The sequence below is a fragment of the Chenopodium quinoa genome, unplaced genomic scaffold, assembly GCF_001683475.1.
Source record: "Chenopodium quinoa cultivar QQ74 unplaced genomic scaffold, ASM168347v1, whole genome shotgun sequence".
NCBI lineage: Eukaryota > Viridiplantae > Streptophyta > Magnoliopsida > Caryophyllales > Amaranthaceae > Chenopodium > Chenopodium quinoa.
Window position 1 is genome coordinate 152,781 of NW_018745323.1, and position 72,089 is coordinate 224,869.

A 72,089-nucleotide genomic window follows, 5' to 3' on the forward strand; every position below is an offset into this window, starting at 1 on the left:
TTTCCAGGCGATCAAGAAAAAGGCGAGGTTTGAATGGGGGACGGATGCTGAGGCCGCCTTCCAGAAATTGAAAATTCACTTGCATTCCTTGCCGAGGCTGGTCAGCCCTTTGCCCAAAGAAGTACTCTACATGTACCTGGCCGTCTCTGATCATGCGTTAAGCGTTGTTCTCCTTGCTGAGAGAGACGGCTGTCAGCTCCCGGTCTACTTTGTCAGTCACGTACTGAAAAATGCCGAGTTGAGGTATCCCCTAGTGGAGAAATTTGGTCTTGCACTCTTCATGGCTGTTAAAAAATTGAAGCCCTACTTTTTGGCACATGCAGTCGTCGTGTATACAGACCAACCTATCAAGCGGCCACTGACCATCATGGAGTCGTCAGGCCGAATGATCAAATGGGCCATAGAAATACAGAGCCTCGAAGTTACATTTGAGCCTAGAAAAGCAGTGAAGGGGCAAGCCTTTGCTGATTTTATTGTTGAGATGACTCGTCCTCCTGACTCTCAAGTTCCAGACCAAGTCTGGAAGGTATATGTGGACGGAAGCTCTACTTCAAATGGTTGTGGAGCAGGCGTCATATGTCAGTCGCCAGAGGGCGACAGGTACGAGTATGCTTTACGCTTCAGTTTTCAGGCTTCAAACAATGAGGCAGAATATGAAGCTTTACTAGCTGGAATCCGCATGTGCAAGGCGGCAGGGGCAAGAAAAATAGACGCCTGTTCCGATTCACAATTAATAGTGAGTCAGTACAATGGCGAATACGAAGCGACCCATCCGGCCATGATCAAGTATTTACAGGCGGTCCGTCAAGCAGTCGGCTCCCTAGAGGATTTCCATCTGATCCAAGTGCCGAGATCAGAAAACAACCAGGCGGATGCACTGTCAAAATTAGCATCATCCGCCTCCTCTGATACTCCTCGAACTGTTTTTTGGGAAGTAATGAAGAAGAGAAGCATCGAGGAAAACCCTATTGGAATCCTAGACAGAAGCTCAACCTGGATGGATCCAATCAGGGCATATCTGACAAACGGTACCCTGCCGGATGATCATCAACAGGCGGCAGTGCTGAAAAGACGAGCCACCAATTTTGAAATTATAAAGGGAGAACTTCACAAAAGGGGGTACCTACAACCCTTCTTAAAGTGCGTTACTCCAGAAAAGGGGCGAGAGATACTAGACGATCTCCACTCTGGATACTGTGCTTCGCACATAGGTGGAAGGACGCTTGCTCAAAGGGCAAGGCGGCAGGGCTACTTCTGGCCTACTTTGGAAGCAGATGCAATGGAGATGGTGAAAAAATATGACAGGTGCCAAAGGTTTGGCAAACTAATTCACCGTCCGGCTACTGACCTCACTACCATTCGCAGCCCACTACCGTTTGCTAAGTGGGGCATGGACATTCTGGGTCCATATACGCCTGCTACAGGCGGCAGGAGGTACATACTTGTTGCCGTTGACTACTTCACTAAATGGGTAGAGGCGGAGGCGGTAAAGGGAATCAAGACGAAAGATGTAATTTCATTCATTTGGAAAAATGTCATCACTCGGTTCGGGGTTCCCATGTCTATGGTTTTTGATAATGGTCCCCAATTTGAGACGCCTGTTCTCAAAAGCTGGTTGGGTGACCAAGGAATTGCAAACTACTTTGCATCTGTCGGCCGACCACAAGCAAACGGCCAGGTAGAAGCCTTTAATAAAATCATCTCAGACGGTCTGAAGAAAAAGATTGAACGAGCAGGCGGCCTATGGGCGGATGAACTACCACATGTTCTCTAGGCCATTAGGACGACTGAAAAAGGAGCGACTGGAGAAACTCCATTCCTCCTAACTTATGGTGCGGAAGCTGTTCTTCCAATAGAACACTACGAGCCGACTCTTCGAGTAATGTTGTATGACGAAGAGGCAAACTGGGAAGCCATGCGCCTGGCGTTAGACTCACTCCCTGAAAAGAGAGGCAATGTTGTCTTACGCCATGAGATTTACCGCCTGAGAATGACTCGATCATACAACAGAAAAGTGCACAGGCGTCCACTCAAGGTGGGGGACTTTGTACTTAGAAAAATGGAAGCTGTGGGTAGGGCTAACGAGTCTGGCAAGCTAACTCCCAACTGGGAAGGCCCCTACCGAATATATGAAGAGGTTAGAGACGGTACCTACCGTCTGGAAACACCAGACGGCCAGCCGTTACCTCGAACTTGGAATGTAGATAATCTTAAGAAATATTTCTTTTGAATGATGTAAATAGTCAAGGGCTACTTAATAAAAGTTTGCACTTACTATTCAATTTTGTATTAAGAGGGGCATGCCAACTTACTAACAGTCGGCTACTCTCCATGTTTATATTCATTTTGAAGAGGGGCATGCCAACTGACAAACAGTCGGCTACTCTCCATGTTTATATTCATTTTTAAGAGGGGGCATGCCAACTGACAAACAGTCGGCCACTCTCTATGTTTAATTTAAGAGGGGCACGCCGCTAGACGGCTACCCTCACATAATATAGTTCACCAAGAACTATAAAAAAACATGATCAGACCAGGCGTCAAGCCAACTGATCAAAATGTAAAAATTCAATTCGACCTGTCCCAACATTATAGCAGGCGTCCGACGGCATCCATCCGGATGAAATTCGTCGCAGAGAGCAGCTCCCTTTTGTGTGGAACATTGTTCTATAAACTAATCACACGGCACCTATACGACTGTCCCCAAGGGCAATCACGTAGCCGTTTTTGAGACAAGGATAACTTTATCACTAACCAAACTAGTGGTAACAGTTGACATCTGAGTCGGATTACCGCCTGTATTACTTGGGATAAATGCAGGGGGTACCTCTTGAGTTAATAGCCAATAAACATTGGCGAATCAAAAGGTTCAGCCGGCCTCCGTCGCCTGGTACCTTTACTACTCAAGCAGGAGTGATGGCGACTGAGTAACACCAAAGTTAACTCATAGTCACTCTCTCAAACTTAGTATGGAGCCTAAAAGGTATGAGTCGTCCGCCTGTTTTTAGCAAACAGGGGCTCTCAACCACTACTCCTGCTAGGTTAACAACTTTTGAGTTAATAGCCAACAAACATTGGCGAATCAAGGGGTCCAGCCGACATCTGCCGCCTGATACCTCTACTACTCAATCTAGAATGAGGACGACTGAGTAACACCAATGTTAACTCATGCACTCTCTCAAACTTGGTATGGAACCTAAAAAGTTTGAATAGACCACCTGTTTTTTGGCAAACAAGGACATTCAAACTACTATTCCTACTAGGTTTCCCTTCGAGTTAATAGCCAACAAACATTGGCGAATAAAGGGGAACAAACGATACCCACCGCTTGATTCCTCTACTACTCAATCACTCGGCGATTAGGACCGCCTGCCTAAGGGTAATCCAGTCATAGACTGCCTACAAGTCTAAGTAAGAAAACCCTTTGGTTAATTTTACTAATAACAGGACCGCCTGCCTAAAGGTAATCCAATCTTTTAAACGGGAACAATACCGATTGAATAAATGGCCGACTGATCGCCCAGCTTGGAAACAGACAACCAGTCGTCCAGGGGCATAGGCGGACCATCCGTACCTGTCTACAATCGGCCATGCAAAACAGTCGATATAGTGTACAATTCAATATCAAATATTCAACACTTAGACAAATTTGAAGCAAAAATGGCATTAAAGAAGAATAAAATATTCAAAACCCCGGCCCCCTGGCCGGGTAAATACAAGCAAACGGCACGCAGGCCGTGGAAAGAATACATAAAGCTTAAGAAGGGGGCAGTTCAGTATTAGCAGCTGCCGCCTGGTCAGCACTCTTCTTGCTGGACTCGGCTTCAGCTGCATCCTTTTTCGATGCCTTGCCCCCAAGTGGCACAAGCGCCACTATCGGCTGCTCATCCTCAACCAAGGCCTCCTCCAACGCCTCGTCCTCAGCAGCCGCCAGGATCTCTTGATTATATATTTCAGAACACTGGCGGTACGTTTTTTGCCACGAGGCAAAGTCGGCACTGGGGAAGAGGCGGCTCCAGGTCATGCGCTGGATCTGGGAAGAGTCTTCAATCATCTCTCGGACGAGCTCTCTCTTCTCTTGCTCAGCCTTCTCCGAGAGCTCTCTCTTCTCTTGCTCAGCCTTCTCCGAGAGCTCTTTGGTTAGACTCTTCTCCTGGGTCACCAGGCGTTCCTTTACATTAGCCAAGGATTTCTCCATGGCATCGTATGAGAGTATCTTTTGGCGGAGAGGTTTAAGCTCGGCCTTGAGATTGGAGACGGTCGCCTCCAGCTCGCTGTTCCTCTTCTGGGCCGCCTCTAACTGAGCCCGGAGAGCGGCGGCAGCCTGCGCCTGATAATAAAGAATATCAATTGTCAGAACTTCATTTTGGGCAATTTGAAACATTGCCTTATCACAGTCAGAGGCGGCCATAGCTTTTGCAGCCTTTACCTCTTTGTTCTTCCGGTCAAGCGGCTTGCGAAGGCCGTTCACTCGGAGCAGGGCCTAAGTAAAAAGGGGAACAGGCGTCAGTTTCCAAACAAAAAGAAAACAGGCGTCCTGGAATTCAAATACTCAAAAATATGCCAAGTATACCTCAGCAAGGACCCCTGCAATCCCATCAAGGTCAAGGGTGCCGACACCCCTGACCGCCTCCCTTTCAGATGGAGGAACTGCTTTGATCATGGACTTGGCTACCTCTACCATGTCAGGCTCCTAAGGTCCGGCTGCATCAAGCGTAAAAAAGCAAGTTAGACCAAGTCAAGAAGGAAGCAAGTGAAAGTTTTACAAGTAATTGTCCATACTTCTAGGCGGCCCCGCCGGAGTTTTAGAAGAAGTGGCCGGCTGCTTCTCAGCCGCCACTGTTTTCCTGGAAGACCCAGGAGAGCTTGCAACAGTCGTCCTCCGGGCCTTGGGGTCCGGCTGTTGCGAGGAAGAAGCTCTTGGAGTGCCCGACTAAAAAAAAAAAAAAAAAAAGTTAGTATATGCATAAGACAACTCCTAAAAGAGGAAGAGTTTCGAGGCCTACCAAGGGTGCCCCCTTGTTGGGGGAGTCGGTACAAGACTGTTGCATGAGAGAGGCCCGCAACATGGCCGCCGCAGTCTTGGATGCTGTTATTTTACTCATGGCGTCAGCTGCAAAAAATAAACAGCAAAGTTAGTAAAAATCCCAAGTAAACAAGGCGTGAAAAACAGAGTATTTGTCAGGCCGGCTACCTCTAGAGCACCGACTGCTGAGGCCACAGGCGGCCAAAAAGTACTCTTCATAGAGCCACTTGAAGCTCGGGACGCAGTTCAGGGGTACTTGCTCTCGTACCCCTGAAGTAGAGTTCACCCTAGTCTCTACTTTGAAGAGTCCTTTGTCTAGGATCTCTTTTTTAGCCTTTGGGGGAACAGGCGGCATGCTGCGGCCGCCTGCGAGAAGAGGCGGATCCCTATTCCACTTGTTAAAACGTTTGTTCAGCTCCGTGTCTGAACCCTCGATGATAAGGAAGGTATTCCGCCAATCCTTCCATTTGTTCGCCTTACCTCTCGTCATGAGGTAGCCCCTATGGCTTGTTAATTGATACCAGCCGGTGCCGCCCGACTTAGGGGTCCGGCTGAGATAGTTCATGTGGGCGAAAGCCTCAAAGTTTGGCTCCACCCCGTACATTTCGCACCCGGCCACATAGCCGAGTACGTTTACCCAAGAGTTGGGGGCTAACTGCCATAACCCCAAATCATACCCGTCTAAAATCCGCTGAACAGCCGGATGTAATGGGAAGCGCAGCCCAGCTTTGTTGGCCGCCTCATAGCATCCAAAGCAGCCGCCATCATAGCTGGTACCAGCCGGCCAGACGACAGTGTCTTCTGGATCCGGCACGAACAGTAAAAATCCGGGGCCCATTCTGTGGTTAGCTATAAAGCTCTCCACTTTGTCTTTCATGGCCGCGATCCGGCCCCGGGGTACCGTGCAGTAGTAGGGGGTGTTTTCCTCTTTGTAAGAGGCGGACGGCTCCGCCCAATTGCCCCCCTTCTCAACTGCATGAGAAAGCCTCGCCTCTTGTAGGCGGCTGTTTCTTTCTTCTGAGCCTGGAGAAGCGTGGCCAGAAGAGCTGGACTCGAACTCGTCCTCTGACGAGTCCGAAGAGGACGACTCCTCCCCTCTCCCAGAGGGGCCCGCCTCCTCTCCCTCAGAAGGAGCAGGAGAAAAGTTGGACATATCAACGGTAAAATGGGAAGGGACCACCTTGCCCCCTCCCTCAGAACTGTCGGCTTGGCAGCCGCCTTGTTTCCTTTCTACATCTGGCGCCTGGTCAGATGTTTCACTAATGGGCACCCTTTGGGAGGAGCCGTCCGAGTTTGAGATCCTAGCAGTCTTCTTTGTTCTGGCCATCACGTTCTGCATAGACACAGATACAATCGGACTTTGTATAAAGGGCAAAGATGGGTCCAGAAAAGGGCAGGCGGCACTCCTAGTCCTAGATTCAGCCGTCCCCGGTGACCGGCTGATCACTAACTTAGGTCGTGTCGTGTGCTTCCATGGTGCCATTTCAAAAAATAATAATAAGAAAAAAAATTAAGAATAAGAGAACCGACGGTTACCTGAACGAGTGACGACTGATGAAATTCTGAAATCCCTTGCAAACGGCTTGTCAGAGCAGGCGGTAGGCAACAAAAGTGTCAGAGCAAGTTCAGGGGTCCGAATGTTCTCTCGCAAAGTTCTCAAATGTGAAAAATGACCGAAGTCAGCACTTCCTTATATAGGCAAAGTGAGAAGGCGAAGGGTCGCTTCCAAATTCAAAATTTGGGCGGGAAAATCTCTCGGCCATTTGCAAGGTGACACCTGCAGCAGGCCGTCGCCTGTCACCATGCGACACCTGTCACAGGTGACACGTGACCAGTCACGTGCCACCTGTGAGGGGCAAATGATTAGGGGATTTTTATCCACCAATCACCGTCTGACAAGTGGACCAACCAGGTTCCGCCACGTGTCTTTCACGTAGGCCAATAGGAGCCTGCCACGTGTCAATTACAGATTCGTCCTCTGCGGACCAATTGAGACACGCCACGTGTCCACCCATGCCAAATGGGAAAACCGGCCACCAAGGCCCAATCCTGTTATGAGGCCCAGTCAGCCCTAGGTTTACCCTAAACCTAGAGACTGGCACGCTTCCCGAGGATATAAATACTCCTCTTAATCCTCATTAAGAGGGAGGAAACTCGAATAACACACAGATTATACATTAAACACTCTCACCTAGAGAGACTAAATCACTTTAATTTCCGCACTTATTACTCCTCAAACAAGTACTAACTTGACCGTTGGAGGCGGAGCTCCCAGGAGTCTCCGTTATTTTGCAGGTACAGGCGGCCGGTTCCAGTCTCGGTGTTGTAACTCTCCCGCAGGACATCAGAAAACCCCGAAACAAAAGTTACGAGACTCAGACGAAGAAATGTCTGCGCCGAGGAAGAGGAGAGCTATTATCAAGCCGGAATAAATTCAAGCTACTCTTATTCCAGCGAAGAAGCCTCGGCTTGAAGAGGAGAAGAAATTGGAGATTAAGGATAAGTCCCCTCCTCCTCCTGAGGCTCCAGCCGAGGAGGAAGTTCAGCAGAAAACTCCCCCCCCCCCCCCGAGCCGCAGATTATCGTTTAGGAGATTTCTTCTGAAGACAAGGCTCTACATTCCTCTCTTCTACCCCATGAAGGGACGAATCTCTGACCTCGTCCAGAAAATCGAGAGATTCTTTCATGAGTTGTTCATTATCTTCGGCGAAGAAGTGGTGCACCCGCAGACTCTCTACGCTGATTTCCACTAGAAGAACGGCTTCGTATCCATATACCAGCTCAAATAGCGAATGTCTCGTAGCCTCTTTTTCGGTTGTCCAAAGTGACAAGAGGGTCCCTGGGAGTTCCTCTATCCACTTGACTTTTGATCCTCAACCCTCTTCTTGAGTGCGTAGAGAATCTGCTTGTTCGCCGCTTCGGCCTGACCGTTACTCTGCGGATGGCATACTGCAAAATAAGCCAACTTGATGCCGAATTGATAAGTGTGCCGCCTTAGCGGCAGATTGTCAAATTGCCTCTCATGATCAAAGACAAATACCTTCGGAATTCCGAAGCGAGTGATTATATTCTGCCAGATATATCTCCGGACAGTTTTCTCTGTGATGTTCGAGGCTGCCTCGGCCTCGATCCATTTGCTAAAATAGTCGATGCCGACTATCAGCCATCTTGTTTGGTATGGAGCATCAGGAAACAACCCCAAGATATCCAGATCCCATTGAGCAAATGGAAGAGGATTCAAAATCGGCTGGAGATCTCGAGCTGGCTGATGGATAACTGGTGCGAATTTTTGATATTTTTCGCACTTTCTGCCCAGCTCCTTAGCATATAGGATCATGGTGGGCTAGTAATACCCTGCCCTTAATGCCTTGTGGGACAAAAAACTCCCCCCGATGTGGTTCCCGCAAATACCGAGGTGGATCTCCCGAAGGATGTAGTCAGCATCTGTTGGTCACACACATTTCAGTAGTGGGGCTGAGAAGGATTTTCTCAGCAACTCTCCTTTGAAGACGATGAACCTTGAGCTAATTCGCTTCAGTTCGGAGGCTAAGTTTCTGTCTTCGGGAATTTCTCCCCGAAGTTTGTAAGCTAGGATGGGATCCATCCAGCTCAGTTCATGTGCGACGCAGCAGACTTCAGGTGCTTCGTCAACACATCTTTCTCGCCGCACCTCCACATAAACAGATCGGTTCAGCTCGGTTAGAGTTTGAACTTGCAATTTTGGAGAGTACATCGGCTTATGCATTCTGACCCCTTGGGATCAGCTCGACATTAAAAGTTCTCACCTTCGCAATTATCGTTTTGATTTTTGCGAGGTAAGCAATCATCGAGGGCTCTTTCGCCTCGGATTTGATTTGCGACGAGCTGAGAGTCTGTTTACAGGAAGACGTGCTCGGCTTCCAACGATATGCACAACTCTAGGCCAGCGATCGCTGCCTCATATTCTGCTTTGTTGTTCGAAGCTCGGAATAAAAATTTGAATGCATACTCGAAGGACTTGCCTTCAGGCGAGGTAAGTACTATCCTCGCCCCTGAACCATTTACGGTGGAGGATCCATCCGTAAAAAATGGTCCAGGTCTTCTTTTCTTCGTCTAGCGTTTCCTGGTACGAGCATTCAGCCAGAAAGTCCGCTAGGGCTTGTGCTTTGATGGCTGTCCTCTGCTGGTAGCTAATTCTGAATTCAGTGAGCTCAAAGGCCCACTTTGCCAGTTTACCAAATTTTCCCACATTGCCGAGGATTTTTTCCAGCGGCTGATCAGTTAAAACCACTATTTGATGACAATTAAAATAGGGCCTCAGCTTCCGAGTGGCTACCACTACTGCGTAGGCAACCTTTTTGAGCAGGGGGTAGCGGTTCTCGGTATCTGGACTTTGTCCTTTTCCTTCAGCATAATTGCGCTTATGGTGGCAGGACTATATGCCACGTATAAGTATAGAGTTTCTCCTTCAGCTGGGCGAGCTAGCGTTGGGACTTGAGCTAAGTGCTCACGGATCTAGTTGAAGGCTTCTTTTTGCTCATCTTCCCAGATGAGCTCTTTGGTTTTCGGGAGTTTCAACTCTTTGAAGAAGGGTAACCCCTTGTCCGAGGCTCTGGAGATGAACCTGGACAGGGCTGCCATTCTCCCATTGAGGTGCTGAACATCCCTCTTGTTTTTAGCTTGGGAAGATCGAGCGCTGCTTGTACTTTGGTGGGATTGGCATCAATCCCCCTTTTGCTGACCATGAAGCCTAGGAACTTGCCCGACTTCACGCCGAATACACACTTCTTCGGATTCAGCTTCATTTGGTGCTTTCTAAGGGTGGCGAAGGTTTCGGCCAGGTCCGCGACATGGTCCTTGTCCTCTTTGATTTTGACGATGGAATCGTCAACATAAACTTCCATGTTGCGGCCTTTTTGCTCGGCGAAGACCTGATCAACCACCCTTTGATATGTTGCCCCAACAATTTTCAATCCGAAGGGCATCATTTTGTAGTTGTACACCCCGGTGTTCGTATTGAATGTCATTTTTGCTCGGTCGACGGGGTGCATGAAGTTCTGATGACACCCCAAGAATGTGTCCATGAAACTAAGCAGAGCATGGCTACTTGTCGAGTCAACTAGCAAATCGATCCTCGACAAGGGATAGAAGTCCTTCGGACAAGCCCTATTTAGGTCCATGAAGTCAATGCACATCCTCCAGGTGTCATTTGCCTTCTAACCATCACCACATTGGCTAGCCATTCCGGATATAGACAGGGTTCGATGAAACCTGCATCCAGAAGTTTTTTTACTTTGGCTGAGATGTCTCGGTTCTTATTGGCTTCCGCTTCTTCTGCGTAACCAGTCGAGAGGTGGGGTCAACGTTCAGCTTGTGGGAGATGAGGTTCGGATCAATCCCAGGCATATCTGCTGCTGAGAAAGCGAACACATCTCTGTTGTCCCGAAGGTGTTGGATAAGTTCAACTCGGATGGAGTCCGAGCCCGATGTTGACACATTTTTCTAGGTCTCCTTCGGTCAACTCTATTGACTCAGTTTGCTTGGCCGACTCCATTGTTTTGGAACTGGACTCTTCACAATCTGGCCTGCTGTCGATGTCGGCAAGCGTCTCAGACTTTGACTGGCTTTCCAAATCCTTTGGTTCAAATGAAGAGCCAACCTCTCCTCTCCCCTTAGATTTTTCTTGGGCAGGGGTCCCTTGGGCCGAAGCACTTAAGCCTTTCTTCTTCTTGGTGCTTCAGTCTCTCTTTTTTTCTTTTTCCTCATCATCCTTGTCTTCACAACGCTTTTTGGAAGGTTTGAGGTAGTTGCATTTTCGGGCAGCCTCTTGGCTTCCCTTAATTCTTTCAGAGTGGCCTTCGTAAAAAACATATATCATCATTTGATGGTACGTGGAGACCTGACAGGCTAAAGTCGTATCATCTAATCAAAAGTAATTCCTAAAACCTCTAACTAAAATAGATGGGGAAGTAGGGTCGAATCCACAGGAAAACAATGTTCTTTTATTTATAATCAATTATTATAATCTAAATTATCAAGTAACGAGTAAGAATTGTGAGAATTATACTATGGAAACAATCAATAATAAAAATCCTAGGGTCTAGGTTCACCAATAAATAATAGTCCGGGATAAAACAGATTATAAAGAGCGTATTATAATCACAGAATTAACCTGGAATTAAATCACATCTCTCGAATCTTAACTTAACCATTTATAAATTAATTCTACCTATTGAAATTAGGCCTTAGTATTAATTCTCATCTGTCGAATCTCGAATCAATATTGCGTAATTCATATAATTAAACCTGCGCAAATCTAATTGCATAGCATTCGGTGAACGTAATGTTCGGCACCGGTGACTGCGGACCTCGGATGGAGGCATGGTTGACTTGATAGGTCAGACCCCTCAAGTGGCGCTTTCGAGCATTTCGGGAGCTCGTCCCCCAGAAATGACAAGGATGTCCGGATGCTCTTTATACTGCGGCTTGTCTTTTTTTCGGTTGAAATCCAGTTGCAGCCGAGAGTCTTGCTCGGCTTTTTCTCTTCACGGCGATCCGCGAGATATTTTTTCAGGTAACCCTTTCAGACCATATCCTCGATCTGATCTCTCAGTTGGATACAGTCCTCGGTATGATGTCCAGGAGACTCATGGAACTTCCACCATCGGTCTTTGTTTTTATTTTGATGCCACGATGGAAGTGGCATCAGCTTCTTCCACTTCTCCTCGTTCTTCGTTATGCTGTAAATTTTAGCACGCGGAAAAGCGAGAGGAGTGTAGGATTCGTATTTCCCTACGAATGGGGTTTTTTCTTTTTTCAGCTCGGTCGCCAAGGACAGTTCTGAGGCTTTCGCCTTCCCTTTCCTCTGGCCCTAGCCCTCGGACTATTGTCCTTTTGCCTTACCAGTCCCCGTTTGGGATTGGGACTTGGTTTTGTTCCACTCTTCGGCTCGGATGTATTTATTCGAAGCATCAAGAGCTTCCTCCAGGGTCTGCGGGGTATGCATGGCCATGAAGTCGAGGAACTTTCCAGCTTGTAGCCCGTTCCGCAGTGCGAAAACGGCTAGCCCTTGGTCCAGACTTGTGATTCTGGACGACTCGTTGCTAAAGCGAGTTAGATAGTCTCGGAGGCTTTCGTCCTCCCCTTATTACAGACTCATCAGTTCTGTAGTTGTTTTCACTCGGCGGTTATCCGTAGAAAACTTGCTCTAAAACTTATTGGAAAGATCTTTCGAATCGGTTATCGAACCCTCCCTCACTCCCTTGGTGATCCACGCTTATGCGACACCTGAGAGCAGTTGAAAAGTATTTGCACTAGGTCGCTTCGGACCTGGGGTTCAAGTACATGTGCCCCTCGTAAGAGGCAATGTGATCTTTTGGGTCCGAAGTACCATCATATGTGATGTGTGCCGGGATTTTCACCGTCGGCACATGTTCTTCCAGGATCCAGCTCTGGAATGGGAAACTGGAGGGAACCATCACTGCCTTCCTCTTGTTCCCAGTCGCTTGGATCTCGCTTCCCCCTCTCAGAGAGGGAGAAGTGGTTTTCGTCCTCAACTAGGACGATGCAGGGTAAGGTGCAATATCTTCGGGGTAGGTGAGGCGACTGTGCACGTTCCCCTCCCTAGGGTCGATACCTTCATGAACGTTTCGGCGAGCAGACTCTTGCCGCATGGATGCGGTGTTGCTGCTTTTGAAGCTTCGGGGTTCGGACCCCTCGAAGAACTGTGGGTTTCTTTTTCTTTCCCATTTAGTTCTCCAAGTATCTTCGTCCCAATACTCGAGCTCCTTGAAAGATGGAACTCGATCTCCTTCCTCTTGCCCTGTTCCCCTCCTTAGGTACCTTGGCTGCTGTATGGAGCCAGCGTGTACCGAGGGAGCAGGAGGTGGGAGATGCTGATTCTCTTGAGCCTTCATGAAGTCCATGAAGGTAGTAAGGGTTCTTGCCATTTCCTCCGAAGTAGGACCCGTTTGGGGTGTCCCCATTGGGTAAGACTAGGAATGGCGGCTGGGAGTTGGACTCCTAACATTTGACCAGCTCGGCCGCCAAGAGTTGGACGGCTAACCCGTGTTGCAAGGTGACCTGTCTAGGGCAGTGTTCCTCGATAAGGTAGCCTCGGAAGATGATGAGGAAGGTGGTCCCTTCTTCGAGGGTAAAGATGGAGTTGGGACCTTCTTCAAGGAAAAAGGACCATTCTTTTTAGTGCTCTTGGCACTCAATCCGCTCTTAGTTATGTTGCTAAGATGGTGGATTTTTGGCTTGTTTTTTTAATGTTTTCCCCACAGACGGCCCCAAATTATTTCGGATGAAAACAATAAGTCTTTCATTTGGGCTTTACTTGTGGGATGAATACTAGATTCGGAACAAGTGATGACTGGGACGAGGGTTTCCTGCACAGCAAACACACATAAACTGGTCTCGGGGGTTGTGCCGAGGAAGGCCCCTACAATGTCGAATTCAGTGTAGTGTTTAGAGAGAGAAAGCTATGCAAGAGAGTTAATGCTTGAGGCTTGAAGTGAATGAATTGAGAGAGAGAGAGAAGTCAAGGCTTTTATACCTTACTCAAATGGATAAATTGAGCCTTGAGGTCAAATGGACTTGCCACGTTGATCGGGCCTTTGACTGACTTGGCATGTATTAGGAGAGTCGAACCTTCTTTCGGGCTTTGTAATTGAATCATTTGTGGACCGGCTCAATTGGAGTAAATTGGACCCAAACATTTTCTATTGTGATTATATGCGGCAAATCGACCTATACACTAGATTATTACCCGGCCTAAATTCGATTTGGACTTTACATGACCTAAAACTTAATTGAGTTAGGTCTCCTGTTCACTTCATCTTACAAAAATAATATCCAGTAAAATTAATTTCACTTCAATAAAAATAATTTCAGTTCAGTAAAAATAAGTTCAATTCAGCAAAAATAATTTCAGTTCAGTAAAAATGATTTCAGTTTAGTAAAATTCAGTAACTATAAAGAATAAATATAATAGAGAATCAGTAGAAATAATTTCAGTTCAGCAAAAATAGTTTCACTTCAGTAAAAATAATTTTAGTTCAATAAAATTAATTTCAGTTCAGCAAAAATAGTTTCAGTTCAGTAAAAATAATTTTAGTTCAGCAAAATAAGGTGAAGTGAACAGGAGCTTAGTATGAAATAAACAATTAATATTGGGTTATCTTTCATTATAATGTAATTACCATAGAAGCATTACATGTGAAAAATTGAATCAAACAAAACAAAATAATTAATCTTTAATGTGAAATTGATTGAAATCATTCTTTGAATAAAAAAATGATTCAAGAAAAACAAGACAATATACATATTCTACCAGTGTGGGCCGTGATAAGTGCTTACTGGGTTGATGGGCTTACTTGGTCCAGAAGGGAGCATGTAAAGCCCAATTAATGGATGGATTGAATAGTGTTGGATCAATCAAGGTTAACAAATTCATTATTTCAGATCTTACTCTTGAACTCGTTTAACATCATTTCAGTCTTCTCTTTTTTTTAGTTCATGAATAATTCTTTCCTCATGCAGCTTGTTGCCTATTAAGTATTAAGTATACCGCGTAATCAAGTAATCAACCACATAAAACAAAGTAAGTTATGATATTTGTAAAGTTATATAAACTCCTTACAATCTCAAATAAGTTACGTACATTCAAAATTCAAACAATTATTCACGTCATATTTATAAGCTATAACTCTAAAATAAGCGCGAAAAAAACCTATTATCTTCCGGTTTCTTGTACGTTATCCTACACATATTGCAAGATTTGCAACACCCAAAGAGGTTATCCATAACGAAAACTTTCGTTACATAAACATTCCCCATAAAAAAATGTATGATGAAAATGGTAAAACCTCTTTAAAAAAAATGTGGCGCTACCAACCAGACTACACACTACACTACTTCACTAGCCACTGTCCACTAGTACACTACACTAGTGAAGTGAGTATGAATTATACAATGACCTGTCTTGTCGTCATACGCAATAAACAAGGCTTCGGCTTCCCCACCACACGTGTGCTTTTTGATACTACAAGTAATTTCTCTCTTTTCGAAATTAATTCATTGGCCAAATTATTATATTCATTAATTTTCCTGCTCATTATTTACTACAACTACTATTACGTCATTAACAACTCTCAAAAGATTCACCTAATCAAACGGCCTTTTTATCATTATTTTTATCAACATGCAAATATGCAATGCATGCACGAATCTATTTTGATTTTTTCAAACTATATTTTTTTCTAACAAAATCAGTTTCGTCTTTTTTAGATGATTAGAATCTACATACGTTTTTATTTTAATATTATTAATTATAGCAATATTATTTAGTTAATTAACATGTAAAAAATTGACCTAGCTAGTTCAAAATTGACCCAAATATAATCGATGTTAAAAAGTTTTTGTCTTGAGTCAATGGTATTCAAATTTAAAAATTCCAATTTTTTATATGGATATCTAGGAATTATAAAAATTAAATTATATATACAAAGTATAACAATAAATAGAAATTATGAATATTAGAATATTATATTATGAATTATGTTGAAGGTAGATGTCATTTACTCATTTGTATGGTTAATTTCGCTTATGATGACTATATGCATTCAAACCTATTATCTTCAAAGTAAGAGCAAATTTAAATCACTTAATTCGTTGGGTCAACTCGAAATCAAACACTATGGTTCTTGAGCTAACATTTGAACAACCATTGTATGACCCGCAGACCCGGTCCTAGACATGTTTTATTCTAGTCTTATGTGACTTGCTATTTATATTATTGTTTGTATACGAAGGGTGTATTTTGGACCTTCCTCAAAAATTCATGACAAGAGTAGGAGAAAATACCATAAGAAATTTAGTTCAATAAAATCTATCAAAAAGATTTTAATGGACTAAAATAATTGTACAGGTTCCACATTTTTTGGCTTTCTTCTGATAAAACTCAACTTCTTCTTAACCCCACAAGCCACATCTAGTTGCAATTTAACATATTTAGATTTGACTTCTATTTATTATTTTTCTATCGTTCTATCAATATAATATCGCTAAATATAAATGTTAATGTTTTTATTTAGATTTGACTAATTTAAAATTTTCTATTATTATTCTATCAATATTTCTTAACCAAAAAAAAAATCTATCTACTCATATATAATTATAAATATTGAGAATGTAGAAACGCCAATTAAATGTCCAAGAAAATTTTTGTTCATGATTGTACTTTGAATAATTATTGTATGTATAGCTTCTTAATGTAATTGAATATTATATAAATAACATACGAAGTATCACTTTAGTGCGTGGTTGGTAAATCTATGGATGATAACAAGCTGAAATAATTTAGATAATTTCTCGAGTTGATTTGTAATTTTACATTCTACTTGTATTATGAATTAAATTGATAAAATAGCATATCGATTAAATGTATTATAATGTTTTAATTACTATTTTAAAAATTGACTTAAATTTCATATTCCATAATTCATATTACATTAATACATTATACAATACACAATCTAGTTATACGTAGTATATGAGTAGTTTATACAGAGTAATAATAATCAGCCAATCAAGTAAGAAGATAGGTTGGTCGGTGGAGGGGCAGGTCCAGGAAGATAGACGTACCAGTAGTCGATCATTTAATAAGAGGGGCAACAACTCAACAAGGCATCCTATTTTTGTTTTTGTTTGTTTTTTTTTTTTTTTTTTTTACTTTTTAGAGAATTTTAGCATTTTCATAGTAACTTTTTTTTTTTTTTTTAATTGTCATATTTTCTATTTTTGGTTTATTCTTTTACAACTATTTCACCCTTTTAAAATTAAAACTTTTCTTCTCATGGCTGATATATAATGCTATGCTATCTTCACCGGATATATATTTAGGAATTATAACATTTATATTATTTTTGTTTTACTTATTTTAATAATTCGCTATTGTGTTTGTTCTTTAAAGCCTAATTTTCACGGATTAAAACTTATCTAAATGGTTTTGTCTTTGAAATAGCATGTAGATCTATTTGATAACCTGATACAAGTTATGTATTTTTTAGTTGAGTTGGACAATGCTTGTTTAAGACTTAATGATTTCAAATTCCAAATTTATGATTTCTCCAAGTCGATTTGTGTATAATACAGAGTAATTTGTGACAAAAAGTATATACTGAATTCTGGACTGATTAATCTTCAAATATTATTTAGCAATTGATCATATTGGAAAGTAAAATTTGCCCTTAATGTATATGTATACACTAAACCACTAAGGTATTAATATGTAAAAGTGAAAAACTTTACAAACCTTTCCCTTTCATCAGTGTGTAGCCATATCATATTATGTATGAAAGTTACTAATAGTTCTTAATTAAATATATTATGTTTCCTAAAATCATATATGTGCTCCCTATATTTATTTTAAGTATATGGACAAATACGATGAAATAAACTTAAAAGGACGGATAAAATATATACGGAGTAACTTTATAATCAAACATAGGGTTGCATTCACGCAAAGGCTCAAACTTTGAAATGAAAGGGAGTGAATTTATAAGGGTAGTTTAAAAATAGGCCTACTCATAGCTCAGTGCAGGCCTATTCTATGCCTACTACATGCTATTAACACTCACTATCTCACCCTACTAGGCTATTACTACTAGTATTCCCTATTTTCTTTATTTTTTTTATTTTTTTTTCATTCATAAACTTTGATGATTAGGCAACAATATAATGATCTCATCATCCTGATTCCTTATTCACAAAAAAAGAGGTGCCCTCCCCTTTAATTTGGTTGGTTACATCCTGCTAACTTACAAAACTTACAATCCTTGAATGAAGCAGTAATACTGCTACCTAGTAAAGTAGTAATAATACGAGTACTCCGTATTAATATACCATATGTATAAGTACGAGTATTACTCTTATACTTTCTCCGGTTACCTTTTATTTTATGTTACGACTCACAATACAGGTAAAAAAGTACCCTCGACATATTCACATAAAGTAACACCGACCCCGGCCAAAGCATCACCCGAGCCACACACAACGGAGTAACATACGAGTAATTCTTAAATTACGTGTCTAATGTCTATGTAGATGATGAATTGCAAGTACAAGAAAACGGGTAATAATATGGGATAATAAATTAATAATATGGTTACACACGCACGCATAAATCTTTGATCAGTGGTTGAATAACAGTCAGCATTAAATACACATACACAGGAGTGCACCCCTTCCTTCTGTTACCCACTTGCCCTCCTTTCTTTTTTCTCTCTTCATTCTCAGGTGATGCACTTGTTTGATCTTGTAATGTTAACCCAATATTTAATTTATGACAATCAAATCTATGTTATCAACCACCAAATCTAACCCCCCCTTTTCATTTCCTGCTACTTATCATTATTAAACTACTACTCCTTCGTTTTCAGTGCACTCTACTATATATTCATACTTCTCTCTTAATTATTTCCTCATTTTCTTTCTTTACAAAAAAAAAATGTGGAAGGTTGAAGATGTGTTAAGGGAGCTTAAAGAAGAAGGAATATTTGAAGAAAACAATGGTAAATTTAGTGACAAAGATGGTGGTTTACCACCTGGTTTCAGATTTCATCCTACAGATGAAGAACTCATTACTTTCTACCTTGCATCTAAGGTCTTCAACACTACTCCTACTACTACCAACTTATTCTTGTCCAATTCCGGTGTCCAAATTATTGAAGTTGATCTCACTCGTTGTGAGCCTTGGGACCTTCCAGGTATATAATATATACACGCCGTGTTCTCTTCACCTGATTTTTTTTTTGTTACGAAACAAATGACATAACATGACTGATGATTATGTATTATTATTATTATTATGTGTGTGATGTGCAGAAAGAGCGAAGATGGGAGAAAGAGAGTGGTATTTGTACAGCTTAAGAGACAGGAAGTACCCTTCAGGGTTAAGGACTAACAGAGCTACTGAGACTGGCTATTGGAAGGCTACTGGTAAAGACAAACAGGTCTACGCCACTGGTATTACAACTACTGCTGGTAGTGGTGGAGGAGGAATGTTGATTGGTATGAAGAAGACGCTCGTGTTCTACCAAGGCCGTGCTCCTCGCGGCGTCAAGACTAAATGGATTATGCATGAGTACCGTCTTGACGGCCATTTCTCCTCCTTTCGTCTCTCCTCTAAGGTCTCTACTCTACTGCTTACTGTTTTTAATTTCCACCATTCATTTTAGCCGATCCCAAATCATTATAGGACTAGCTCCTCCAAAGTCTCTACTTCACTGTCTTAATAATTGTCGACTCATCGTATCTTTTTGTGACAATTCATGTTAGCCGACCCTGGAGTTGTTTGTCATGCTATGCCTTTAAGTTTCTAGGTGCTAATTCATACCATGCTTTCTGAAAAGGCAGATATTAGTAAGTAGAAATAGTCAAATTTCCACTCCTAGGATATTATAGCTAGGACTGATTTGATAAACTTGTAAAAATAATTGCAGGAAGAATGGGTGATATGCAGAATATTCCACAAGAATGCAGAAAAGAAATACTCTCCACAAATTCATCATCCACCTTCTTCGCCACCGCCGCCGCTGCTGCAGCCTTTATCTCCTTTCCTAAGCAGTTTACCTCCTTTGGCTGAACCACCTAACACCACCACCACAACCACCCAATCATTAGCTGATACTACACCCTGGCAACCTCGTCATTATGACCTCCTCCATTCCTTATTGGTGAACCCTTTGCCCAATTTTTCATCCATCTCTGGATCAAACACCAATTTCCCTGCCGCCGCCTCAAGGGAAACAACCCGGTTCAAGTCCTTCCAACAGCGATGCCTCTCCTCCACCGCCAGCAACAGCATTGCTGCTGCGGCTACTGTGCCTGCTGTAACAAAACAGTGGCAGCAGCAGTGGGTTGACAAAATATGGGCTCAGAATGAGTACTTCCAAAATCAATATCATAATCCCTTGAATATTGATCAAATGATGGAACCTCAACCTCTTCCTAATACTTACACTGCTGCTGCTGCTACTACTACTGTCAATGATAATGATGAGGACGAAGATGTCGATGTCGAAGCTGCTGTTCATCATGCTGAAATGTCTCCCTCATTTGCAGTAGCAGCACTAGACAGGATGCTAAATCATACTATCAATCACCACCAATACCATCCTACAGAATCTTGGTCTTTTCGTCTTCATCCCTAATAATTTCATTAGTATTATCATTGTTATTATTACTATTTCTTAATAGTTAGATATCTATTTTTATGTTAAATTAGTTGCTGCTAATTATATAGATCTACATAAATACTCATCTAGCTGCCTAGCTAGCTAACATAAATTTATGTATACAAATATGCTACTTAATTATCTACTATGCCTTTGCTACTTTTGTGCATACATGAGAAAACTCCCAAGTAACCCATGCACGTGCATAGCACCGTACCCTTCCTTGACCTCTCCAAATCCAAAAAAGTGAATAAAACACGTAACAAAAAAGTGCATGATGAGTTTTAATACATATTAGAGTTATATAATCATGTCATGTGTATGAATTTGTTTGTGTGGTCTTCACACAAGTTCGAAACATACGAGTATAAGCAAAGTGAAAACACGGCGGCTATCATATTGACAAAATCAAGTCCAAATGATCCTCAATGTAGTGTTACTTATCTATATCCAATACATCAACGTATGTTAGTTCGAAGCTAGACTTGTATAATTTTATGTAAGTAGTGTATCAAAATCCGATGAAAAACTAGGCCAAATCGATCCTTAATGTATGCTCATTCGAAGCTAGACTTGTTACTCAGGCCTCACCGCCTCAAGGTGTAACGACGGGATAAAAACAGCTAGTAACAGTGAAGGGCGAGTTGTAAAATGGTAAAATGTTTGGCCGACCTAAAAATTGTACTAGTCTACCTCTAAACTCTAAAGTCTAACCTAACCTCTATGGCTCTATTATTATTATCATACAGTAAAAATGAATGCTTGAATGAACGAAAGAAAGTTGATCAAACCAAATACGAACAAAGCAATAATAGGGCATGGATACCTAGCCCAGGTCAGGGTACAGCTATATCCATCCAGCCATGAATTTTAGATCAGTGTCTCTCAGTGCACTGCAAAGAATCCTCTGCCGATATAATGTAGCCCCTAGCCAAGGTTAAGTTGCCCTCTTCTAGTAGCTTGATCGTGCCGTTTCAAGTTTGTAGTTTGTGTAATTTGCAACAATGATTTTGTAGTTTGCAACACAAATTAGACAAATGAGGATGTAAAAAGTCAAGTTGTTTTATTGACTAATATGAAAAGTAAAAAGAGTAATGCATTATGAAAAAGAAGTTACATTAAGAAAAAAAAAAATACACACTATATATATGAATTACGAGAAATTATTTTGGCACTTTAAAAATTGATTTTCGCACATCCATTGCTAGAGCATAGTTTTCTCTACTCTTCTCTTTTAGACGTGTGTCAAAAATAATTTTTGGTGTATTACCACAGTAAGAAAAAACTTATAATTACATGGTATAACTATAAAGTATTTAATTAGTAATCAATATACATTAATCTATATAAAGGGAGTTGCTGAGTACTCCATAGAACACAAATCTGGAGGGAAGAACCCTGTCGCGGTCATGACACAAGAACAAAAGAACAAGGATTACTACCTGTATGATTTACCAACTACCTGGAGCCTCATCAGTCATTATTTCATCACGAGCTGGTTGTTATCAGGTGGTCATAAAAGTAGTATGACAAATCAAAAGTCTGTAAGGGCAAACTTGAAGGTCAAGGGGTAATTAAGAGAGCAAATACTCACCCTAAACAAAGTGCTGGAAGATATTACTAGCGTCGAGACAGTACTACCCAAGGACTCGGCTGCTTAACATTGTTTGGCTAGTATATGTAGAGGCCAGGGAAGGGGAGGAGAGGGAATAATACTGAAGAAAAAGGAGTTAATGGGAAGCAGGAGGGAAGGATTGAACTATCCTTTTCCTATCAAATTCTAATTGTAGAGAAATTTGGTTCAGTACAAGAAGAATAAACCCCTACAAATCTACAATTTTCTTCCTTCCCGTTTCTCATATATTGTATCAAAGGAAAAATAGATCCCTCACTCTGCTTTCCCTCCAAATTCTAGCTCATCCAAACAGTATTAATGACCAAATCACTAACATTCTCAATATTTAGCACCACATTGGCTCAGCCCCCTGGAACAATGATGTATTTGTTAGGTAAATGACTCCGTATATCTAATTAAACAATGATGTAATTGTTAGGCAAAAATGATCCTAGTGCACCAAAAACACAGAAGTATGTCAACTGTTAAGTATATCCTTAACCTGAATTCCACAAATAAGATCCAAAAGCATCAAATGCACTCCAAAGGGTCCTAAAACATACTGATATTACATGTTACCAATGACAATCATTCACACTGTCAATAACCAAATGCAATTACAGAACAAGTCCTTCAATAATCTACTGATAGGCTATTATGTCTACAGCTGCTGCTGATGGATAGATCACGTACCAAACATTAATGAATAATCAGTTCAGAATTCCTAATTAACCAATATTATCAAATGGGTTCTTCACATCTTTCCATCCCCCTACTAATCGACCCACATTGCCATTAATTATTATAGAAGGTTAATGAGTCCTCATAAAGCGTAAATAAATAATCAACACTGGTACTTATCAGAAGAAAACTAAAATCTTTTATTGAAGCTGTATCTGATGATGGTCAAAGAAACCATGGAGGGGGGCTATGGAGAGGAATAAAAAAAGTTTCGGGGTATAAGAACACATACAATATCTATAACAAACTTCTCTTAGATTGAAAGTCAATACAAAGAGTTGTTCAACTCATAGAATTAAAATGTCATGTTCGATATATGTAATACATTAACAGTAAAAAACATATGAAGTATCAAACTTATGAAAACGTTGCACACCTAAAGCTGTATCATCAGAATAATCGCCGAGAAATGAAGATATGCCGCACCAAGAAGAAAAAGGAATCAAGTCATGCCCCAAATAAGATTCAGGAATAAGAATTGACACAATATGAGTAAAACAGCAACACACTAACAAAAACATGGTTCAAAGTATGATTTTACCCACAAATTACAATATGAAGCCATATTCTCACTTAATAATGTCAATTAGAACTATGCAAGGTTGCAATCTCTCCCTAGGTAAAACGACAATGTAAGCTATTTCCCACTCTCCAATCTCAATCCTAAGGAAACCATCAAATGCTCGGTTAAACAACCTAATTGCAAGCAAATCCAAGTTTTTATGCTGAGAAGAATTGATACAAAAGACGGCCTAGCATAAACTATCTTCTTCTTCTTCTTTCATTTTCAAGAGGATTTTCTCAGTCAGAAAATGCTAGGATAGCTACATTGTTTGGAAAACACCCTTTACTATCTCTAAACTTAACTAACAAGATGAGTGAAAACACTAGTACTATTGCGTGCTAGGCTTATCAATGATGATCCGACTCGTCGGAACAGGATTCTTATAGGCTTCATAAAAACAGAACATAGCACACTTCTCTTCCTTACTGTTCTTTCATAGAATAGCGCAAAATATACATACTTTGAAGACAGACATAAAAAAACCAAAATCAAGCCAATAACAATCCACAATAACACACCAAGAACAGTTCCACATGTATGCAGTTTCAACTTTCAAGCTCTAATAATAATATATCAACACAATAAATCTGATGTAAATTATACAGCAATCAAAACAGAACAGCAACCAATTTCCATTTGGCAGGGTAAACATTATCACCAAAGATGATAATTTATACTATGAATGTAAACTATACAGTATAAAACAACAACCAAAAACAATACTTTCCCAGAAAACTAAGAATGTTAAATTAGCCAAACCCTAAGAGTCCAACCAAATACTGAAGATAAATGGCAAAAACATAAAGCTGAAATCTAGCATTAGAAGTAGAACCCAATAATTGATCATAAAAGAAAAAAAAAAGAGAAAGATGAAAAGTAATACCATAAGAAATGACTCAATGAGAAGATTCAGAAGAAGAAGCATCCATGGAACTGCTGGGTTTGGTGTAATTGGGAGGGGAGAATACAACAGCGGCTGCCATGGGGAATGGAAATACGACCCACTTGACCAAAACGGCTAATTTGTGAAGCAGTGGCTCTCCTTTTAGCAACTTTGCCTTTTTTCTTCTTTCTTCTACAACACACTTAGCTTCCTTTCACTGAGACTCAGTTGATGTTGGTGTTCTGGTTTTTGAATGAATATTTTATGCTTCTTCTTCTACACACTTCGTCCACCCCATTGTTTGGTCCGCTCAATACGTGTTGTGCCGTGCTATAATTTACAAAAGGTAGCTCATTTGCCTTTTCGTGACAAGTCTTGGTGCGTCAAAGGATCATAACATTATACTGTACCTAGTATTATACGAGTAGTTTTTATTTGAGACATTCAGAAGCACTTTAAGTCTTTAATGCATAACATTGATCGATTCTCATCATCGCCCTTGTGCCTCTCTAAACACCAAAAAAAAAAAAACATTGTCAAATCAGAAATAGTTATTCAAAGGCTAAATTTGAAAAATATACGGAGTAGCACACAAAATTGGACCATTTTAAGAGATTTCATACCTAGTGTCAAAATTTTACATACAAGGTCATAAAAGGTAGTTTGGAATCATATACGGCCACTAATAGATCACATATAAACTCATATTGGCCTTTAGTCACTGACGAGAGACGAGTTTAAACTAGCTAAATTGATAGTTAAAATAAAAGGTGAATGAAAAATTCTCCAAGAGTGAAGGATATGTACATGAAATAGAATCATTTAAAAGATAAAAAAACCTAGTGACGAAACCTCAAATGATGGTGGAGGATGCATCCCGGAGAGCGAGGTCATATAATGCTTTTTGGAACAATATATGTCCATTAATTGGTCATATAAAGGCTTATGGTGGCCTTAAGCCAATTACGGAAACAAATTAGCACATGAATGCATAATCTATCAATTTTACAGCACTAAACCTCTAATGCCCCTAAAGTTTGTATATGTCGTCAATAAGCAGTGGTTGTATGCTCTCAGAAACTTATCAATGCACAGCCCTATGCACCATTGCACTGGATTACCTTGCAGGCCCTAGAATAAAGTGTGATTTTCTGAAATTCTCCAAGCAAATTTCAAAGTAGCTATTCAAGGATCTCCATGAGTTCGTGCTTGATGTTCAATAGCTTTATCATACCATCACCATTCAAGCCTGTCTGGAGGGCCGATAAAGGCGATATAGCTCTTCTAGCTTTCTAAGAGCCTGCAGATCACACACACAAGAAACATATCAGTACCAAAGACCAAAAGGCTATTTGACAGTACTTGACACACATAACAGAGCATAAACAAGAGGGGAAAAAACTAAAATAAAAAGCAAAAACCATAGGAGCTTAGTATATCCTGAGCAAAAATACACATAGGAGCTAATCACAGAATAGCAAGCATCCACAGCCCGCAGGTAATCTCTCTCAAGTACAGAGATTAAATGCCAATCAAGAATAGAAAGTATATATACAGAAGGCAAACTAAATCACTCCATGTCTCGTTTAAAACTTTGAACACATTACACAGAAATAGATGTGTAGAACACCAGCTAATAAAATGAGCAGTCAAACATATGAATCCTTTGCTAACCATGAACACACATAGCTAGCATAAGTACATCACTAAGAACTCGAGTAAATTAATGGGAATAAGGCCACACAAGCAAGTTCATGAAGATCCTCATCAAAGCAAAATCACACAATCACTCATCTAATTAGTAGGGGTCTTGTTTCACTCATATTACTTCAATGACAATACACTACCAGGCTTTCTATCACACTCAATTTCCACTAGTATAAACCAGATAAGTATAATCATCCCCAAAAACTTTTGGTTAACTAACAACAAACATATTTTGATGCTATCAAATTTATCACTTTAATTCATTCTTTCCAATTTTTATTTTCTTATCTTTTAACAGAGGATTAAATAAAAATTGAGGAAGAATACACCTAATGCCACCAGCAGATAAATTATATATATGTACAAAGTATGATGATACTTTGATCCATGCCTAATACCTAAAATAATTAAATTACCGAAATTATTTCTACCACAATTTATTTTTATCTATTTGTACAAAAAATGGAGCTTTCACTATTTTCTAAGTCAAGTCATGGGAAATATTATTAAGAGGTGTTGATATGGAAAAACTGGGTTAAATACCAAAAAAAAGAAACGAAAAAAAAAAGAACTACAAAGCTCAATAGGGGTAAAACAAAGGGTACGATCAATGCAGGTGGCTTTTGGGATGTTTTGGCTAGTTGAAACTCAAAGTAGAGAGTATGAGTTCTAGAGTGTAAACACCAAGAAGTAATCACACAGCTAATTTAGTTGACAATTGCAAATGAAATGACAGGATTTGTTTGGTTGACACCAAGATAGTTGCAATTCATGGAAATTTTGAGTGAACAAGGGGGTCAGTAACTTGTTGCCCATGCTCTATGGAAAGTTCTAACTCCTAAGGAAGTCAAATTTCACCCATCTTCACCTGTTGTTAACCAAAGCAATAACCCATTTGCAATAGTAGCTTGTTTATTTGCAATCAATTGGTATGGGCGACAGAAATTCCTAAGAAAGGCTTGGCTCACTTGTGATATTGGCAAAATGAAGGAATAACAGCTTCCTTAGGATTTTAGGAATTAGAATTTCCCACATAACATGTGAAGTTATTTAACCTACCCCTTGGTCATTCACAATTCCCATGGTTTGTAAATTTTCTAATGTTGACCAAACAAAGTAATTCCCATGAAATAATTCTCGATGCAACCAAGCTATCACTTACAATTTTACAAAGAAATAAACACTACAAATAATCAAGCAAATCAAATGTGGGATGCCTCAATTTCAGCGAACTCAACTCATTCAGGGGACATATATTTAGAGACATGCATTGATTTCATACATCACTTCCTATATATCTTAAAGCATTAAGAAGAAGAAAACAGTCATTTAAAGCACAAACCTGAAAGCAAAAGTACACGAAGATTGTCATCCATGATGAAGGTTAATGCAGAAATGAAGTGCACCAAGGACAGAGCACCATAGAAGACACCACACAGCAATTGCCAAAGTACTCACATACTGTGATAAGCACTATCCTCAGTGCAGAGTACAGAGAGAGTGAGATAGCTATTTCCTGGGAGGACCGGGTGGTTATAGATGGGGTTGTGGATAGTGTGGGTCAGGGTAGGGAAGAGTGTTGGGGTTGATATGACCCTGCTGGACATGCCATCTGTATATGGGGTAAAGCATTTGATCAAACTGGTCTAGGCGTTGGTTCATGTACTGCTGAGAGGTGTGAATTTCTTGAATTCCAGAACGAATAGACTCCAAAAAAGCTTGCAGGGCAGCAAAGTCACGAGGCTGATTTGGAATGGACTGGGAGGAAGAACCACCTACATGTTCCTCATGCACGAAAACAGGAGAGGGGTTAGTTTGGTACTCCCTTTCACAGTTTTCCTCATCCTCCTCATCCTCTCCATCACTTGCAAAGATTTCTGGAAATACCCAATTAGCCTGGTTCCTAATCGTTGTACGCTCAGGATTAGGCAAAAAGAATGCGGGTTTCTTATTAACTACCCATCGATACCTATCACCATCCTCCTGCAACCATCCCATACTTACAAGCTTAGGAATATCAAGGGTGGCGATATGGGCAACTGGTTGTATATGATCGAAGTCAAACCCTAAGGAAACCGCAATAGGAGTAATGAGTCCACCAATGACAATCGGACTCTTCTTCTTAGACTTGCCTACAGCATGAAAATGCCGGGCAATGAAAGAGGCCGTATTCAAATGAACATCCGGATACAACATGCTTTGTATCATTTCCATTTCCCACTCCCTAACAGTCCCTTGACTATCATGTCTCCCAAAAATGGTACTTGCCATTAACCTCTGCAAATATCGAAACACAGGGTTATGAATCCGAGAGGCCTTAGACGACTGAGGATTATATCCATTCAACCCCGTAATTTGCCCCCAAACCAAACTCGGATCACTGTTATAATACAGTGCATTACCACCTTCCGGTAACCCATAAAATGCACCAAATTCATCTAAAGTTTTAAAGTATTCCCTGTTAAACATTCTAAACCAAACACCAGGAACATGGCCTTTAGGAACTTTAACAGTATTTTGTTGAAATGAACTCAAAAATTCTAAAGTAAGTTGTTGATAAGTATGGTATTGGTTCATCATCAAACTAGTCCACCCGACTCGATCAAATAACCATTCTAAATCAGATTTAATACCCAAAGCAGTAATACATTCATCACTAACAAACCTTGTTGCTACAATCCGACGAACTTTCAAACATTGAAAGCGATTATAATGCTCATCATCACGAAATTCAATAAGCGGAAAATCAGCATCTTTTAAGTTAAATTTAAAAGGGTTACCATCCGTTTCAGGTTCCGGTTCCGGTTCCGGTTCCGAAGAGGGGTAATGTTGATGATTGGATGAAGTTGGATGTGCACGGCCCCTCTTGCTCCCCCGTGCACCGGACAATTTGTACTCAATTTCAAGATCGGAGTTTGAAGTATGGTTTTTATGGGAAATAGTAGAGGAATTTGGATGAGATACAAGAATTATGGGTTCTTCAGGAGAAGGGTGGCCGTGCCATTGATGGGTTGAATTTGGTTGTGCACGGGCCCTCTTGTTTCTTCGTCGGCCTGACATTTCTGTAGATCAGGCGATGAAAATGAGGAAATTGAAGCTTATATCTAACCTTGAGGAGGAAGAAATGGTGGAAATTGGAAGAAATTGAAGGGAGTATTAATGGAGGAAGAGAGAAAGAGAGGTGTGACGGCCGTGCAATTTTAGTGGGAAAAGTGGGTTTGAGGGTTAGATACCGGTATGATTGTGGGGCCCGCGTTATTGTTAACAGTCAGGATGCACATGCTTTAGCCCGTGCATCATGCACGGGTGTGCCGTGTCGTCTACGGCCAAAGGGCTTTGTTGAGTGGCATTTTTGTCCAAGGATAGCTCAACTTGGTCTCAAAGAATTACTCTTATACATTTATTGCCACAAACTAATAAATATGCTCCATTAAACAAAAACAAACATACATACCCATTATTTGGTTGCTCTGCTTCCTTTGATATTGAGATTATTTGTATCCGTTTGAATGTAACCGAGGTTTCCAATCTCTAGCCTGAAGAAATCGTCGAATCCTAGGTTACCAAGAAAGGCAGGAAGCCCAAGACTTTTCTGTAGAGTCGAATTGCTGCAAAAACATGTTTTATCTTCTTTGAAATATACAAAACCCCTCGGGTCAAGTGAATATTTGTTTTCGTACGGAAAATCGAGATCACGAGAAAACGGTATCCTTGGGGACATAATCTGTGTTATTCCATAAGTTTGAGGAGAATTTTGAAGATACGGTAAACTCTGGAGCGCATAAATCCTAGTACGGGGGTCCGATCAAGGCAATTTTTTTATTTTATTTTAACCCCTAATCTCTAAGAGTACTAAATAGGCTGCTTGGATAGGTCCTCTAATGCCTATGTTGAGAGATATGATTCTGAAATTTCGGGGATCCGTAACTTTGTCTCCAGGTGTCCGATCGGGGCGAACTTTTTTTTTCAAATTGGGTGTCTCGGCGAGATTTGCACGCCCCAAACCCCGGCCAAGTAAAATTCGAAAAAAGGCTTCTAGAAGAAAATTTGGTCCATCATCCATCCCTTTGAAGGGCATATTGGTAAATTCATTCATTATACTCAAAGCTACTTATGTAATCTACCATAACATCTCCCTAATATCCACTCATTGTGGTAGTCCATATTTATTTTTTTATGATTCACACAACACCACACAACCACAACCTAAGTATTATTTACTTATAAACTTGACAAATATAAAGCCTCTAAGGTGTATGTAATAATATATTTTTCCCTAGATTTCATTGTAAGCCAACATTTGCCATTCTGGTACAGCACTATTTGCCATTTTCTGAGGTTGCAGGATCATAGTTAGGTCCTTGCATTTTTTTTTTTTTTCATTAACAGTGGATTGCATCTTTTTGTTTCAAAATGGCAAGGTAGTTAAGAACACAATCAGTAATGCAAAGGGATGCAGACTATCTTCTTTGATAAGCACGCTTTAGATTTCAGTAGAAAGAACATGCCAAAAAGCAAATTCAGCATTTATCACCAAACCAAACAATAAATTTCAAATGGGACAATTAATTCAATCAATATCCTAGTCCTTTTCAGAGTATACAAGTGCACAAAAACACAAAAAGTGATGACTTTCCTCCCTTATCCTTCACATAATTCCCTCTTTATCACCCACATAAAATTCATTGGTTTTCGACGCACAAGCTAAGATGCATCCGCATTCAAAACTCATGGCAGTTTCTCCACCTCATAATCCCACCTTACCACATAATCTAACATTGTCTTATCCTAATCTTCCTGCAGGCTGCAGCATGCACCTTTCTGGAAAACCATCATCTTTCTTTCAGAAATCAAATCACTTTTAACTTTACTTTTTGGAACTACAAATTAGCCAAAAGTAATGGCAGCCTCTGAGTCAAACACTAAACTCTTAGAGGAGCTAGAAGAACTCAGCCAAACCCTCTACCAGTCTCACATTACTGCAACCAGAAGAACTGCATCGCTTGTCCTCCCTCGGTCCTCAGCCCCCTCGGTACCTACTGCTGATGAAGCTGACACGGCAGCAAATGAAGACAGCAAGCCCAGTGTCAGGACAAGGGCCAGGAGAATGTCCTTATCTCCCTGGCGTTCTCGAGCCAAGGAGGATCCTGCTGACGAAAATGAGCAGCAGAAGAAAGAAAAAGAAAGTGAAGTTAAGCTATTTGATCATGAGGATACATCATCAACGGACAAGAAGGGTATTTGGAAATGGAAGCCAATGCGAGCTCTGTCACATATTGGAATGCAGAAACTAAGCTGCTTGTTTTCTGTGGAGGTTGTTACAGCTCAGGGTCTTCCAGCATCCATGAATGGGCTAAGGCTCTCAGTTTGTGTGAGGAAGAAGGAGACAAAAGATGGGGCAGTGAATACTATGCCTTCAAGAGTTTCCCAAGGAGCAGCTGATTTTGAGGAGACCTTGTTTGTTAAATGCCATGTTTACTGGGCACAAGTTGGTGACAAACAACAGCTGAAATTCGAACCAAGACCCTTTCTAATTTATCTTTTTGCAATTGATGCAGCAGAGCTCGATTTTGGAAGAAGCTCGGTGGATTTGAGCCGCCTTATCCAGGATTCTCTAGAGAAAAATGCTGAAGGTTCCAGGATACGACAGTGGGACACGAGTTTTGACCTTTCAGGAAAGGCAAAAGGTGGACAACTGTTGCTGAAATTAGCATTTCAGATCATGGAAAAAGATGGAGGAACTGGATTGTTCAGTCAGCTCGAGGGGGGATTGAAGCCAGGAAAAGCAAAAGCCTCTTCAACATTTGGACGGAAGCAATCAAAATCATCATTCAGCATACCAAGTCCCAAGTTGTCGAGCCGTTCTGAAGTCTGGACTCCATCTCGCACAGGAACTGCAGATTTTCAAGGTATTGATGATCTTAATCTTGATGAGCCTGCACCTGAACCTGAACCTCAGAAGCCAAAAGAAGAAGAGTCAGGTATTGAGGAAGTTGATCTTCCAGATTTTGAAGTGGTGGACAAAGGAGTGGAAATTCAGAACACTGATGAAACCAATGAAGATGAAGAGCTTACTGAAAAAGCTGAAATTGGGTCTTCAACAGGTGAAGTTGTAAAGGAAGTGGTACATGATCACGTTCACCTCACAAGATTAACAGAGCTGGATTCGATAGCCCAGCAGATTAAAGCTCTTGAATCAATGATGGGTGAAGAAAATGCGGACCAATCTAATGAAAATGAAGAAGAAACATATGATGCAGAAAAGCTTGATGCTGATGAAGAGAATGTAACAATGGAGTTCCTGCAGATGCTTGAGGATGAGGAAGCAGTTAATGATTATAAACAGTTGCAGAATAAAATGCCTACTGCTTCTAAAACTAAGGAAACTGCTGATGATGCCGAGTCGATAAGTGTTTTTCTACCAGATCTTGGAAAGGGTTTGGGATGTGTAGTTCAGACTAGAAATGGAGGGTTCTTAACTGCGACAAATCCTTTTAACATCGAGGTATCAAAGACTGACACTCCAAAGCTTGCAATGCAGATATCTAGACCTTTTGTTATAACTTCAGACAAATCCATCAACGGGTTTGAGATATTTCAGAGGATGGCTGCTATTGGGGTTGAGCAACTTAGCTCAGAAGTGCTATCTTTGATGCCCATAGAAGAGCTGATGGGAAAAACAGCAGAACAGGTAGCTTTTGAAGGCATTGCATCCACAATTATCAGTGGCAGAAAGAAAGAAGGTGCCAGTTCAAGTGCTGCTCGTACCCTTGCTACCATTAAACAAATTGCAAGCGCTTTGGGCACTGGCAGGAAAGAACGCATCACAACAGGGCTTTGGAATGTCAATGAAGATCCACTAACAGCTGATGAAATCCTGGCGTTCTCCATGCAGAAGATTGAGGCTATGGCAATTGACGCTCTAAAAATACAGGCAGAGATAGCTGAAGAAGAGGCTCCTTTTGAGGTTTCTCCACTTGGTGCGAGGGGACTAATCAGCGGACAAAAAGACCAAAACCATCCTCTTGCTTCGGCAGTTCCACTTGATGATTGGATGAAAGATAACAAGCTAGAAGAGTCAGAGACCATCACACTATTGATGGTAGTTCAGCTGCGTGATCCACTTAGGAGATATGAGGCTGTTGGTGGACCTGCTATAGTATTAATTCACGCAACTCCTGAGGCAAAACAAGAGAAAAATGAGCAGATTAAATTTAGAGTGGCTAGTTTGCATGTTGGGGGAATGAAAGTTCAAACAGGACAAAAGAAGAGTGCTTGGGATACTGAAAAGCAGAGACTCACTGCTATACAGTGGCTGATAGCATATAACATGGGAAAGGCAGCAAAAAAAGGCAAATCTCCAAGCTCAAAGGGCCAGGATCTATTATGGAGCATTTCATCAAGAATAGTTGCGGATATGTGGCTCAAGTCGATAAGAAATCCAGATGTAAAATTCACAAAGTAATAGTGGCATTTTTCCTCTTTCGTGTACTTAAACCCTTGTTAAGCATATTAATTTATTTTTTCTACTACATATTATAAGTTGCATCATATTCAACCCACAGAAAAAAAGAAAAAAAAAAACACCACATGTCAGCAAGCACAACAAAGTGGTGACTGTATATATAAATAATGAATTGAATGTTTACTAGTCTCCAAAAGAAAATGTATCAGCTAGATAACCTGATTCACATTGGAGCAGGATATTCTGTGAATTAAGTACATGTTCTTTTTATTTTTCTAAGTACATTACAATCAAGTTTTGTTCATCAATATTCAACTGATTTTACCAATATTCAGTTCAATTAAGCAAAAAAATTTTGAGAAAATTAATCTTATTTGGAACAATACAATATAGCACAACAAATTTACATTTAACTCAACAAGTGTTGTTCATCAATATTCAACTGATTTTAACCAATATTTAGTTCAATTAAGCAAAATGTTTTTGAGAAATTTATCTTATTTGGAACAATACAATATAGCACAAAAAATTTAGATTTGACTCAATAAGTTTCAGTTTACTTCAACCAAAGTTAAGCTCATCATTCAATTCTTGACCCAATTTGAGAGGTGTTATAACGGATGCAAGAAAGAACAAATATTGAATGTAAAATTAACAAGAAAAACAGACAAAGATTTACGTGGTTCACCAACAATGTGTTAGCTACATCCACGGGCTGGCGAGAGTAATAGTTTTATTGATTTTGGGGAAAATTGATTACAGATTCAGAACAGATTTGAGACTAATCACAGAAAACAGATTGATTGTCTCTCAGATTTCTAATGTTATCTTTCTGATAATTCACAAATGAGAAATTCACAAAAGACATTCACACTTCTGATAATCACTCAACTAATGATCATTGCTTGTATACGACTAGGAAATAACCTAAGGATATTTATAATAACCCATAGACTAGAAAAGATAGACTTTATTTAAGGAAACAAAGTCCACGAACAAAGTATCCAGAATCGGCCAAAAGTGTTAAGGCACGTGCCTCACGTCCAAAAAGCACCAGAACTCAAAATCTTTCGTCGGAACTCCGTCTAGGCACGGACGTGCCTCCCGATGGCACGAGCGTGCCTAGCCGAATACATGTGAAGCTCGCTGAGACGTGCCTCAGCAGTCTTCAATACTTCTTCGGCATGGCCATGTCTTGCCCCACTTCTTCCTAGTTCCCGACTCCTAGCTCCCTACTTAAGGCTATCGATTCAAGGCATATTCCTTACAAATCTCCACCTTGACTTGAATCCCCTCACAATAAAACTGATGTACATGCATTGATCACAATGTCAAATGTACCAGAAACAGACGAATATAACAGAAAAACAGATAACCAGAAACAGACTCTCTTTGCTTAGATTTGCCTTCGCTGGGCACCGGGTTTGCTCCGTCGAGCAACGGACTAGATTTGCCCCGTCGGGCACCAGATTTGCCCAAAGGGCAACTAACAGCTTCGAATAAATTGTAAGTCCAAGCAACCTTGTGACTTACTCTGCGGAACCAGATTCGAATAGATGGCTTGCCAATGCTTTTTCCTAGCATAAGCAATACCTTCCTTGGACGGCTCAGATATATCCACCTCTCAAACAAAGAAAATTGTGGTAATTCAGATTCAGTGTGAGTGTTCATTGATTTTTCCCGGACGTGGACCACCACCCCTACCTAGAGTGAGTCTATGCTCCACCTGTTTCATAACACTACCACAAACAGACGATGCGACAACACCAGACCCCGAACCAGATAACGTAGACCCTTACAACGCATACAATGTCTCCCGTTTAACACCCTTCAAAACTACCTTTGAACCCTTGTAGACATACAACCCTCCACCTTCACCTTTGAAACTGAACCCTTTTCTGTCTACAAAATCAGATTCCTCGTGACCCGTGGAACATGACTGACATTGTTCAACATACATAATTTACCATCATTTATTCGAACTCTAATAGACCCTATACCAACTGTTTTGCAGACTTCGTTGTTGACCATAGTAACACCTCTATCAACATGCTTGTAATTCGTAAACCACTCCCTACGTGAACACATATAGGGGTGTACACCGGTCCAAAACCGGACCAAACCTATTTGGACCGGGACCTAAATTAGTGAATTTTGAGGACCGGAGACCGGACCTGATTCAACAGGTCCGGTTCCGGGTCAGACCTGAAAAATCAGGTCCGGTCCGGGTTTAGACCTGAACAGACCTATTTTGTATTTTTTTCGTTTTTTTTTTTTCTTTATTCAAGCCAAAGTTTCTACATTTTAAACTCAGCGAAAATAACAATATAAATTAGCATTACAATGATATCAAAAACTAATTATAAATTAAAATTCGAAATTATATCAAGCCAATCATAACATAAATTAAAATTATACAAAAATTCGAAATTATCTAAAAAATATAAATTAAAATTACAATTATATCAAAAACTAATTATAATCATAAATATTGAAAAAAATTGGATCTACATTTTAAACTCAGCGAAAATAACAATAAATCATCGAAAATAAGGAGGCTCCAACAACGGCGGCGATAGCGAAGCGTCCGGCGATCTTCAAAGGGTAAGGAGGCTCCAACGGTGGTCTACAGCACGAAAATCAGCAAATTAACAATAAATCAAACATAAACCAAGTACCTAGGGTTTATAATTTAATAAATGAAATAAAATCGAAAAAGGGTAAATTAACACCACGGAGGTTGCGGTGTCAGTGGTGGTCGCCGGAAGTTCTTCCTCCTTTGCTCGCTGGCAACTGAAATTAAATCGAAAAAAAAGTAAATGGAGCGATCTGGATTCTGGGCAACGGAGATCTGACTCATCTGAGTACTGGAGATCTGGACCAACGGTGTCGGGACTCACTGGAGATCTGGAGCAACGGAGGTCACGCGTTTCGGTGTCGAAAACCGGTGAGGGATCCGGTGTGGGTCGGAAACCAGATGACGGAACAGAGAGAACAGGGAGAGGAAGAAGAAGAGAAGGGGAGAAATGAGAGGCTGAGACCGGGTTTTTGGGTTAGGGTTATATATATATATGGTCCGGACCTGAAAACCCCGGTTTTAGACCTGATCCGGACCAGAACCGGAAACTTTGAATTTCAAAGACCGGGACCGGACCTGAATCTACAGGTCCGGATTAGGTCTGGTCCCAACAGGTCCGGTTCAAGTCGGTTTTTAGGTCCGGTCCTGTTTATGTACACCCCTAAACACATATGATAAGACACCCCCAAATCTAGAACCCACACATCAAAGTGATGCACATGTTCATCAGCAATCAAGATATAATCCTCTTCTGAATGGGTGTCTCCCTATGCAATATCTACAGACTCATAATGTTGTCTCACCTTCTTGGGACATTCAGATTTCCAATGCCCCTTCTCCTTATAGTAATTACAGACATCACTAGGTTTAGGACCCCTAGAAACGATTTTCTAGATTTTCTCCCAAAATTCCTCTGTCTATTTCTCATATGACATTGGCAAAGACACTAACAGAATTAAGGCAGCATCCTCATCCTCCACCTTAACATCAATATTACGCAATTCTAGTAAAATCGTATTCAATTAATCTAAGTGTTTTCTAAGGGATGTACCTTTAGACATGCGCAGACCGAACAGACGTTGCTTCAATAGCAACTTATTGGTTAAAGACTTCGTCATGTATAGACTTTCCAGCTTCAACCACAGACCCGATGTAGTTTCCTCCTCCGCGACCTCGGTGATAACATCGTCGGCCAGACACGACATGATTGTTGAGTGTGCTTTCTCCTTCAAAACGGCTATCTCAGTGGTATCCGGACCCAGTAACAAAGCCCATAACCCTTGTTGCCTCAACAAAGCCCGCATCTTGATCTGCCACAAACTAAAACTATTTCTCCCCATGAACTTGGCGATTTTCACATTCAAAGCAGCCATCTTTCTCACCAGAATTAAACCCTAGGCCCCGAACTAAAGCTCTTGATACCAATTTTTTATAACGGATGCAAGAAAGAACAAATATTGAATGTAAAATTAACAAGAAAAATAGACACAGATTTACATGGTTTACCAACAATGTATTGGCTACGTGCACGGACAGGCGAGAGTAATAGTTTTATTGATATTGGGGAAAACAGATTACAGATTTAAAACAGATTTGAGACCAATCACAGAAAACAGATTGATTGTCTCTCAGATTTCTAATGTTATCTCTCTCATAACTCACAGATGAGAAATACACAAAAGACTCTCAAATTTCTGAACAATCACTCGACTAATGATCATTGCTTTTATACGGCTAGGAAATAACCTAGGGATATTTATAAAAACCCATAGACTAGAAAAGATAGACTTTATTTAAGGAAACAAAGTCCACGAACAAAGTATCCAAAATCTGCTGAGCGTGCCTCCTTTAGGCACGGACGTGCCTCGTCGGAACTCCATCTAGGCACAAACGTGCCTAGTCAGTCTTCAATACTTCTTCGTCGAGGCTAAGGCATGGACATGTCTTGCCCCACTTCTTCCTAGTTCCCTACTCAAGGCTATTGATTCAAGGCATATTCCTTACAAGAGGGATCAACAAAATTCTGGGGTTTGAGATGATAATGGATCAAAGACATAATTTGACTTTTACACTATTCATGTCTCCTCCTTTGCTCGTCTTTTGTGAGTTATATGACAATATATATATATATATATATATATATATATATATATATATATATATATATATATATATATATATATATATATATATATATTCAATTAGGATGGATCTTATTAAAATCGTCTTAATTAATACTCCTTAATGTACTATCATAATATCTACTTTTTATAAAATTTACTTACTGAAAATTACAATTATTGATGGTTAAAGTTATGCATTGGCAAGCGTTATAAAAAGAACGGAAGAATTATTTAATTGCAAAAAAATCTTTTAGAAGCAAATCAAAGTCTCCAGCATATGATTTTCATTGGTTATTTCAGGGTTGTCCTACTGATGTTCCTGCTCTTACAGTTTCACCCCAAAAATCGGCAACAGTGCCAGGTTCAATACGCAAAATATACCATGATGGATCCATTCCTAAGAAACTATTCAACCTCTCATATAAAGTTCAACGCATAAGATTAATGTACGAAGTTAGATCCCTATGCCATTCTCACAACATACATCCTTTCACAAAGCTAATTCATCCCCAGAAAAAGCTCACTGTCTTCTGGAATCTGGAACAGCATCCCTATACTTTTTTATACTGATCTGCAAACATGGGATACATCTAGTGATCTAGACCTCCCAAGAAGAAAAGAATATAAACAATGGAGCCACAACTAGATATTCAAGAATCAAGATACTCTTTGAGTCCACCAAGTACTAATAGAGTGATTAGAAACTAGGCTGGACCAATAAAAAAAATTAAATAAAAGGCAAAGTCAATTTTATGAATCCATGACTAGTTTATGGGACACAACCCATGGCATGGGTTGTGTAACATAAGAAACTTTTGACAATATATACATTATTGAACTATAGTCTCCTGACATATATTTCATGTTGAAAGAGCCCCCATAAACTAAACTGATTCATATCCACCGGGATCGAGGTTATAACCAGATTAAAACAATTATCTATCATAGACTTCCCACTTCTAGAAGGGCATGAACCATTGATGTAATAGTGATCTAAAGATTGGACATAAGGTGAGAGGTGAAGGCATGCACCTTAGCTAAGCAAGGTGCTTTTTTCTTGGTAACAAAACTACATCCCTTTAGAATCATATATTATAGAAGATAACGATATTGTAGCATGTAAATGAGTCTTCTATAGATTTCAGGACCAATGGGGAGAGCTAAAGTCCCCTAGGTTAGAAACATAGAGCAAATTTACAATCCTACATCCATGTGCCACACATTTGCTCTCATAAAGGATGATTCCCTATTAATTAATTCTATCTTGAATATTACATAAAATTCTCAAATCTTTGATGGTGAAGGTGATACCTACTCACATCTACTTCTCATTCATTTAGCAGTGAAAATCTAGAGCACACTCAAGCATCCAAACGAACAAATCTAGAGCACATTCGATACTAAATGATTTCAAGTAAATATTGATCGTATTAAACATTCAATCGAAGTATTGTTATAACACTAAACACATGATTGTACTTCAAGGGCATTATCTACCTATCTACCATAATTTCTCTTTGTATTATTATAAATTTAAGTATCTAACACATGACTTGATCAACATGCCCAACAGTCCACATACTTATCAAGAATGGATGCATTAATTGAAATAGTGACATACCATTTGAAAATCCATGGTTTTTCAGCTAAAATCATGCAACTGAAAGTGCTAAACTAAGGCAGCCAAGACTAGAACAAACCTTCACAGCTAGCACAGAGGAAAAAAGACAAACTCTCTCTCAGGCATTTCGTCGAACAGATAAGATGCATCATAAATCAGGCCGTCATCTACAACCCCACTTAAAAATGGTAGGGAAATCAACCTCGGAGAAAACCCAACAAGCATTAACAGCCAAAAGGAAACTGTGGATAGCAAGAATTTCTGGGTTGTCCAAAAAAGTAGTTGTATGTCTCTTAAAATGGTGGAATTGACCGATAAACACAGTCACCAAAAGTAAGAAGAGAGAAAAATCGATGGAATTCATAAACATCCAAAGATGAGTTGTGGAAAACTCTGCTACTCATCTTACTTGATCATACTTGGAACTAGGAACTTGGGTGTTGGGCTAATTTATAGGTTATCTTTTGATTAGGCTTAAGCCGCTTAACAACCACTTCTCACAATTTGGCATCATAGGGAATTAGTAATGATTTAATAAATAAGTGGAAAATTTTCAAAATATATATATATATATATAAAACTAGGGAAAAAATGTAAGGGTGATTTGTATGAAAACTTGAAAATTGAGAGTATTTTTGTCATTTTAAGTAATTAAAAAAGAAAAAGAAAAGAAATGAAAACAATAGTTTGTTGGTGTGTCTCTGAAATATATTACGAGTAAAATAAAACGATTTGTCTAATGTTTATGAAATATTTAGGAGTGTCCTATGTGTGTCGGTGTTGGACACCATTTTTGACATGGATAAAACAACTTCTTGTTGTGTATTTGTACTCCCTTCATTTAGTGGTCCATATTGACTTGGAACGTATGCCAATGCAAAATTTTGACAAATAATATCTTTAATTATCAATAAGTATAGATTATATAATTGAATATTAATAACCTATTTATTGAGAATTTTTCAACAATTACTCACAAGACTATTATTTTTCAAATATATAAATCACGAATATTGATCAAAGTAGGTACAGTGAATAGTGCAAAAACTTTCGAGTTAGGGGAGTAGATATTTCACATGGCATTCTTTGTGTTTTGCCCCTAAGCTCCATTTAACCTATGTGGGCTTAAAACTGTTTGAACCAGTAAAGTAGAAATGGGCCTCCATTGATGGGCATGAATGAGAAAGTTACTTGGGCCCAAACATATCCACACGATCATTTTGTCATAGCCAAAATATAATATAATCTACTAAGTATAGTATTAATTTCTGAGTTTTTTTTTCAGCTTTTACGTATAGCACTCCAAACCACCAATACTCAAAACCTATGCATTCATTTTTTTTAAAAAAAAAAGATTAAAGATAACTTCCACCTCTTAACACAAAAATAATCCATAACTTCCACTTGTACTCTCTTTTTTTTCCTAAAACCTATATTATTATATTACCCTGTGCATTAGCACGGGTATACTCTAGTTAATTGAAATTGAAGAGTATAGTTGTACATATTATAGCCACAGGAGAAAGGTTGGATGACTAAAGGTGTATTCACCCAATTTTCACTACTTATCTAAACTTATCTTATCTAATATGAACTTTTTTGAACTTATTAGACCTTATAAAAACTTATTTTAGTTGTAATTTGTACTTGGGTAATCCTTTTCATAATTTATTATTCCTAATCTGAGGGTCCGTTCTGTTCACCTTATTTTCACTTATTTCAGGTGTAATAAGTTCAGATAAGTTCAGTTCAGGTTTAATAAGTTTTGATAAGGGTTACCCAAGAACAAATTACAACTAAAATAAGTTTTAATAAATTCATATCAGTTCAGGTAAGTTCAGGTTAGTTCAGCTAAGTTTAGATAAGTTAGGATAAGTTCAGATCAGTGAAAATCAGGCGAATAGAACACACCCTGAATTTATCTGAACTTATTACACCTGAAATAAGTGAAAATAAGGTAAAAAGAACATACCTTAAGTTTTAAAATGGGTTCTCTTCAACTTAACGCACCTTTAAAAAAAATAAGTTTTAAGGCTAATCACTATTATACTTCGTATTAGTGAAGGGGAAGAGGGACTGAAAAGTTGGTGTATGTTTCGTCAAAAAAAAAAAAAAAGTTAATGTAAAACTCAAAAATTAATAATTTTCAATCAATCAATAACTATATACTAAAAGACACACCAGCAATGACACGTGTCTTTTCCTGGTGTATCCTAAGTTTTTATTTTTAAAATAAAAAAAAATCTTATACTAAAATAATAGCTATTTTCATTAATATAATAATTACTTAAAATAAAAGATTTAATATACTCCGTATCTTTTAATGTACAATAATGACAACTATAAATAAAAATAAAAAAAAAGTATTCCGTATTTAGATTTTACTATTTTAGACATATTTTGTGACATGTTGTACTACCAAAAATATATTATAATTGATATGATGTAACTAAATATTTATCTAATTATGTATAATTAATCAATCATACTAAAAGTGTCCTCTCCTAGTAAGTTCTAAGGTTTTTTTTTTTTTTTTTTTAAAAAAAAAAAAGAAAAATTATATTTAAGAAACAAATCTTTCACATATAATAATAATAATAATAATGATAATAATAATAATAATAATAATAATAATAATAATTACTTATAGAGTATAATAAAAGATTTGATGTTTCCTTCCAAAAAAAAAAACATATTGACAATTATAAACTTAAGCCCCAAAAAAAATCATTCGTTACATAATTTGTGACATATGGAGTTGTTATTTTTTTTTTTTTTTTTTGAGAAAGACATATTAATATATTATGTATACTACGTTTATTACAACAAGATCATATATATTTTTTTAATTATGTGATGGAAGCTACATATATATCAAATCAACAAACGATACGTTTGATATTTCCTTGAATAATTTATGATAAGAATTTTAATCAATCAATATTCCATAATTACCATGGATACTTCAATAATATTTGCCAAGAACGACACATGTTGATTATTCTTAGTGTGATTTTTTCCTGCTGTTTTTGTTATTGTTCAACATTCAATTGATATGAGTATAACCTATGAAAGTTGAAAATTTTAATATAATGTTAATTTAAAAAGTAGTCATAGAAAATTACCGTGCATGACACGGGACCTAACCCAGTCAATCTATATATATTACTAAGATAACAACCGCTTACATCATTTCTTCTTCAAATTTTACACATGTCAAGTTGTGATAAAAAAATTTCCCACCTAAATCAATTGCTGACATTATCATATTCTTATATTTCTTTTAACCTTAGATTATCATATTGTATATATTATAAATTATCTATTACTCTAATACTACATTGGAGTTTTTTTATTATTATTTTTTTTGTCATTAATTTGCCTAGAAAATTCTATATTTTTATTTATTAATATAATTTTTTTATGCTATTATTATAAATTTTTTTGTGACAACAAGAAAAAGGGATTTCATTAATAAAATATAGCTAAATGGCACTTACATATAATACCTAAGAAATCAAGAATTTCAACACAAGTACACACCTTAAAACTAAATACATCATAGATTTGATTAACAATCGCCTTAATAAAAAACTTCATCTTAAGCAATACAATATGTGAGTTCGCGCTAATTCGGCTTGAAATCCACTAATGCGTAGTCGTTTAAGTGAAAATACTCACGTGGTCCCCCGGATTCTTATAGAGATTATGAAACCCTAGAACTTCAATTTTTGCCATACCCCATACAAACATAAAAAGAAAATAAATTCCAGAGAAAAATCATCATCACAAGGATGAGAATTATTTATAAAAAGCAATAATTAAAAGGTTTTTGGGAGCTAACACCAGTGGAAGCCCCTACAAAGATTCACAACTGAGACCAAGAGGAAAGAGATGGTAGAGATGGAGAGAAAAGGGAGAATAGAGAAGGAAAACCTTCAAAAAAAATTGAAAAAACCTAGCAATGGAGGCTAGGAAAACCCTCCCAAGGGAGAACCCTAGAGGGAATAAAAAAAACCCTCCCAAGGAGAAAACCTAGTTTTATTGTAAATAATAATTAATCGTATCTATTATTATAATTGACTATTGTGTTATACTGTTATACTTCGTATTTCTCTAGAAACTTCTATATTTCAAGTATCAATAATTTACAAAATCGAGTATGGTTCGGGTATTATCTAGTAATAACTATATACTAAAAGACACATCAGCAATGACACATGTCATTTTTTGGTGTGTCGTTAAAATAATTTCATGACACGGGACCTAACCTAGTTAATCAAATAGTTTGAACCATAATTGCATGATTGTGGCTCTCCTAATTAAGGTCGTGTTTCAATTCTAATAAATTCTTTCAAAATAAAAATTTATCTATTACAGAGTATAAGAATTGCATGTTTTTCTTCATCTGTATTAAATTTTAACATATATTTTCTCTCATTGTATATGCATGACTAAATTGAATAAGTAATTAAAGTAAATAATTATTTTGGAAAAATTTACAACAATAATCCCACCTTTTACAACTCTTCTCAAAATAGTCCCACTTTTCAAAAATCTGAGAATAATCCCACCTTTTAGTGCTATCTTCTCAAAATAGTCCTTAACTTGTTTGTAGGTATGTAGCAGGTTAATTTGACATGTGCCTTGTCCTAATTGGTCTAACTTTTTTTAATTAAAAAATCAGAAATTAAAAAATTAAATCTTAATTAATAAATAATTAAAAAAATTTACAAAATAATAAAAAATAATTAAATAAACCCAACCACCCTCTCCCACCACAACCCAGCCTCCACCCCAACGCCGGCGCCGACAACAGCAAACGTTTTCCAACCCCCGGCCGGCGCTCAGGCCACCCCTTCCGCTGGCAAGCCCGACCCCTCCCTAGCCTTTCAACCCCGACCACCCTTAAACCATCACGAAACAACCACTGCACCCCCAACTAGCAACCCAACCCAAAACCGACCACCCTCCCTTAAACCACCAAAACAGCCACCCCTCCCTTTCCCCCTCGTCGTTTCGAAGTGTGGGGTTGTTTCAGGTGGGGGCCAGGAAAGAAGGAGGAGGCTGTCGAGGGGGTGGTTTTGCGGCGGGGGTACGAGAAAAGGGAGGGGGTCGTCCGATGGTGTAGCTTGTTGTCGAGGGTAGGCGGTTCCAGGTAGCGGGTTAGATGGGGGAGCTACTGGCAGGGGAGGGGGTGGCTGGCTAGTGGTGGGGTGGTTTTTGTTTTGGTTTTTTTTTTTTTTTTTAAAAAAAAAAATTAATTTAAGTTCATTGTTATTTTTTTATAATTTAGTGTTAAAAAAAATTACCGGTTCATTATGTTGTAGGTCTCTTTGACCATTCTGAGAAGATACCCCTAAAAGATGGGATTATTTCCAGATTTTTGAAAGATGGGACTAATTTAAGAAGACTTGCAATAGGTGGGATCATTTATAAATTTTTCCTTTTTTAAATTACCACATATATGTACACCGCGTACATGTAGGACTAGTTAGGTTTAATTGAACTTGATCAGGTTCAATGAGTTGTAACAATTATAAAGGATCAAAATTAAGGTTGATTAGATCAAATAATTAAGTTTAGTTTAATTAGTAGAATTCAAGTGAAGTAAGTGAACAAACCCTTAGATATATCTAAAAGTAGAGAAAAAGAATACGAAAATAGTAAAATTCAGTTTTATGAGATTGGGGAAGACATACATTGTCGAGGGTTTGAAAAGTAAGAGATCATGCCCCTCAATTTTAAAGAGCTCAAAATAATTTAAACCCCAAATTTTAAAGAGCTCAAAATAATTCAAATTTAATTCTATTGTTTAATATAATAACAAGGAAAACATGCTAATTGGTATTCCGCCGTAAATGATAAAGATTATTGAGTCTAAAATTGATTAAAATATTAAATATGTATTGGTTTTTAGTAAATACCTTATACTTCAAATTTATTTTAAATATGAAATAAATGAAGGCCCCCATTTAACAGCTATCGTAAAATCTAGGGCTATATATATCTTTACTCACCATTATATAAGTTCGTCGTCCATCGCTTTCTCCAGTTGAAAAGGCTTTTCAAGGACAATGTCAAAGTTGACGTTATTAGTTGTACGTGGGCAATTGAGAAGCATGTAAAGGAATGTATTGATCACGTAGGCAAATCTATGCAATTGCTTGACTCATAGCTTACGAGGCTCCTACTAGGCATTATTATTATTAGTTGCACGATATATATCTATTAATCAACTACGTGGACCTTACTATTAAATTATTATAAGACGTACAAATTTTAGTCAATTTTCTTATAATTAATGACATACATGTTTTTGACACAAATGACAAACATGTTACATTGCAATATATGAATTAATAATAGAATTAATAATAATAAGGTTGCATATATGTATCGTTGCACTTGTGCATGAACATACAACTAATAAAACTACGAGGGGTCGTGTTGACAACTACTTTCCAAAAAATCATTTATTTAATGTTTAATAGTGCTATTTCTATTATTTATATGAGGTATATTTTAATGTAATTGCTATTTGAATGAAGCATATCTAAAATTCTAAACTAGCTAATCTGGTTTTGGTATTGTTAGGGTAATCAGTTTTTTGTTTTTTTTTTTTTTTTTTTTCAGCAATTTAGTTAGCATGCATGTCGATTTAAATAAAGTTTACAAATATTAATTCAGAATTTGGCGTTCTTTTCACCTGAAATAAGATGTTTACTTACGAAAATTATATAAATATTCTTTGATCAAGTCTAGTTCTTAATGGTATGGCTTGGTTTGGTCAAATTTGATATGTCTTAATTGAGTCTTTATCCATACACTAATCTATAGGAATTGAAAATATGAAGTATATCACTAAGTGGGAGCTTAATTATTGGATTCGTCTCAATATATATATATATATATTTCAAATACCTCATTCTTATACATATAATTATTAAAATTATCTAACATCATACTTAATGACTAAACACATCCAAGAAGTTAATATATGGTACTTGTATATAATAATGTGTAACAGTCTTAATTAAATCATCATCATGTGCTTACCCTAAAATATTTTTATGTTAATTTAATCACCTCTAATCAACAAAAATATTGCTACAATTTCTCTCAAAATATTGTGCCCAACCTAATGGAAAGTTCTGTGGTGAATGTGCACTGGTAATACACCCACCTATATCTTACCTGAAAAGTCAAAACTATTGTTATAGTCTTATTAATAAGACAAATCCTTAAAAGTTTAATATTTTTTTTTTTTTAGTTTTTTGTCAAATAGAATTATAGTCGGGTTTAATAAGCTAGAGAGACATGGGTGGAATGTGCCCCGCTATTAAAGAACATTATTACGTACATTTAGAGCAAATTAAAGAAGATAATAAAATGAGACATGTAATAACGATTAATTAGTTCCTACAAATTTGATTATCTTTTTTTTTTTTTACCAATATGAATATCTAAGATTCATTTCTGTCACAAATCAAGGAAATCGAATTCAACTTAATTAGATGTCAATTTTTAAAGTTGGGAATTTGGAAGGCAATGCTTATCTTTTTGTGAAAGATTGAATTTTTATTTATTTATTTCAAATTTATATGTAACTCACAAAGCAAGAAGTTGATATGCACTTCTGCCAGAAATTTCTTGCCAACTAGATGTTACATCATATATGAAAAGTCGTTAAAAAATTGTTAAAAAATCGTTAGTACTACAAGTACTTGAAAACATATTACCAAGCAAATATATATCCACTTGCAAAATATTGATGGAATCAATTTGAACTAGAACAAAGAGAGAGAAAAAAAAAAATTCACTTTACTTGTTTGGATAGAATGAAATGAAAGGTAAAGAAGAGAATTGAAGAGAAAGAGGGAGGAGACTAAATATTAGTGCTTCTCGTGATGAGGTAAACAACTTTGTAAATCTCAGCATTTTAGCAACGTACTTAAAGTGGAATTGTCAAAATATGAGCAGAAACTCCTAGCTACATACCCTCGGTGTACAATAATCTTACGATATATGTAATATCATTTAATTCTTTAAAGAAGACCGTTTTTCCAATATAAGACCACCTTATAAGTGAGTTGGATTGAGATACAATCACATACATACTTACATCGACTTTTGAAATGATAAAAATATGTTTTAAAAGTATTTAATATTTGTATATTCAAAATAGGCAATAAACAAACTTCATTCCAAATTCGTGAAGGAAGAACAATTTAAAATTGGAGTTTTGCTTTTGTTTTTCGATCTAGTCTTCTTCAATCACCGATCTTTATAAATTTCAATGGGTTTTGATCTGATCTCTAGTCCAAATTAAATTACTTTGGTCGGATAAAGAATTGTGTTACAAATTAGAATACATAAATTGTAAGCTAAATTGCAAGCTAAGTCGCTTTTCAAAATTTTGGGGTGGCCTGGTATCTAGATTTCGGATCAAATTCATTTTGCATTTTTACCCCTTGTATCTCTCTCAACACAAAAAAGTACATTATTAAAACTATATGTAAATTAAGTATGAAAAAATAATGAAGAGTAGTTTGTACTATAATATATAAATAAAATCTCAAATATTGCTTAATTATAAATAAAATTAATTCAAGTAATAGAGAATAAGACCTTGTTTCTCTTCATCTTGCAAAAAAAAAAATATATATATTTAGTAAAAATAGCTTAAATTTTTTAATTAATATAGGTTAGCTCTACAAAATAGGTGAAGTTTAGTAAAAAAAAACATGTAAATTTCTTTAAAATAAGGTGTAATCAGTGATATGAAACAACATAAAAAAAAATAGAAAATAAAAATAAAAAATAGTAGTGAATAAGTGAAGATGTTATTATTCCTTTTGAACTTTATTATTTTTGTTATTCCTTTTAAACGTTATTTAAAAAAATAATAAAAGTTTAAAAGTAATAATTGAATTCCAGTAAAAGTAATTTAAATTCAACAAAAATAATAGTTTTATTTCAATAAAAATAAGTTTCTTCTTGAAAACCCCGTCAATGGATTTACTAAAATGCCATTAAAAATTCAATGAAATTACCAAAATGTCATATGGCACATGTCATACATATGCTCGTGTATAATAGATACTTGGCACATTTGTTTTATCTTATTTGACAACACATAAATTCAACAATTAATATTGTCTTTAATTAAAAAGTAAAAGTTTAAAAAGTTGATATTATGAAAATATACACTGAAACGATTCAAATAAGATTTCACATTATTGTAATATATTTATTCTCCGTATTATAATTAAAAATCACAAAAGTTAGTCAAATTTAAGGTTGTGAATAATATTAAATGTCAAAATATGTAAATTACAAAAGGATGGAGGTATATATACTTAAGTGGCTAAGCATCTTCATAATTTTTTCCTCTTTTTATAAAATGTTTTTTTAAGGCAATTTATAAGATGATTTCTAAGACTAATAAAAAAAAATAAAAAAAAAAATGTTTTTGAAGAAGTTTGTAGAAAAGGAAAGGAAAGGAATATTAAAGGTATATGTAGAAAGAAATCAATCTTTTGGAGATTTGTTGATTTTTTTTCTTAATAATGTCAACAAATAATGTCACTTTCCATATAAAATAGATATTTTCTCCCCTTTCCTGCTTTTATAACTTAATAGGTTAAAACTCGTACAATGCACAGTTGTTAAATATTTTTGACCATAATATTATAAAAATTGTATAAATATAATGACTCGAGTATTAAAAATTTTGGAGTATAATAAAAATAAAACATGCAAGATTAAATATTTAATTACATGTGATAGTTATAATGGACAACATAATATTTTAGGAATGATCTATATATTATATAACACAAATGGCATAATTTAGATACAATTTTTTTTTCCTTAAGTAACAATAGTTTTTTTTTTTAAGAAGGTAATTTTGGAGGGAAAATTTTTAATACAACATTAGCAAGTGTCATCTTTGTTTCACTTTTAGTAGTATGTAATAGATTTCAAACTAGATTACGAGTCATGCTCGGTTTTTAATGATGGTAATTGAAATTAAATATAGAAGTCTCATGAAAGATGTGATCTAAAAGTCCATCACAATAATAAATAATTAAAATGTAAAGTTTCTAGACACATTTATAATTATGCAAAAATCTAAACGAAAATAAAAAGTTTCGGAGTGAAAATTCCCTCAAAAAAAAAACTCGAATATAGTTTATGTAATACCCCGTATTTTTGAAACGTATTTTCTAATTAATTATTATTTTCTAAAAAGGGTATTTTAGTAATTTATTTTACTATTTGAATTTTGGCGCCAAAAGTATTTTAAAACTTAATTATTATTTTTGGATTTTGGATAAGATTTATTATCCACTTATTTTATTTAGAAACCGGATTATATATATATATATATATATATATATATATATATATATATATATATCGGCTATTTTAATTAAACAAATTATATTTTCTTATTTATTTAATTAGGGCTGAATTTCCTAATTAGTTAGCTAGGAATTTTCGAATTTTCTTAGTGAAGAAAATCTGATTTTTCTTAGTTAATTCAATTGGTGAATATTTGGTATTTTTCTAATTAATTATTTTATACAAAATATATTATTTACACAATCATTTTTAATCTCTTGAATCTAATAAAATAATTTCCTAAATTCTATATAAGGGGTCCGAAAATTTGAGCTATGGAAGCTCAAAATTTTCGACCACCTTGGTTGGATTTTGGGGTGATTTATTTTGGTAATTTGTATTTTTAATTATCTCCCTTAAATCTATTATTTTTCCTTAATTCTTAATTCCCATCTCCTAAATATTTGATCATCTTATTTCCCTACCTTATTTCATCCTTGATTATTCCCCAAGCAAAGCTATTTGCCATATTATTTTTCATGACAACATACTTTCCATAAATTAATTATTTCTTAGTCACCTTAACATTAAACTTTCCATAATTCTTTAGCTCTCTTCTCCAAGTAATTTCCTTAATTCTTTTTACCATAATTCTTCCTACATTCTCCTACCATAATTCTTGCATGAGCTAGCTATAAATACCCTTGATTCATGGCTAAACACTCACACCAAAGCTCTATAATTCTCTTCTTTTTTTCTCACCTTTTCTTGCGCCAACCACCATTGGTCACCACCCTCCACCGTCACCCACCACCGTCACCCACCACCTCCGACGCCGACCACCGACAACAGCCACCTGTTGGCGTGCTACTGCCCTCCTTTTCCGCCACTTCTACTTCCTCTTTTCCTTGGTTTTCTACTCTTATTCTTCTCTTCCTTTATTTAATTAATTATTATTATTATTGGGGATTTATAAAAATTATTATGAGTAGTGTTAATTAAATAAAATCAAATTTTTTTATTCAAGTTTATGAAAAATAATTTATAAGGTTCATGTACATATAGTTGGGGGTTTTATTTTAATTGTTGTGATTATTTGTTAGCCTCATATTAATTAAGGTTATATTTATTTGTAGGGTGTGTTTGATCAAAGTTCTTGAAGTCCCTTTTTGCGTTGCTAACAAGGATCAAAGGTACGTTTAGGTGGCTAGATACCTTTGAAATTGATTGGATTGAATAAGCATGTTTTGTATAATTTTTATGGTGATTGAATTAAATTGAATTGAATTATGATTTATGAAATAAAAGCATGTTTAAAGAATTGATTTGATAAATAAATTGAGGATTGATTTTTATATCATGTTTTGAATGATTAAATTAGTTATCATGTTTAAAAAGATTTGATTTTGAAAGCATGTGGAATTAAATAAAAAGAAGTTGAATTGTTATTATAAAGATTGGAATTATTGAATTATTATTAAAGCTTTACAAGCATGTTGATAGTAATCCCACTATGCGGATTTGGTTGATAAGAGTTTGGACTTTGTATGACCGAGTCTTTCCTCAAGAATAGCCTTGCAATATAAGGAGACTAGCTTGGGGGGTGTGCACACTTGGGTGAGGAATTGGATTTAAAAAGAGGAATTGGTTATATTAATTAAGTATTTGAAATATTGGATTATTGGAATTGGTTTTGAAATAATGAGTTTGGAATTATTGGATTAATTATTGGAATTGGTTTAAAAAGCATGTTTGCAAATAAATTGAGTTTACTTATCCTGCACTTATCGTACTTAGCATATTTTTCTAATCCGTATTTCCTATTTATTTTGGTTCGCTCTGTTTTCATAAATGGTAAGCAGTGTTGACTATTTTCAAGTGGAGTCAATAATTGAGCATATGGGAGTCCCGGGATGTTCTTCAAAGAATTAGGAATGTTGGTCTTTGTTTTTATTATGAGTACTCACGACAATGATTTCTATTTATAGTTATTATTAATAAAAAAAAAGTTTGAGTTTCCGCTGCGAAGTATTGGTTTTGGTTAGTAGTTTGAGTAGCCTTGTGTAATCACGCGACGATAATACGCCTAACTCTATCTCTACGGTATAATTATACGTATTATACTGGTATTTCCGTAAAGGGAGATTTGGGGGTGTTACAGTTTAGGTATACAGATAGATGGGCTTAACATTTGAGCGGGAAAATTTTTCATGAGGTAGCGCCACGTATACAACTTTGGGAAAAGATGACATCAGCAGTTGCTACTTTAGTATTAACTAGGTTATCCCCTGCGATGCACAGTTAAAATTAATTTTTCTTTTAATTTATGTTCTGTTGCATTACATTGTATATAAAGATCAAAATTAGATATTAAAATAATTTACAGTTAAGAAATTATATGAACCACATTATCTACAAATTACAATTAATAATTAAAATAGTCAAAAGAAAATGATTTAAAATGCATATTTATTGAAATATGAAAAAAAGGTGGAGTTAAATAATGACTGGCATCAACCATGAGTTGAACGTATTCAACTAACAAATTATATTGACATTATCCATTTCGATCAATTCCAATCAAAGTTCAGTGACCATTTCTCCACCATCGGTGGTTTATCACGGTGAATGATCTGAGCTTGTTGCTATGTGGACTAATTTCTTAAAGTAAAATAAAAAATAATATATAAAAAACCGAATCAAATAAAAACAATAAACCTAAAAGAAAACAAACCAAATTATATTGATATTATCCAAGTTATACATATAATAAAGTGTAGATTTTTTAAAAATAAAAAATAAAAAAAATCATTGATGACATCATACATCAAATTGGCGTAATTTTTTTTAATGAGGAACCGACACATAGGTTAGGGAGGGAGTTGATGATGTCAACAATGTTTTGTTTTAGAATTAGTTAATAAATTAAAGGAGGTTGTGAATTGAATCTAGCTTTAATTATTTATCTGTAGCTATATACTAAAGACGAATAAAAATGACACATGTCATCTCTTGATTAAAAATTTTCCCGCCTATGATTCCTTTTTTTTTTCATTATAATATCAAATAATCTTCATCACGGTACTATAATATTTTCTTTTCATATCGCAAGGTACGATATTAGATTATTATCCAAGATTATTATATACTACGGAATATAATTCTTTTATTTGGAAATAAAGTTTATTTCAATTAAAATGATAATAATTTTAGTAATAAATATAAATGTACATATATAATTTATCTTCTACTCGGTGTCAAAAATTTGTGCAAAAATTTCCAACCATTTTTTTATTTCAACTAAAAAATTAATAATACAATAGATAATCCTAACTAATCAATAAAAATATATAATTTCTCCAACAATACTAATCTTAATTTTTTTTTATTTAAAAAAACTTGCTACTCGGTAGCTATTAAAAAAAGTTGATTATCAAAAAGTAAAATAAAATCAAATAAATGTTCACCAAACGTTGTGCCGGTGTCTATCAACAATATGAAGAGTATAACTATATTTGAGTATATCGTACAACGGGTACTAATCTAAAACTTTCGTTTAGTATAAGGAGTGTGTAGTATAAAACCTCATAGTCCATAAATTTCTTAACATCTTTGGTATGGGTACAAGTTTTATAAATTTATTTAAATACACGAGTATTATTTTTTGGCAGATTGATGTTGAATTAACATTAAAATTCATTATAAAATTTAGGGGTCTTAATCTAGTATATAGTTTATACGAAAACAAATATCTACTTTTTCAACAAATATATTTTTTTTATATAAAATAAAACAAACATAATCTTTGTGTTCCTTTTTTAGATGATTTTTTTTTTAATTATGACATAAGGAGTAATATGTATAATGTATAATTATACTATTAGGCTCTACTCTTTTCCTTGTAAGAGTCCAACAAAAATAAGTTTGTAAAAATAATTATTGTATGTTTTAATATTTTCAAATAAGTAATTCATAATTTCATTTACGAGAGAATCGGATTAAAAAAAGAAAAAAAAAAAAGTGGTAGGTATTACCTACCAATCCCTAGCTCAATATCAATAAGATTTTCATAAATCAGCTTTTTAATAATTAACCTTCACGTGGTGAATTATACGTTATTAATGCGAGTTTGCTTTAATGGATAGTTGATTCACCCTAGATAATTGTATCATTCTTAGTGTTTTGTCGGTTATTTAACTAGCCGATTTCAATAAAAACAACTATTACTCGTATGATTGTATTTGATGTCACTACGAGTGTCGTATGACTATAAATCACGAACTCTATCATCCATATCAAAAGATTTAATCGATTTCCCAATTTTATCACTCCAATAGTCCAATAGTAGAAACAATACTAATCTAATGCATAGATGATCAAATAAGAAATCTCAAGAAGTAAACATTGCCTACTTTAATTTGACAATGACATAATATAAGCTTCAATGATCAATCATTATCAGTCATAAAAATTGCAATATTGGCTAAACAAATCAATCATCCGTTCTTCAGTTTGTTTTATTTTCTCTCTCCTCATCTACATTTTTTTCAACAACTAGAAAGATTTCCCAGTAAAATAATTACAAAAATTTAAATAAATAAATAAATTGCTTAATTTAAACTTGGATATTACAAGTTCCCACGATTACGTCTTCCCAATAGACGACTAGTTAAACTCTTGCTCTAATTTCATCTATTTAATCCTTAACATTTCTATTTCTAAAATCTCAAAATTTTCTTCAATTTTTCTGGGTTTTTATTCATTTATTGATTTATATTGTTAATTGATCCAATTGTTGGGTTAATTTATCTGGGCTCACCCCAGTTCATGTAACTGGGGGAGCTAGCATCTCAATTAATCAAGGTATGTATGCATTTAATTTTTTGTAATTAAATCAACCAATCACATGAATTAACCTCTTATTTTTTCAAATTAATCAATTTGAACATGTTTAATTAAAATCACAACAATAATTGCAACTTATTTTCCATTTTGATTTCTTACCATTTCTGGGCTGATTATTGTTTATATTATTGCTGTGCAAATTTGTAACATTTTTAATGGAGATGATTTCATAACGGTTGCCTCTTTCTCTCTCCTACTGGGGTGTTTCATGTGTGTTTAGTTGTATAAATAATCACCCTCATTATACTGCATTTCCCACAAAAAAATTAATTTATTTTCTGGGTTATCAAATAGGTAAACCTCTCAAATTAAGCTTTTTTCAGTAGAGTTTGAATCTTAGTTTTGCTGCTTTATTCTTTCACTAAAAAAAAGTTTGAATTTTTTTTATAATAAAAAAAAAAAAAAAAATCAGAATCTGTTGATGTTGATGGTCAATTCCCAATTCCCCCCCCCCTTCTTTTTTTCCATTAAAATTGTTTGAAAGATTTTTTTAAAATTTATTCTGTTGAAATGTATATTTATCTGGATGGTTTTGTAAATAAATGATTTAATATTGTTTATTTTTATGTTGATTGTCAATTCCCATTTTTTTTTCCCTTCAATAATTATTTGAAAGTTTTTAAAAATTTGTTCCGTTGAAATGTATAATATCTAGGCAGTTCTGTATACACTATTGCAGAGTATATTTTATTATTTTTAATATTGTATTTTAATTTTTTTCCCTTTATATGTTGATTGTCAATTCCCGTTAAAAATTTCATGAAAGTTTTTTTTTATTTTTTTTATATTTTTTATATTTATTTTAATTTAATTTATTTTATTTTTTGAGAAAAATAGTGCTAGTATATATGGTTGAACTGTATTCTTACCTGGGTGGTTCTGTAGATTGAGCAATGTTTTGATGAAAGAAAAATGGTGTTATTCTTATGTAGCTGTATTTTTATTTTGTTTTATTGTATGTTGATTGTAATTTCCCATTTCTTATTTTTTCTCATTAAGAATATTTTAGTTCAAAATTTATTATATTGAGATGTATAATTATCTGGGTGGTTCTGTAAATAGAGAAAATTTTATCAATATTTAATTGTTGTTTTTATATTTTATGTTGATGGTCGATTCCTGTTTCTTTTTTATTTTATATATATGTGGTTTTGTAAATAGAGTAAATTTTATTAATATTTAATATGTTCATTTTAATTTGTTTTTCTTTTAGTTTTGGAGGAATTGAGTGTGATTGGTAATTTTTAAAAGATCTCTGTTATTTTTTAATTTATTTGTTTCGAGATTAATGGTTCACCATGTTTGATAGGTTGACATCAAATTAAAGTTGACACAATTGTGAGCTCTTACAAAATGAAGGGTGCAGTACTTGTTGCTCTGGCTGCTACCATTGGTAATTTCCTACAGGGGTGGGATAACGCGATGATTGCTGGTAACATAGCTTGTCCTTTTGCTGTAGTTTGCAGTTAAAGATTCATTTTTTTATTGTCTACATTTTAAAGTATGTTTTGGTTGAATTATCTGTTCATTATTAGTTTTCTTAAGCATTGTTATTTATTTTATTTCAAAAAAAAAAAAGAAGCATTTTTATTTATTTTATTTGATCTATCTAGTCTTTTGAATTTTGTGAAACATGATTTTCTTACGTGATATTAATATAGGGGCTATTCTTTACATCAAGAAAGAACTTGAACTATCGACTTCCATGGAGGGACTTGTCGTGGCAATGTCTCTCATTGGAGCCACTGTTATTACAACATGCTCAGGGGCCATATCAGATAGTATTGGTCGGCGTCCTTTGCTCATACTGTCTGCATTATTTTACTTTGTGGGAAGTTTGGTGATGTTGTGGTCACCTAATGTCTATATTTTGCTTTTAGCAAGGTTGTTGGATGGTTTTGGAATAGGGTTGGCCGTGACCCAAGTTCCTGTCTATATTTCCGAGACTGCACCGCCAGAGATTAGAGGATCTTTAAACACACTTCCTCAGTTTACTGGCTCTGGTGGTATGTTCTTATCATATTGCTTAATCTTCGGGATGTCACTCATGGCATCACCTAGCTGGAGAATAATGCTTAGTTTTCTTGGGATCCCTTCGGTTTTTTATCTTCTGTTTGCATTCTTCTACTTGCCTGAATCACCAAGGTGGCTTGTCAGCAAGGGAAGGATGTCTGAAGCGAAGATGGTTCTAATGAGATTGCGTGGCAAAAAAGATGTCTCAGGTGAATCTCTTACTTAATTTTTTGTTTATATGTTTATATCTTAACATAATATTGTCCTTGTTTTTGGATTCAAGTAGTGTCTAAAGAATCTAGCTATACCATTCAAGAAGACCTGCGTGATACTTATTTTTCAAATGTGAGGCTTTATATGAATCCAACAGTCAGATATGCATACTAAGTGCTGATTTTGTGGTATTGATGTATTATGCTTTCGTAAAGTCTTAGCTCAAAGTTTGAATATGATTTTGGAAATAAAACTGTTACCTGATGTTTGCTTAGTATTAAATGTGAAGATATAAATTGATGAATGCGCGTTTCTTGCAGACTCAAATAATACTTCAATTCATCCACAGAGATTTATCTTGAATTGACCCTTACTTTGTAACCTAGTGTGGTTTCATCTCGGTGTGCATGAATTTGCTTAGTTCCTGGTCTTTTGAGTACTCTTTCCTGTGTATTGAGTATCTAGATATTTGCTATGTTTCTGGTTAGGTTTATTGATTTTCCTTTGGAGAAATGGCAGCTAAATTAGTGTTTGATAGCATCTATGTTCACCAATCATCATATTTTGAAAAGAAAATCCATGACAATGCATGTTAATACATCATACTTTAGGATTTCACCTTAGTTTTTATGTAATTTTTCATTGATTTTTGTTAGAGAAAATGGGATAGCTTTATATTATTTTCTGAAGTTGTTACACGCCTTTCTGAGGGGATGTCCCACATAACAACAAGATGAGCTATATTATTCCCCTCCCTCATCACATAGACTCTGATAAAGCGTTAAAAGACTCTCCTGAGCTTACAAACTTCATTCAAAACAGAAATTTAGGACTAAAGCCATGAACTTTAATCTTAACTTTTCGAAACAAGAACCTCTTGCAAATACCCCGAACTTGACCCCACCCGCAGTACATAATTAAGAGCATCTACCTCAGCTTCACTCAGCTTCCACCTCCCACGATGCCACTTCACACAGTAACGAGAGCTTTAAGAATTCCTTAATAGTAACATGTTACATGTTAGTTTCTGTTTGTCTATAGGGATCTACAAAACCTGACTTCATACTTTCTGTGCCGTGATCTTCATAGGTTATAGGTTTATTGAGTCGTGAATAAATAAATTCAAACATTTAATTATTGGGTTTGATATGTATATTAGAGTTTTAGGTTCGATATGCAGGATTCCCCTAGCGAGTAATAGTATGTTTATTTTTTTAGATTAGAGTTGTTGGCGATGCAGAACAAGTGAGGTAGTCCTAGATGAATAGTTGACCTTCTGGTCGTTTGTTAGCAATATGATCCATGCAGCCTCTGTCTTGAGTGTTATATATTATACTATGAGTTGCTCTACTGCTGTATATATTGTCCTATATCTTCTGCAATTGTTCTAATATGCCATCTTTTCCATTTACATAGACATGGTAGACTAAACTTTAAAATGCCATGCCCCTTGATTATGCAATTGGGTTGATATCCCACCAGGATGGTCACTGTTTATTCTCATAGTGTCTGTTACTTCCTTGGGCATGCACTTAGATTTTCGATACTATCCTGCTTAAATTTTCTCGCTAACATGATTAAGATTTCTGATAGTAGTTGATAGAAACAGAACACAGCAAGAATCTGGCATTTAATAAATGGACTTATCCTAGGACTTTTAATCAATTTAATTAATAAGTGAGTTTTATGGGAGGATTTACTTACAATTTAGGTTTCCAACCATCAAAATCACCTGTTCTAATGATGATTCGTTGACCGTCTATATAAGTAACTTGTATTTAATATGCTGGTTTTTAATGTTGATCCCCTGAGTAATAAATGTCTTGGAGTTTTGAGAGCATTTGAGTCTGTTAACAGGATAGGAATTGTTTGTACATAACGTATCTAGCATTAATACTTTCCAAAGAGCGTATGTTCACTAATTCTACTGCTATAATTAGAGTTTACTTTCCTATAGGATTATACTTTTTCCAATTTTCGTCACATATATCTTACTATGTCATGCTTTCAGTGGGATTCTCTTTGGAGGCATTGTCTTTGGTAAATGTCTCAATGATGGATATGATCGTCTTTAAAATGCTTCTCAATAATAATTTTCTTCACCCAAAATTACAGTGACCTTATAAGTTGAGTTGATTTGCTCTGGATGCAGCTGTAGTACATGGAATTTTTTTTATTTAATAAGAGGGTTCATATATTATGTCCATTTCCAATGGAGTCCAGTATTTGCTCTTCATTGGTTTTGGATAACGATGGACTAATCAACATGGCTCATTAAAATGCCTGAAAATACTATTCATTGTAGGGTAGCAGAAAGTTGTTACCCTTTTGATTAAGATATGGTTTCTGTTATTATAATGATAAGGAAGAAAGCTCTTAAAAGGCATTGGGGTAAACTTGATGCCGATAGCTTAAATGTATGACTTGATTAAGCAGCTGTTGCTGGTGAAACTGTTTTTAATGCAATTGGTCGTTTTCACAGGTGAATTGGCTTTGCTCGTTGAAGGCCTTGGTGTTGGGTGTGAAACTTCTGTAGAAGAGTACACTTTAGAACCATCAGAGGAAACAGAAATAGCTACCAAGAAAGACAAGAAAAAGTTATATGGAGCAACAGAAGGCGTTTCTTGGATTGCAAAACCTGCCACTGGACAGAGTACTCTTGGCCTTAGGTCCCGTCATGGAAGCATGGTGAACCAAAGTTTTGTTGACCCTCTTGTGACTCTCTTTGGAAGTTTCCACGAAAAGTTCCCTGAACAAGGAAGTATGAGAAGTATCCATAATTTTGGAAGCATGGTTAGCACTGCAGATGTTGATGCTCACAGAGATCAGTGGGACGAAGAAAACCAAGATGGGGAAGATGATTACGAACCAACAGCTGAGCCAGCAGAAGGGGAGGATTTTGATGATTTGCATGCTCCATTGATTACACACCAAACAAGCATTTATAAGGAGGATGACGGTATTCCTCCAGTCTCTCATGGTACTGTTATTGACTTGGGTGGAAACATCTGGCAAGGTGCAGGAGAAGATGTATCATCTACAGATATTGGAGGGGGTTGGCAGTTGGCATGGACATTAGAGGGTAGAGAAGGCGAAGATGGACAGAAAGAAAAAGAGTTTAAAAGGGTTTATCTGCATCAAGATGGAGGGATTGCTTCTATGCGTGGGTCTCTTCTTTCACTTCCTGGTGGTATTTTCGAGGGAGAGGAAGACTGTGTCCAGGCATCAGGGCTTGTAAATAATCCTGCACTGAATTCCAAGGAGCTTTTGGATCAATTTCCTGTAGGTCCTGCAATGGTCCATCCAACTGAAATTTCTTCTCAAGGACCTAGCTGGAAGGCTCTACTTGAACCAGGAGTCAAGAGGGCATTAGTTGTTGGAATTGGTATTCAAATGCTACAGCAGGTAATAAATCCTATACACTATCTGACTATGAACATCACAGTTTCTATATTGGCTGCTTGAAAAGGTTTTCATATTTGGTCCCTTTAATATAGTTTCACTAGTCAGTGGTTAGTGGTTAGTGCCCTACCCCTCAACCATTAAAATAGATAACAATACAGACATCACCCCAAGACTGCTACAGGAATCTGACAGAACGGGGTTAGGGGGTTCAAAAATGTATGCTGCCTTACCCCTCTGATACAGATATATTGGTTCCATTGAACTTATATTCATTGATCAACCATCTTTTTATTTTACATTTTTAAAAAAGTACGTGATGGATTCTCCCGCCTTAGCAGGGTATTCAGATTACCCCTATGATTAAGAAGAAGCTGTTTCTGATGACCTGATATAACAAGAAACAATCTTTTGCTACTTCACAATAAATAAGAACCATGAACAATTTGATGAGCTATTATATTGTAGCCTATTATAATTATATTGTATAATAGTGTTTTATCTTTTGTGGGAATAATAAACTAAATATGTTCAGATTGGAAATCTTCAATATAATTAGTAGTAATTGTGGTGAGTAATCTGAGTAACACTCAGGGTAGATTAAAAGAGTATTTATTATTATAAATAAAATTAAATGCGAACCTTTTCAACAGTGTCCGTCAAATTGGGAAATAATTGTAACTATTGGCTTTGTTGATCTTGGATTTTGTATACATATAAGAAGCAACTCTAGAAAATTATAGACAACTATATCTCTTAGCATTGCTTTCATCGGCGGTTATGGAAAGAGTTTTATGGAGACAATGCACTAATTATGCTGTTGATAGCAGATGATTTGTTTTCACTGTATGTGAATAGCTACATAAAAAGCTGCATTTGATAAAAATTAAAAACTTATTTATTTTGTCAGTCATTTTTCTGCAACTCAAATGGAGCATTCGCTTTTGTGCTATTAGTCACTCCAGATCCTGTCTACTTTGAATAATCATGCATTTATACAGAGTTTTCTTACTGTTCTTTGATTGTGCAGTTCGCTGGTATAAATGGTGTACTATATTACACCCCACAAATTCTTGAGGAGGCAGGAGTGGGAGTTCTTCTATCTGATCTAGGGATCAGCTCTACATCTGCCTCATTCCTTATCAGTGCACTGACAACCTTCTTGATGCTTCCTTGTATTGCCGTTGCTATGAGGCTTATGGATATCTCTGGTAGAAGGTATGCAACTTTTTGTCACCTAAATCATACATCCTGTGACTAACCTCACTTATCTATCCTATTACTATTATACTACCTCCGTCCCAGCTTTACGTTTAATATTTACCTAATATGGATATCCCAGATCAAAGATAACGTTTTACTTTACCCATGATCTGCCCTAGTCTTTTTTAAAAATTATTTTCCTTTTGGGCCCTAAATTGCCCTACCCACAAGGGAGTACTAATTTGGCACTTGATTTTCACTTTAAGATGCTTTTTATATGATCAACGATAAGTAACATAAATCAGTTCAGGCTTTATGTGCCTTTGTATGTATTAATCTAGATAGCATTAGTATATGCTCCCATTTTGTCTATATTGACTGTAAATTTGTAATATCTGGGTTTTTATTTTTCAGGTCACTGCTGCTTGCTACAATTCCCGTGTTGATAGCATCATTGGTCATCCTAGTAATTAGCTGCTTTGTTAGCATGGGCAACGTGATTCATGCTGTTATCTCAACCATTTGTGTTATTGTATACTTCTGCACATTCGTCATGGGTTATGGACCCATACCGAACATATTATGTTCTGAGATCTTCCCAACTCGAGTCCGTGGTGTTTGTATTGCAATCTGTGCCCTAGTTTTCTGGATATGCGATATTATTGTCACCTACAGCTTGCCCGTGATGCTTACTTCTATCGGCTTGGGGGGCATCTTCGCTCTGTATGCTGTTGTTTGTGCCATCTCTTTGGTGTTTGTCTACCTGAAGGTCCCAGAAACAAAGGGTATGCCTCTAGAAGTTATCACAGAGTTCTTTACAGTTGTATCTCAATTGAAAGCTGCTGACTGAGTAGAAAGAACTGATCATATGTGAGCAAACAATTGACCAGAGAAGTCATTTTCTTGTAGACATTAATGATTGCGTGATGGAACTAATTTCGATTCAAATACAGTTAATATAGACAATGAAAGCTTTTCTGTTTATCAATTTTGTATTCTCCTTCAAAATTTTACATAATGATCATAATAATTTCATCCTTTCCCATTTATTTGCACCATATTGTAGTACCTTACATAGTATTAGTGGTTGTAATTGTGGTTGTATGTGGTATTAGGGAATGATAACCCTTCCGTATGGTCGTACTTATATTATTAATAATAATCAGATTTCATCACACTAAGGTTAAGTTGTGAACATGTAAATATTATGTAGCCACTGATAATTATAGACATAACCCTGTTGGGTCAACCAGTAACCATGGGTCACGACCATGCTTCTTTGACATTCCTCAAGAGTTTTTAAGATTGTCTGAAATACTAAAACATGTAAAATGTTAGGAACTTTAGAAGTTATATGGTTTTTCTACAGTGAAGCAAACTATCCAAGATTCAGGGATTTTTTTTTGCAATGCACCAATCGCTAGAATACTGAGCACCTCAAGTTGATAGCTTGAAACAAGGGAGGCTTTATGGTATTAAAAAAAAAAAAACCCAGTTTGGAGAGATTGGTCGAAACTCGATATGACGATGGTGTGGCCAAGGGAAGCAACCTTGTGAGCAGATCCAGAGTTAATAAAGTTCAGTTGTCGTATTGATGTTAAGTTGGGGTTCATTCATCCCTCTTTGCTGCTGGATCTCCTGCAGTCTTGCATCCATCGCCTTACAGTGGTGAAGGATATCATCAGGTGACAAGTGCTAACAAAGAGATCCGGCCTAGAAGTCCTCACTATTATCTCATTGCTCAACATCAGGCTCTCACTCGTCAAATTAAGTTGAAGTATAAACTTCAATATGCTTACAGGAAATCAAGTGTGATCGCAAGTCACGACAACTGTAGACATTGCTACTTCAAGGAGGGAGCGACGGAGCGTGGGGGAAGATTTAAGAGTATCGATTTTGAATAATGGCCACTAATTTTTTTTAACTTAAATGAGTATTTATGTACACTGCTGTATGAACTATAAAATGCTTCAACTCTGACATGCAAAATTTTGCAATAGAATAAAACACTTGGTCTGGAATAGAATTGGCGAGCTGCTAATAGCGCCTGTCATACTCAGACTTCATCTTTGGGAGAAGCTGCATTGCTGTCTGAATTCTCGGGAAGAGGATCTGATTTGGGAGGTTTAGACTCATTCAGTTGGCCATTTTGAGTCCCGCTCTCTGCACGATCATGTGATTTTGACTGAGTCCTGAAGGCCCTTTCAAAATCTTTGGCATTCACAGGATCAATAACTAACTTGTTGAATTTTTGCTCCTGCAAAATGTGTCGTACCTTATTTTAGAATTCTGAACAAACAGAAAAGGCATATTTTGGCAACCAATAGCAAAAGAATGATAAATTGAAGAGGGCAATTTGATACACCAGACTGCCAGAGCATCAGCATTAATATAACAAAGTTTACGATAATACTCAGTATAGGCAAAACAATTGTGCACGTAAACATCGAGTGGCTTGTATTGTCTATTGGAACAAGTTCAACTATTCAACAGAAAATTTCTACTGCAAAAGATCAAAGTAAATAGACTAGACTACAGCAATTAAGTAATCAACTACGAGGAAACAATATAATGGTATCAGAACATGAACAATCCCTCTCTCTTGACAACTGACAACTGCCATGTTTACTTTTGAAATAATTTCAGAAGTAAAACTATTCTTGAGCCAAAAGAAGCAAAGGGAATAAATTAATTACACTAACCATAGCCTTGTAAAGTAGAATTCTAACTTATCAAAATGTTTAATGGTTATCAGATGTCATTTTTGACATCATGGAGATCAATGTAGGTCAACCAGGGCTACAGTATTATCCAGGTCAAACTGTCAGGCATATTCCAGGTTATAAAATAGCAAAGCTTAGGCTCCTTGCACTTCATCAGATCTTTAGGCATTAGATCAGTTAGTCTAAGCTTTATAAAAGGTATAGTTTCACATATTAGTTAGCTTTCTGTGGTAATCTTTACAAACGGGAATGCTACTCAGATTCTTCATCCACATCAAGGTACCTGTATCCAGATTCCAACCCTTGGATACACCCTGATACATCTATGACGTATCAACCAAGTCACAAAAACATACCTAAGAAGTGGGACACTGACACAGTGGCATAATTGCTAGATGAGTAACAGAGAGCTCTGTTATATTCACAAACGAATTTATGACTGCTACAAATTTGGTTTTCTACTCTGCCAAATAAATGTGACAAGAACTTACACCCTGCAAGGCCTCCAGCTTCTTCTGCAACGCCTCGTGCTCAGCCTGGATGCGAAATGGAACTCCATGCTTTTGATACACATTGTTTTGTGCAAGGTCTTCATCTATATCGCTAACAGTAGTTGCAAAAGGATGATTTGCTGGAATCCACCTGACTGTATCAGGGTCAACATCAGGTGGAATTGCATCCCCTTCCTTAAGAAACACCTTAGGGCGCTTCCACTGATATGCTCTTGATCTCCTTTTCTGATGGATTGCTCGCTGTTCTTCTGTTAGAGTTACAGGGGCCAACCGATAAACCGTTCCACACATCTCTACTGAAGTATTACTGTTGCTTACTTTGACCAGAGGATTATTGAATGGGTCTTCATATTTGAGAGGTTTGGAGCTGTAAAAATACATTGCAAGGAAACATACATCAATTACATGCATCACTTGCACTGTTAAGTCATTGCAACATTCCCTCCATTCATATATAATAGGCCAAATGACTTCTAGCATCAAACCTAATAACTATAAAAAAATTAATAATACATAGATATTTTCTAAGTTGCATCTAACAAGGGTCATATATTTATTTATAAATCACAAGTAATTCACTTTATGGAAACTTAATTGTCAAAAGAAAAAAAAACAATATCAAGATATTAAGATTTACAAAGAGTAGGCACAGAAAGCATGAAAACACATTCAGTGCTAGCTTATGGAGGTAACAAAGGCTAAATAGTAGGGATCAGACTCATACATGCCTCTTCTATCAGATCTGAGCTGGCCACGTCTAACAAGATCAGCCACAGAGCCAGGACTAGTGTCCCTCAACTGTCTTGCCACATAAATTCTCACAGCAATAATCAGGCATGTAGTTGCAATAAAAAATCCAAGTATTAAATTTGCTCCAGAATGTTTATTGATCTGATAAGCACCAAAACAAAGAATCATCAGGTTAAATGCTGAAAGATCAAAATTTAATGCAGCAATGCAAAAATCTTATGTCACCTTAATGTCCTTAAATGAAGAGCATGTTGTCGTACATGAATAGAATATCACCGATGGAATTTGATAAGTTCAATTCAAGATGGCAATAATAGGTGATTACACATCCACTCACATTAAAAGCTAAGGCAAGCACCATAACTCATATAACATACATTACGAGCTAGGAGTACAAAAGTTTAACACATCTAAATCTACATAATGATTGCTAGATAATTCTACAGAAATGACCGGACTTGTAAAATTCCATTTCCTTTTCCCTTCACATCAATGTTTCTCGCCCTAAATCAACCTCATACCATGTATAATGGGGGAATTAATGCGCCTGGATTCAAGAGTTACACTTTCCAAAAAGAAAACTTGCATAAAAGACTATGTTATTGCATCACACACAATCATTCCTACATCTCTTCCCCTGTAAAAGCTGAAGGTATTTCTCAAAAATCGAGAATTAATATCATCGTTTCCATGAAATGACACAACCTCGAATCCCAATTGACATTTTGTGGGAAGCATGAGACTTTAGGTAGAAATAAATTTTTAGACAAGATTAACAAGAACATCCAACCTCGCCACGAATTTAAACTTTCCAAGAGAGATCAACAGCTTTGAAAGTAGCCACCCACTAACATTGCAATCAAAACACCATTTATCATTTCCGAATCCTTGCTACAATTACTGACAAGAAACTATCATAATTTATGAGCACAATAGCTCCCCACCCAACCAGGATGCATTCGTCTCGACAAATAAACGATCCTCTTCGACACTAATAAGTTCATGCTATCAAGCACCCAATTACAAGTTAGTGGTTAATATCTAGATTTTGAGGTTAAGACTACATAGCAAGTGCAAAATTCCTTCTTTCCTAAACTATTAGCAACAATTTACAGACTATTAATTATCCTAATTCCAAGTTCCATACCAAAACATAAAATAAAAATAAAAATAAAAAAAATCTCTGATTTAATTCTTAGAAATTCTCATCAACATTTTAGCACAAATTAATATATATGTGAGCATATTATATGCAAAAAGAGAGAGAATTGTAACAGAAACTGACCACGACAACAACAGGAGGAAGAGAAGCAACAGCTTGTTGAAGTTTCTGGAAAGATTTTCCCAAATTGAACGCGTTTCGCTCACTTCGACCAGAATCGGACTGAGTCGAAACGGTGGAATCGGTAGTAGAAGCAGTTAACACAAGCTTTCCGCCATGATTTGAGGGACGATTGAGCTTGAAATTGGCACAATCAAATCCAAATTCAGTTCTAAGCTCAATTCCAATGCCATTGCTACAAATTCGATGCTAATTGAACAAACAGGACAAATTGCAAGCAATTCAATTTCAATGAGGACTATAAAATTCGACATCTTTATGAATCAAAGAGGAGAGAGAAAGAGAGAGGGGTACCTGAGAAGAGAGAGAGTGGAATCGGAGGGAGCATAACGACGCCATTTTTGGCAGGGGAGAAGCCAAAACATTCACATTCACAAACAACATCGAAATTTTGGAATTAGATTTTTAGGTCTTTTATTTTATTTTATTTTATTTTTGTTTTTTTTAAAAGGACCAGCCATTTTTACTCAAGAACACTTGTAAGTTTTTTTTTTGTTTTTTTTTTTTTTGAGAAAGAACGCTTGTAAGATTTTAGAGTGAATTTAATGGAGTAGATCATAGGCACAAGTAGAAGCAAAGTCTCGATTTACAAAAAATATAAATGAAGTGACAATTTTGTAATTAAGTCAATAAGAATAATCAACTAGGCATAATTATTTTTCGTAATAAATCAACAAATATGAGATATTATCGAGGAGAAATTCCAAGTTTTTCAACATGAGAAACAAACTATATTTCTCAAATAACAAAGTCGTAATTCTCGTAAATAAATGTTTTTTTTTTACTATTCATCGGCAAAACCACTACTACCCATAAACCGCTACTTGAAGTAGCGATTTTGCCAGTAATTTTACAAATTTAACTTCTCGAGAAACAATTTTTTTTTCTCATGTTGAGAAATTGGGGCGGCCTCCTTACGGAGTATAAGCTTATCACTTGATTTGCATTTTCTATTTTTTTTTATCATGGTGATAAACTTGTACCTTCTTTTCAATTAGCACACCAATACAGGTATGGAGTAATATACTTCCCCCATACATAAATGATAGGAGTTACTCCATACGTATTAAACAATTATACAAAGTCATCATTTTACAATAGACACCTCTAATCAAGTATTCGGAAAATCAATAATAACATAATAATAAAACAGACTTCAAGAATGACACGTGTCATTTCTTAGTGCTGTTATATCCCTCCAAAACTTTTTTTTTTATTCACTTTCTTTATAAATGTAATTCACTTCCTTAATTCACCAAATTATATAATTGTGATTCACTTTCTTAAAAAAATATTCAAATCAATCATTTTCATATCTTTTATTGTATAAAATATATTCTATATTTGTTACTTTGTACATCATACGGAGTATATTTATTTTATATATTTAAATATGATAGTACTTCATATGTAGTATTTTATACTTACCTTCAAATGTTCAATACAGTATATTTTGTATAGAGTATATAGTAATTTTGTAACAAAATTTTTAGAAAAGATGTATGTTGTTATTGTTGTTGTTTACAAAAAATAATGTTAAACTAGATTAGTCTTGATGTGCAATGCACGATTTGAACAAATAATTTCTAAATTTGTTTATTTTTTCATACCATTATAAAAAAATCCCAAAACTAATAATACATCAAATATTTTTTAAAAAAGAATAAGAGCTTATAAGAAAAGTGAACGAGGAGAAAAATTTAATTATTGTTGTTAAAGAGAATAGATTGTTTTTCGAAATCGATACTAATAATAATAATAATATAGTTGGTCAGAATTTTAATAAAAAAAATAAAAAATCATAAAATAATGACATCATTTATAGTTTTGAAGGAAAAAGTTTTAATGACAACATGATATATGCTAAGTTAGTTGGCTAATACTAAGTACTCTGTACGTTTATTCAAAATATCTACAAGCCTATAAAAGGCAAGAGATCAGCATACCACGACACCAACATTGATATTTGATAATGATATTGATGCATACACGCATAATTGCTATATAAGTTCGTGGAAAGCAATCAGTGTAACATAGACTAAAGTTTAAGATGTTGAAATAACATGACCCCTTTATCCCAAAAACAAGCATCTTTGCTTATTTTGTCTATTGGATCCTGAAAATACCCTCAAATGGTGCATTTTAGATCTCTTGTTTGTTCATACGTTTGGAGAAAGCCTTTTACAAAAGATAATATGGGGGGAAAAAGATCCTTTGCAAATTGCAACCATGGTTCCAACATCAAGTCACAATTACTAATGAGTGAGTATAAACCCATTACAACTTGTTATTTGGTAACTACATGCACAGGCGCTAAATTTTTATGAGACTACGCACAATATGATATTCCACCTCAATGTTCTTACAATCGCAACATCATCATTGGCACATAGTTTAAAGAAGGGATTCGAGAAGGTAAACCTAACACAACTCGTACCTTTACTAGAGTTTAGATCATTTTAAATAATTCGCCTGTTTATTTTCTAAAATTTCTTCCTTAAATTACGTAGGGTTATGTAGTAAGTTTTGTAGCTATAGGGATCCAAATCTTGCTACTAATGATATGTAGTATTTACTAAGAAGAGGTTATTAACAAGCCCTAGTTTTGCAGGAAAAATAGTGGTATCCTCTTTCAAAGAAGATTAATGCTTACACTCTCCTCTGCCGTAGACTTGTAGTTTTGTATTAATGTACTTTCTAATTCCATCTACAGTTTAAGAAACCAAAGACTTCAAATAACCTTCCTTGCAGTTGTAATTGCAAACCTCTCGATAACATTAACCTCTGCACTACCTTTCTACATTGAAGGTTTCCCTTCTCTGAATCTTCAAAGATGTGATATTCCAAATCAGCCAAAATTCAATCGTAACCAATACATGTATTAACATTACTTTCTCTTAGTTAGGAAAGCCTCTACATAAGGAAAAATGAGATAGAGGAGTTGAAAAAATAAAGAAGAATGTGAAGAGTGACATTGTAACAATAAGAGTATAAGTATTTGTACACAGGTAATCACGGCGCTGTGTTTTCCAGGGGCAGCAGGCTACACAGTCATTTGCTTCATATAATGGCTTGCTGTTGGCAAACTGATCAGCATATTGCAAAATTGTTAATCCTCCTTGGGATCGATTAGAAAGGGAATAACATCTGTTAACTGCTTTTCTCTGGTGGAATTACTTTCAAGAGCTCAACGTTTAGATTAAATGTTGCTCCAGGCTGCAGTCACAAGGCAAAAAGGATGAACATAGCCCATATTGAAGATAAATGTCAGAATTTCAAAACACCGGACCAAGAAATTCAGTTCATGCTATATTGTCTTTTAATAAATCTTTTAAATGACGAACAGACTGATGTTTCTTTTGTTCATTATGTGTGTTCAATATGATGGGTTATGGAAAGTGAATCATAGCTGTTTTCTATGTTTTCAATCAAAGATCACCATTATCGCAAATGCAACAAGACAAAGAAAGAGAAGTCTAAGTGAGATGAAAATTTGATATGCTTTTAATAATAAACTCTAACGTCAGCTTTTATTTTCAAATGAACCATGCAATAAAATTGAACAAAGCTGATCAAATAAAAAGTACTTGTCAGAAATTACCGGAATCTCGTTTGATCCTTTCTTCCCATATCCAAGTTCTGGGGGAACTATCACAGTCCTCTATTGCATTTGAAGCCAAACACCCAAGAGAGAGGAGAGAGAGATCAGAGAGATAGATGAGAATGTAAGGTTATCAAACAAGACTAATATAAGAAATAAGCGGTTTAGAAGAAGAGGGAAGAACACTGCACCTTGCCTCCCAGTTTCATTCCTTCAACAATACTGTACAAAGCTGGAGGAGGTTTAGGAGCTGCCTGGGCAGAAAATAATCCATTTGGGTTATCAACAAACTCGCGCTTCCGTTCTCTTCCAGGAGTAGAGCCAACTTGGAATACATATGGCTGCAAAATGTGAAGGAAGAAATGCAGAAGCTGAGTATTGCACTGCAGACAACACACTACACTGATACTTGGAAGTTGTAAAAGGGCAGAGGCAGGAAAGGTTAGTTATCTTGAACATTTGACCATGTGAGTGAATTGACAATAAAGCATAAGCATCTATAGAAGATACAACAAACAAGAAAACATAAACCTATGTCTGCAGACAGCTGGGCAATAGTCCAAAATTACTATCTTCAATATGCCAATTATAAAACACCAATTACTGAAGTGACAATAAAAGGAAAGAGATGGGCAAAAAACATAAAAACCTGTGCGATGATCCGGTTTCCAGCCAAAAGCTTAGATTCTCGACTTGAGACAGCTGTTATTCCGCGATATACACAATCAAAATGAACCTGTAAACCATAGCCCCAGAGTAAGTTATTTGAAATAATTCAAGAAGAGGCACAAAAAATCAAAAGTAAAGCACACCTGAACTATCGATCCCTTTACAGCCACTGGTCCCCTCCCTTCATCAATATCGTAGTACTTTAATCCATCAGCTGCTTCCAAATTCACACAGGTTTTTAGGTGAGCTTACAGAAATGCTAGGAAGAGGAACAAGAGTCAAGAGGGTGGGGGGGGGGGGGGATGGGGTGAGGCAAAAACTATATCTCGACCAAGAAAGAGACTTTAATTGACAAAACAAAGCAGTCTAGAAGGAAGTAATACTGGTAGATCCTACAGTATTATCTTGATGAAAAGCCAATTCTTTAAAATAGCAACAAATCCTAGATGATTTAATGCAATCATTTTCCAAATCTCTATTTTTGTTTCACTTTTTGACTCTGATGGCCCTCTTCCCTGCCTCTTCTCTTACAAGAGTTACAACACACCAATGAAGGAGAAAAGGGAATAAAAAAGAATAGTTGTGCTGCTTAATTCTAGAAAAGTACTGAAATTGAAAACATTGTAGTGTTGCTGCTGCACTTATGTCCTCATCTCTCAACCAGAGTTTAGGAGTAAAATGTTGTCATGCCTATGCACTTAAATTGGATCGAAATTACATTGGCCACTAATTGAGGGTTTGCAAATAGCCATTTACGGGCTTCAAGTAGTTACTAAAGGGAGTTATCCAATCAACATTTTTCAGAATTTTTGAGCCACACGGAATTGCAATGAGCATGATGTTAAAAATAATTGATTAGACTCG

At 36.4% G+C, this 72,089-nt stretch overlaps 6 protein-coding genes across 9 annotated transcripts in view; 3 read left to right on the forward strand and 3 right to left on the reverse strand.

Annotated features, from left to right (window-relative positions):
- The first annotated feature begins 18,130 nt into the window (after positions 1–18,130).
- On the forward strand, positions 18,131–21,184 carry LOC110712413 (protein CUP-SHAPED COTYLEDON 3-like). The gene is made up of 3 exons (XM_021890875.1): positions 18,131–18,774; positions 18,893–19,197; positions 19,510–21,184. The coding sequence occupies exons 1-3, from the start codon at positions 18,516–18,518 to the stop codon at positions 20,218–20,220; spliced, it is 1,275 nt and encodes a 424-aa protein (XP_021746567.1). The 5' UTR covers positions 18,131–18,515; the 3' UTR covers positions 20,221–21,184.
- Positions 21,185–21,313: 129 nt separating this feature from the next.
- Positions 21,314–29,145, reverse strand: LOC110712575. 2 transcript variants are annotated; one of them, XM_021891043.1, is made up of 3 exons: positions 27,098–29,145; positions 25,170–25,348; positions 21,314–24,557 (listed from the first exon to the last, which is right to left on the reverse strand). In XM_021891043.1, exon 1 carries the CDS (start codon positions 28,813–28,815, stop codon positions 27,289–27,291), a length of 1,527 nt encoding a protein of 508 aa, XP_021746735.1. In that variant the 5' UTR covers positions 28,816–29,145; the 3' UTR covers positions 21,314–24,557; positions 25,170–25,348; positions 27,098–27,288. The 2 variants fall into 2 exon arrangements, with proteins under 2 accessions (XP_021746735.1, XP_021746736.1); XM_021891044.1 differs by lacking the exon at positions 21,314–24,557 and having other exon boundaries at positions 24,646–25,348.
- Positions 29,146–30,349: 1,204 nt separating this feature from the next.
- LOC110712574 (protein PLASTID MOVEMENT IMPAIRED 1-like) lies at positions 30,350–33,528 on the forward strand. Its single transcript, XM_021891041.1, has one exon. The coding sequence runs from the start codon at positions 30,656–30,658 to the stop codon at positions 33,218–33,220; it is 2,565 nt and encodes an 854-aa protein (XP_021746733.1). The 5' UTR covers positions 30,350–30,655; the 3' UTR covers positions 33,221–33,528.
- Positions 33,529–54,371: 20,843 nt separating this feature from the next.
- On the forward strand, positions 54,372–62,671 carry LOC110712350 (monosaccharide-sensing protein 2-like). Its single transcript, XM_021890799.1, has 6 exons — positions 54,372–54,755; positions 56,107–56,229; positions 56,459–57,019; positions 59,506–60,428; positions 61,456–61,643; positions 62,043–62,671. The coding sequence occupies exons 2-6, from the start codon at positions 56,151–56,153 to the stop codon at positions 62,476–62,478; spliced, it is 2,187 nt and encodes a 728-aa protein (XP_021746491.1). The 5' UTR covers positions 54,372–54,755; positions 56,107–56,150; the 3' UTR covers positions 62,479–62,671.
- An 851-nt stretch (positions 62,672–63,522) lies between these two features.
- On the reverse strand, positions 63,523–67,650 carry LOC110712421 (protein MULTIPLE CHLOROPLAST DIVISION SITE 1-like). 2 transcript variants are annotated; one of them, XM_021890885.1, is made up of 5 exons: positions 67,250–67,650; positions 66,899–67,072; positions 65,588–65,754; positions 64,843–65,230; positions 63,523–63,885 (listed from the first exon to the last, which is right to left on the reverse strand). In XM_021890885.1, exons 1-5 carry the CDS (start codon positions 67,337–67,339, stop codon positions 63,685–63,687), a joined length of 1,020 nt encoding a protein of 339 aa, XP_021746577.1. In that variant the 5' UTR covers positions 67,340–67,650; the 3' UTR covers positions 63,523–63,684. The 2 variants fall into 2 exon arrangements, with proteins under 2 accessions (XP_021746577.1, XP_021746576.1); XM_021890884.1 differs by having other exon boundaries at positions 66,899–67,144; positions 67,250–67,648.
- Positions 67,651–69,617: 1,967 nt separating this feature from the next.
- LOC110712430 (peptidyl-prolyl cis-trans isomerase FKBP18, chloroplastic-like) overlaps positions 69,618–72,089 on the reverse strand; it is a 3,325-nt gene continuing 853 nt past the window's right edge. The window contains exons 2-6 of one of the 2 annotated variants that reach the window (XM_021890893.1): positions 71,369–71,442; positions 71,206–71,292; positions 70,748–70,897; positions 70,557–70,616; positions 69,618–70,171 (exon numbers count right to left, since the gene is read on the reverse strand). In XM_021890893.1, coding sequence (XP_021746585.1) covers positions 70,106–70,171; positions 70,557–70,616; positions 70,748–70,897; positions 71,206–71,292; positions 71,369–71,442 — 437 coding nt within the window. In that variant the 3' untranslated portion in view covers positions 69,618–70,105. The remainder of the gene's footprint in view (positions 70,172–70,556; positions 70,617–70,747; positions 70,898–71,205; positions 71,293–71,368; positions 71,443–72,089) is intronic. The other variant, XM_021890894.1, reaches the window with a different exon arrangement.

Bases quoted from the DNA above. Each gene is read 5' to 3' on its own strand.
- LOC110712413 (XM_021890875.1), top strand. From the start codon at position 18,516: ATGTGGAAGGTTGAAGATGTGTTAAGGGAGCTTAAAGAAGAAGGAATA. The intron at 18,775-18,892 runs GTATATAATATA...TGTGATGTGCAG, and splicing joins TGAGCCTTGGGACCTTCCAG to AAAGAGCGAAGATGGGAGAA. The intron at 19,198-19,509 runs GTCTCTACTCTA...AAATAATTGCAG, and splicing joins CCTTTCGTCTCTCCTCTAAG to GAAGAATGGGTGATATGCAG.
- LOC110712575 (XM_021891043.1), bottom strand. From the start codon at position 28,815: ATGTCAGGCCGACGAAGAAACAAGAGGGCCCGTGCACAACCAAATTCA.
- LOC110712574 (XM_021891041.1), top strand. From the start codon at position 30,656: ATGGCAGCCTCTGAGTCAAACACTAAACTCTTAGAGGAGCTAGAAGAA.
- LOC110712350 (XM_021890799.1), top strand. From the start codon at position 56,151: ATGAAGGGTGCAGTACTTGTTGCTCTGGCTGCTACCATTGGTAATTTC. The intron at 56,230-56,458 runs GTAACATAGCTT...ATATTAATATAG, and splicing joins GGATAACGCGATGATTGCTG to GGGCTATTCTTTACATCAAG. The intron at 60,429-61,455 runs GTAATAAATCCT...TTGATTGTGCAG, and splicing joins GTATTCAAATGCTACAGCAG to TTCGCTGGTATAAATGGTGT.
- LOC110712421 (XM_021890884.1), bottom strand. From the start codon at position 67,339: ATGTTGTTTGTGAATGTGAATGTTTTGGCTTCTCCCCTGCCAAAAATG. The intron at 65,231-65,587 runs GTATGAGTCTGA...GTATTTTTACAG, and splicing joins AGATCTGATAGAAGAGGCAT to CTCCAAACCTCTCAAATATG. The intron at 63,886-64,842 runs GTAAGTTCTTGT...CACATTTTGCAG, and splicing joins AGCTGGAGGCCTTGCAGGGT to GAGCAAAAATTCAACAAGTT.